This window comes from Cheilinus undulatus, linkage group 4 (genome assembly GCF_018320785.1).
Source record: "Cheilinus undulatus linkage group 4, ASM1832078v1, whole genome shotgun sequence".
In the NCBI taxonomy this organism is placed as follows: Eukaryota; Metazoa; Chordata; class Actinopteri; order Labriformes; family Labridae; genus Cheilinus; species Cheilinus undulatus.
This window is the reverse complement of record NC_054868.1, coordinates 17,845,518-17,900,118: the sequence shown is the minus strand read 5'-3', so window position 1 is coordinate 17,900,118 and position 54,601 is coordinate 17,845,518. Positions and strand designations below refer to the sequence as shown.

General features: G+C 39.4%; 1 protein-coding gene across 4 annotated transcripts; it reads left to right on the top strand.

Annotated features, from left to right (window-relative positions):
• Window positions 1-12,000: 12,000 nt before the first annotated feature.
• ldb1b (LIM-domain binding 1b) lies at window positions 12,001-52,980 on the top strand. Of its 4 annotated transcripts, XM_041784871.1 has the most exons (11): window positions 33,518-33,645; window positions 40,345-40,447; window positions 41,732-41,776; window positions 41,982-42,057; window positions 42,143-42,245; window positions 42,392-42,564; window positions 44,342-44,464; window positions 44,553-44,636; window positions 47,814-47,937; window positions 48,034-48,182; window positions 50,806-52,980. In XM_041784871.1, the coding sequence occupies exons 1-11, from the start codon at window positions 33,612-33,614 to the stop codon at window positions 51,034-51,036; spliced, it is 1,245 nt and encodes a 414-aa protein (XP_041640805.1). In that variant the 5' UTR covers window positions 33,518-33,611; the 3' UTR covers window positions 51,037-52,980. The 4 variants fall into 4 exon arrangements, with proteins under 4 accessions (XP_041640804.1, XP_041640805.1, XP_041640803.1 ...); XM_041784870.1 differs by lacking the exon at window positions 33,518-33,645 and adding an exon at window positions 12,001-12,109 and having other exon boundaries at window positions 47,814-48,182; XM_041784869.1 differs by having other exon boundaries at window positions 47,814-48,182.
• Window positions 52,981-54,601: the final 1,621 nt, after the last annotated feature.

The following is a 54,601-nucleotide window of genomic DNA, read 5'->3' as shown; positions in this document are numbered from 1 at the left end:
ACACAACTAAAGCTACACAGAAATGGATTAAAGATGACAAAGTGAATGTTATGGAGTGGTCGAGTGAAATTCCAGACCTCAAACCAATAGAGAATTTGTGGCTAGACTTGAACACTGCTGTTCATGCCCGATCCCCAGTTTTGCAGAGAAGAATGGAGTAAAATTGCAGTATCCAGATGTGCAAACCTGGTTGAGACCTATCCACTCAGACTCAGTGCTGTGATTGCAGCATCTACTAAATACTGAATTGAAGGAGGCGAATATTTATGAAGTTACTTATTTTAAATTACATATTTTACTTAAATTTACATTACTTGTAGAAATCAGTTTCACTTTGACATTTTGAGGTTTTTTTTGCACTTTTTGTAAAAATATCCAAGACAAATTATATTGACCATGACTGATTTATAAAATCAATTAAAGGGTAAAACATTTATACGTTTTATAGGCACTGTATGTAAATGTTTTGATGACTACATTGACATATGAATTATTTTAACTCAGTTTACACAAACCAGAAACTAGTGGTGCACGATATTCAATTTAGCCATTACTGATAGAGATACAGACATATAAATGTAGTTCAGACCAAAAATTTAAGTCCGTGAAAGACATGATAACATTTAAGAAGGGAGAAAGAAAACAAACTTTAGTCCTTAGAGCACTCTTTTAAGATTAAGGATAAACAAAGAAAGACTTAAGCTGATGTTGACCTGTTGGCCCTGCCTAAAACTTCACTAACTTATTTGTACACACAGCCGATAATTACAGCCCCCATAGGCCAAAATTTACATCCGATATATGTGTTGTACTGCCGATACCTATCATGCTGTTTACATTGTGAAGTTGTTGGGGTGATTGTGGCTCAGTAGAGCCGTTTGTGTCTCTACCAATAGGTTGGGGGGTTGGATCCTCAGCTCATGCAGCATTACACCTAACCCCAAAACGCCCCCCATGCTTCATCAATGACTGGTGAATGTATGGATGCGTGAACTACAACAAAGCATTTTTGCAAAATTGACACTAAACTAGCATTAGAAATTAATTAAAACTGAAGTTGAAAACAAAACTTCAGAAAGAAATGAAAGTAAAAACTAAAGAAAAATCCCAAACTTTTATGACCTTGTGCAACTCATCTGTCCTCACTAACATTTTAAAGAGGAAAACTGGTTTCCAAAACCAAACTAAAAGCAGATAAGCTTATGCATAGGGAAAAATCTACCTGTAAAAGACAAATCTTTCAGATGTGAAGATGAGGGTGATGATTAAGATGGTGATAAATCTTATACTTTTGGAAAGTCTGTTTATTTTCCTTTTAAATGCTGCCACTTTTGTAAGGAACATGTGGGATGAGCAGCAGAGCTGAGTATGTCGGTAGCACACATGTAAATTTGTCAAATCTCTGCCAGTGCCAAACAGCTATTTTGCTGTTGCTGTTGACTCCTGTTTTGACTCTTTACTCTTGGGGCAGCAGCTCCCTCTCTGGAAAAACTAAACTTGTCATCATTGGAGGCAATCTCAGTCCCATATCTCCACAGTGTTGGACTAAACTCTATGCTCTAAAATGACAACACTCGCCCTCACAGGGTTTATCAGAGACTACCTCCAGAATTTGGGAGTAGAGATGATGGAATGGCCTGCTAGTCCTGAACTCAATCCCATGGAACACTTGTGGGATCAGCTTGGGCGTGCTGTTCGTGCCAGAGCAACCAACACGACCTCATTGACTGACTTGTGATAAATGCTGGTTGAAGAATGGGATGCCATCCCTCAGCAGTCAGTGACCAGGCTGGTGACCAGCATGAGGAGGAGGTGCGAGGCTGTTGTGGCTGTGTATGGTTCTTCCACACGCTACTGAGGATCCTGTTTGTTAAAAGAATAAAGTGTTAATTTTCAAATATGTCATGTTTCTTCAGACTTCAATCATCCAATACACCGAACAATGCCAAACAAGAGTGAATGGCACAATGAGCTGTTTTGCATTGGCAGAGACGATTTAACACATTTTTCAACACACTCAGCTCTGCTGCTCATCCCAGATGTTCCTTACAGATGTGTCACCATTTAAAAGGGAAATAAACAGGCTTTTCATCAGCTAAGATTTATTGCCAGGAGGCATTGTTACAACAGAGAAATAGTTTTCCTTAGTTTTGTGCCAGGTTTATGTTAAAGTTTATGACAACTTGTTGCACCCCCTTAAGTAAAGCCAAAAGAGTTAACAAAGGTTTCTCAAACTGTTTGCTTGCTAAGTACTACAAGAAACTAAGAAGTAAAAGAAAGAAGTGAGTACACATTCCCCATGAGTCAGCAGAGTTTATTGTTTGGCTGCTCAGCAGGGAGCTGTGATAGTTGATTAGCTCCAAAAATTGCTCTCCTGTTCTCCTTTGTCATTTTTCTCTGTTGTCTTCTTGTTTTGTTTGCGGTCTGTCTTTATCATTCTGCCTTCAAAGCCCTTTATGTCTCTGTTTGTGTAATACAGGTTTAAATGTGCTAAGTAGGGTAGAGTGTAGACATTTGTGCATATATAAATAAAAATGATAAGGTGTCAGACATGTACATGTGCTTTCATCCTCTTCAAAATATAAACTTGTCAAAAGTGTGGCTATGAAACTGTTAATGTGGACGGATAAATGTGGGAATCACAGTTTTCATTTGTAAATGTGTGTATGTGTGTTAGAGCTCATCATGCTTGTGCTATCCTTTTTCTGCCACATTGCCATGGCGACAGTGCCCTCCCGGGGTAATGGGGGACGAGTGCGCCAGAGCTATTTATTCTCTCCTTCTCCCTCCCTCTCTCCATCCATCCATCCATCCATCCATCCATCCATCCTCTCTCTCTCTTCTCCTCCCTCTGTCTCTCTCTCTCTCTCTCTCTACCTCCCTCTCCCTCTCTGTCTTCATCTCTGCCCTCTTCTTCCTCCTGCAACCCCTCTGTCTCTCTCCATCTCCCTCCCTCCTCTGCTCTTTCTTCCCCTCTGTGATTGGCTTAACACTCTCCACCTCAAAATGAGATACCGCCTAATGAGACAGAGGGTGAGGAGGAGAGGGAGGGAGGGAGACAAAGAGCAAGTGTCTTAAAAGAAGGAAGTAGAAATATGTGGGGGAGGCGATCTATGCAGACTTGTGATTCTTGGTGCATGTAAAGAGAAAACCTCTGTGATGTCATTTTGGAGGGAAACGGCACATGATGTCTTTATACCATACACAATCTTATGTTTAGCTTTTTATTATGCATATGTGTGCACTGTAGTGAAGCTGCAGGTAGTTTCTTGACCTGTGAGTGTGTTTTGACAGAGTGTGTGGGGCTTTGTTGGGGTGATGACCATTGAAATGAAAAGTAGAAATCTCTGACAGAGTAGAGTTTTCAGACTTTTGGTTAAAGCAGAGGTTATTAATGTCTGACATATATTACACCCCTTACAGTGAAGTCAAGCCTTCTGATGTTTCCATTACATGGTTTGATATCTAGGGATGCACACATTGGATTTCTGCTGATATCAAATATGCCGATATTTCCAAACTCATTTTGGATGATATTGATATACCCACACCTTTTTACTCGTAAAACACCAAGTGTCTCCTGTGCAGAGAGAGGCTGAGTCCAGCTGAGCTGAGAGAGGAGCGGGGAAATAGACACTCTGGTAGTTGCTTTACATTTGGGTCTTCATTCAATATGTTCAGGACTCACAGTGGGCCCCCTTGAGTGTATGGTGCCTGACGGTACAGTTGTGCATTTTGCCAGTATTCAAGGCCAAATCATGATTTGGACTGTTGTATATCACTGTAAATATCAGCAGATACTTCAGTTTTTGCTTAAACTAGGGGTGGGAGATATGGGAAAAATATATCACAATTTTTTTATGGACAGATCACATCTTGATTTTTTCGCTGCATTTAAAGACAAATTTCTAACATAATGACCAGAAAAAAACAAAACTTATTTACCACATCATTTTTATATGCAAAAACACTGTTTACAATACTTCTTCCTTTGCAACAACCTTTTTGTCAATCTATGAAATATTTTAAATTTTGCCTTTTCATAGTTGGAACCATCAGGTAACAGGGTCTGTTTATTTTTTCTGCATTCTTGTCTATTTGTAGAACCAATTTCTTCATTTACTTTGTCACTTTAAAACTTTGGTTTGTGTGTCCTCTTTTGTTTTTTTAAATGAAGCACACTTTCACACAGTGATTTTCATTTTAAAGTACATGAACAACAAACAGAATTCCTACAACAGTAGCTTTGCACAAGTAACCTGATCATATGCATTTTTATATCAAAGTTACCTTAGCCTTGTTTATAGACTGCAAAATTAAGTCGATATAAGTATAACCCAGTATGTGATCATTCATTTCTGAAACATGTGGTTATGTAGTACTTACTGATCTGAACATATTCTTGACTTTTATGCATAAAGGGGTCAGGAAAGCCGTTATTCACGGAGCAGTGATGTAGGCTATGGGGCATACACGTGGACAAAATTGTTGGTACCCCTCTGTTAATGAAAGAAAAATCCACAATGGTCACAGAAATAACTTGAATCTGACAAAAGTAGTAATAAATAAAAATTCAATGAAAATTAACCATTGAAAATCAGATATTGCTCTTGAATTGTGGTTCAACTGAATTATTTTAAAAAACAAACTCATGAAACAGGCCTGGACAAAAATGCTGGTACCCCTAGAAAAGATTGAAAATAATATGACCATAGGGACATGTTCAACCAAGGTGTGTCCTCTAATTAGCATCACAGGTGTCTACAAACTTGTAATGACTCAGCCGGCCTATTTAAAGGGTGACAAGTAGTCACTGTGCTGTTTGGTGACATGGTGTGTACTACACTAAACATGGACCAGAGGAAGTGAAGGAGAGAGTTGTCTCAGGAGATTAGAAAGAAAATTATAGACAAGCATGTTAAAGGTAAAGGCTATAAGACCATCTCCAAGAAGCTTGATGTTCCTGTGACTACAGTTGCACATATTATTCAGAAATTTAAGATTCATGGGGCTGTAGCCAACCTCCCTGGTCGTGGCCGCAGGAGGAACATTGATGACAAATCGAAGAGATGGATAATACGAATGGTAACAAAAGAGCCCAGAACAACCTCCAAAGACATTACAGGTGAACTCCAAGGTCAAGGTACATCAGTGTCAGATCGCACCATCCGTCGTTGTTTGAGCCAAAGTGGACTTCATGGGAGACGACCAAGGAGGACACCACTGTTGAAAACAAATCACAAAAAAGCAAGACTGGAATTTGCCAAACTGCATGTTGACAAGCCACAAAGCTTCTGGGAGAATGTCCTATGGACAGATGAGACAAAACTGGAACTTTTTGGCAAGACACATCAGCTCTATGTTCACAGACACAAAAATGAAGCATACCAAAAAAAAAGAACACTGTCCCTACTGTGAAACATGGAGGAGGCTCTGTTATGTTCTGGGGCTGCTTTTCTGCATCTGGCACAGGGTGTCTTGAATCTGTGCAGGGTACAATGAAATCTCAAGACTATCAAGGTATTCTAGAGAGAAATGTGCTGCCCAGTGTCAGAAAGCTTGGTCTCAGTCGCAGGTCATGGGTCTTGCAACAGAATAATGACCCAAAACACACAGCTAAAAACACCCAAGAATGGCTAAGAGTGAAACATTGGACTATTCTGAAGTAGCCTTCTACAAGCCCTGATCTAAATCCTATTGAACATCTGTGGAAGGAGCTGAGACATGCCGTCTGGAGAAGGCACCCTTCAAACCTGAGACAACTGGAGCAGTTTGCTCATGAGGAGTGGACCAAAATACCTGCTGAGAGGTGCAGAAGTCTCATTGAAAGTTACAGAAATCGTTTGATTGCAGTGATTGCCTCAAAAGGTTGTGCAACAAAATATTAAGTTAAGGGTACCATCATTTTGTCCAGGCCTGTTTCATGAGTTTGTTTTTTAAAATGATTCTGTTGAACCACAATTCAAAAGCAATGTCTGATTTTCATTGGTTAATTTTCATTGAATTTTTATTTATTATCACTATTGTCAGATTTAAGTTATTTCTGTGAACATTGTGGGTTTTTCTTTCATTAACAGAGGGGTACCAACAATTTTGTCCACGTGTGTAATTGTAATTGTCTGCTGAAAGAGAGAGATGCAGGCTCAGATCAGGCAGCAGCATGCATGTAGGCTAAAGAAATGGATGGAAATTGATGATTAAACTGTTAAAAACAGTTTCAAATTACAATCAATGTCCAGACCTCAGGGACATTGCCGCCTCCCTTTGTAAAAAAGATGCTTATCTTTCATTTGTGATTCTGTTATGCTGACAGGTAAACCTTGTGTCAAGAGGCAGAAAGACTTGTAAAAAAAACCTCAGTAAACAGTGAAAAGCAAACGATGTCGGCTGTAATGGTTAAAATGACAGTATCTGCTCCTGCCATACTTTCCTGGTGGGGATCTCTCACCTGTTTGAACCTCAGAGAACAGTTTAGGCTGCTGTTTTCTGAGCTCATCAAAAGACTTTGCTAACTTTGTGCAGATGAAATGTTTTTTGCACACGGATGGTTTAGAAAACAAAGACACAGCTTGGTTGGACAGTGAGAAGTCTTCTTAAAGACTAAGTCTTAAGTTTCATTTCCATTCATGAATCACTGCAGGTGTAGAAGCAGAAAGTGCATAGAACTAGAGGTAAAAGAGCCGATTCTGCAATTATACAGCTTTGCCAGATCGCCGATACATTTTATTTCTTCCCGATCTGAGATCATCCTATCACACACTCCTAGCTGATACTGATATCATGCTGAAATCATGAATCCCTAGTAATATGGTCCACTTCTGTCATGTTTTTAGAGGTGTTTTAAGCTCAGTCAGTAAAGCAGGGGCCCAAAACACAGAGTATAACGTCCTCAAGCATCAGCTGCAGGTTCACCTCTAGTCTCTGCCTTTTGATGCAAATCTACAAAACTATTTTCTCCCAACATTTGTTGTCTCTCTTAAACTGTCCTATCAGTGGAGGGGGAAAAAGAAGGCCTAAAATGCACCTCAAAAATAAAATATCTCTGTTATTCAGTATATTATTCACTAAAATGTACTTTTTTAAAAGCAAAAAGATTTCCCAAATAGCAAAGTCTGAAAAAATCAAATAAATACACAGTATTATGTATGAGAATACTCTGACTTTTTGGAAATACACTGATTTGTTTTTGTGTCAAGACTTATATTGGAAATTAGATCTCTCTCTTATATCTTATATTGTATGTCAGTTTAAGTCAAAGTCAAAGTTGCTTCCTTCATTTAGCTTACACATTGGAAACTAACTAAATAAGAGAGCAGCCTCTGTCCAAAGTGAAAGAATTCAGGAATCACTAACTTAAAACACAAATGAACAAATGACGTTGTATCTGTTTATTTGAAGCAACAATATGTAGAAATTTGGCTTGGTGTGTTTTGGCAACCATCCAAGGTTTCAGATTATCTATCCCACCTGGAAAATTGTCCATATATCCATTGCATGGGATACAGTATATTTCACGCTCCAGGTGACTCCATGAATGTTCTGTCACATTCATAACGGGCCAATCAGAGCAACAACACAGATAACATAGTGGGCATGTGAAGCCCTGGTAGGTAAACTACATAATGTGAGTTCAACAAGTAGCAGCTGTCACTGTTCACCATCAATGAAAACGTCTTTTCTGCTTAGAAAAGCTTTCAATGTGGTTCTGTACTTTGCTTTTAATAACAATAATAATAATTATAATAATATTAATAATAACACAATCCAGTTTTGATTAAAACTGCCTCTATAGCTACACCTGAGCTCATTGCCCCACCAACAGCCATTGTTTACTAGCTTGCAGTATAGTTAAAACATGCCCATAGCTACCACCTGGGTCTTCTAAATTGATGCTGATTGGTCTGTTCGTCCCACAAACAACAGACATTGAATCTGGCCAATCCACTGGCTTTGCAAGGGTAGGTCTCTGAGTGCAACTGCACTATTGTAGAACCCACATCATGCGGTTACCCTTCTTCCTCAGGCAGCATGCATTTGCAGACAAATACAACGTCTCATAATGTAAGTAATCCAAGAGCGTGTCAGAGATAGGCTTTGTGCTTTGTCAGAGGTGAGTCTTATACTTTAATACATTTTATTTATTTATTTATTTTTTAGGTTTTTATACATATAAATACATTGGTAATACTACATTTGATAACATGGAGTTACTTTAATAATACCCCCACCACCACCACCACCACCACACACACACACGCGCGCACCCACACACACCCCCACACCCACACCCACACCCACACACAAACACACACCCTACCCCCAGCAGACCTTGGATCTACAATGAAAGCAAAATAAACAGGTATATGTTAAATTTAAACAAAAAAGAATACATGTATGTGCATATACTCACATTTATATATATATACATATGCTATATACACATTTCCACGTACACATAGACCTAGACCTTTCGGTCCTGTCGCTCTGATTGGCCTGTGCTGAATGTGACAGACAGAGCAATCGTCCAATCACCTTCCACAAATTTTTTGAAAAGTCCTGCCCTTCCCAAACACTTTGTACGGAGGGTTTCCCAAATGAATGTGAAATATATCCCATGCTATGGATATGAAACAGTCTGTCAGGTTATGGAGCACCCTGGCCAGCTGTTGAAGTAACATTGTGCTGAAAGCAGGCAGCTGAGGCACTCTGTGGAAACTGGCTGTTATTGCACTATTGGATGGGCTTTTTTAAAGTGGTACTGTTGCCATAAATTGAATGCTTTGATTCTGATAGAACAAAGCCTTGTTAAAAGGAGAAGGTGCCAGGTTCTGCTCTGTGAAATTTGGGTTTAGAGCTCATGGTCCCCTGGGAGAACAGTTACAGCACAGTTTCTGGCAGTAAGCCCTGAAGGTAGACACCTCCCGTTATCTGTCTTGGCTCTGTTTTCTCTGTATGGACATCACAGCAGAGAGGAAGAGACTGAAAGGGATATTGATGAGGGAGAGAAAAAGAGAGAGTGAGGCCAGACAACAGTAAATATAAGACTGTCTTATTTTCATTGGTGGGAAAGTGAAGTGCACCCTCAACTGCATAATCATGACAGATCCCATCTTTACGATGTTGCTTTAAAAATTCAGATTGTAAGCCTCTATGACGACAGGCTTTCCCTTTATAATCATGATGCATGTAGTTCGGCATAGAACCATATCAACAGAGCAGAGAACTGGGGAACAGAAAAATAATGAAACTGCTTTATGTGTATGACAGTCACACCAGTTGCACATCAGTTGCAGGATACAAACATCATCCTTGGTGAGACTCACTCAAAGTGAATTTTCATGAATATTTCCTGCTGCATTCTCACATCAGCTCATCCTGACATCATGGGAGGGCAGAAAAATGCACATAAATTCAGGGTAAAAACATTTCAGCTCATCCACAAGATTCTAGAAAGTTCTCTCTTGAGTTTTGAGCATGTGTAAAAATATCAATAGAGGGAACACAAATTGCCTCTCTTCCCACCAAGAGAGGCAATTTTTCCCCAAGATGTAGCTGTAGATGTAACTGCTCCAATATCTTCTCATGACCTCTCAGAGTTATTCTAGGTCTTCTCTTGGAACTACAAACCCCATTTGCAACCACTTAAAGGATGAAAATATATATATGTTGTGTAATATCTGCATTGCCGACAAGTCCAATGGAAATGTTTATACCCACTTGGAAGTCCAGGAAGACTTTATAGCACCAACATCTCCAAGCTCACTGCATTTCAACAATTTGATTATAAAAATGTTCATAGAAAACCTTAGATGGGCTATATTCTATATTCATGGTGCATGGAATATGTCATCACACTTTGTAGTATTACAGTTTAAAATGTTAGCTTTTTTTAGTGCAGACTAATTGGTTTTAATTTGGCCAAGAAACTTAAAGGATTCCTCTGCAATAATCCAGGAAAACTGTTTCAATCATAGTTTGTGAATGGGGAAGCTTGTAGGTAGATAAAACTCAAGCAGAGGCCTGTTGGGAAAAGTGCAAAATCATCGTCACCAAGAAAAGCTGATATGTGAACGTGCTAACTGGCTTCTTTTTAGCTAAAGGCTAAAACAAAGCCAGAAGCACTGTGAACTAGTGCTGTAAAGCTGAGATATTATGGAAAATTCACTGTAAGCAAGGATTCAGACATTAATATCACAAAAATGACTGCTTCAGACTCTTTTCTACTCCCCAGTGTGGCTTTTTACTCACCTTACACTCCATGTAGACTGTTTCATATATCCATTGCATGGATATATTTCAGTTTATCTGGTAAACCTCCCATACAAAGTGAATGGAAAGTGCAAAACTTAAAAAAAATTCTCAGAAGGTGATTGGAAGAATATTCTGCCTGTAACGGGCCATCAGAGTGACAAGACAAAATTAGGTAGTAGACATGCTGCTCCACAAACCTGAGCTTTACAGGCTACACTACACTGGTGTGGCCATTGCTACTGTCTTCCAGTTCAACTGAACCCCAACCATAGCTACTGCCTCGTGATTGGTTATGTCTGCATTAAGAACTTTCAGATTTGAGTTTTGCCACATAGACCTGTCTGATGACAGACATGGAATCTGGCCAATCCATCTTCCTTGCAAGGCTAGTTTTGAATGTAAAATAGTGCAATGTTATAAATGAAATAAAAGGATTTAATTAATAGCAATAAACTACAGATATTCTGAGACTGATCCAGATTAAAATTTTGATCTTTTGACCGCCCTTATCACAAACTTTACGTAGTATTCAGATGCCATATTGAGTAATACCTGGGCTAATCAACACACTCACACAAACACAAATACCTTTGCATCGTTAGTAAAGACAGAAGAAACAGTGAAGGAAGACAGATAAGACCTCAATGGGGACAGTGGGAGGGGAAGGTGGAAGGTAAGAGAGTAATAAGGAAAGAGAGAGACAGTGAAAAAGTGGTGGTGGGGGGGGTCAGGAGAGATAAATGGTCGAGTAGACGGGAAGATGAGTGAAGCGAGAGCAACACAGTGTGGCACACTGCAGACAGAGAGACTAACAGAGCGAGAGAGTGAATGGGTGAGAAAGGGAGACGACAGAGAGTGAGGGGGAGAGCAGAGGCATGGCAGTCAACCCCCCCCCCGCCCTCCCTGCCATGTAGCAGACCTTCACTGGATGGTAACAAGCCACTCAGACGGTTGCAGCACTCACACATGTACAGACAGATTTCCTGAAGATCATTTAAACACTCATTTGTGCACTGCTGTACATGTGTGGACTTCTGTGCATGTGTGCTCCTCTGTACATGTGTGCACTCTCCATACGTGTGTGTTTTCATACATGTGTGTACAATAGTGTATGTTGTAGCAGCCTTGGTGAAAAACAGCCTCTACATATTTAACAGAGTAAAAAAAAGGACCCACATCACATGGTTGTTATTCTCTCAAATCTGCCTCTCAGGTCACTTTGACAGTCCACCCTCTCTCTCCCTGCCTCGCTCTAACACACACTAACACACACACATAAACACACCAGTATACACTCTCTCTCTCTGGAGCACTCAGCTCTCATTCCCTCCCTCTCTCTTCCTCTCTTTCTCTCCCTCTCTCCTCCCACCTGAGCTGTAATTTGCAGGGCTGATGAGGGTGAGGGCAGAGCAGAGGCAGGAACAGAATTCTTCTCACTCTATAACACACACTTACACACAAACTTCTACACACATACACAAACAGTGTGATTCACAGTGTACAGCTACAACTGAGAGAATCTGATCCTTTGTGTGTATGTGTGCTCTTTTTTTAACCTCTTCTTCCCCTCTTTTTTCTCTTTTCCTCCCTCGTCGTCACTCTCTCCTCCCTCCCTCCCTCGCTTTGCTCCCTGGTGGTGTGTGTGTGTTTCTGAGTGTGTGTATGCGTGTGTGAACTGTGGGGATAACAGACGCTCATGTGAGCAGCCTCAGTGGCGGCAGCAGTGACTGGTGAGAAAGAGGAGAGAGGAAGCGTAGAGAGGAAGAGAGAGCGTGGATAACAGGACCACCACCATCATTCTGATCGGATTCACACCAGACATGTGAGAAGATGTCCGTGGGCGGCTGCGCGTGTCCCGGTAAGTAGCTGCCGTGGTGATGGTTGCCGTTAACGACAGCCCTGCTCCTGCTGCTGTTGTCAGCCGCTGACTTTTTCTGCTCGTTGTTGTTGTTTTTATATTGTGGCGTGGTGGTGAGTGCAGCGGCTGCCGTGGCGTGACTCTGGCAGAGAGAGACAGAGGGAGAGAGGTGCCACAGGGCCCTGGGGCTCTGTTTGCAAAGGCTCATGGGAGGTCGCCCTCTGTGATGGCAGAAAGGATGAAGGGGAAAGGAACATGCTAGAATAGATGGATCAACATGTAGCCTGTTTGATTTGGACTTTTCTCTTCAGGCTGACAACAAAGAGACACTTAAACATTCAGAAATGAAGCAAATAAAAATGTTTGTTGGAGATGCAGACATCTGGCCATGAAGTTGTTGCCATGGCACCACTAATGCTACTTTTTCCATCACTTTGTTTTTGTTCTTTTTGCTGCTGATGTCTGACTGACAGGCTGCTCTAGCAGCGGGGTTTCCTTAGGTCAGTGGAGATGTAAGTCTCACAGTTCAAATGTAGTAACCTCTCATGCAGAGGTAGCAAATAAGACAGAAAAAAAGGATCAAAGTGTGACATTTAAAGGGCAAAGGTTACTGGCTCAGATCAAATGCTTGCAAGAGAGATCCTGCACCTCTTCCCGCCAAGAGTTATTAATAAATGTTTGATGTTTCACAGCTTAGAGAGGAGGGAATCATTTAGGATACATAAAGCAAATAACTGTTTTCACACATGCATAAAACTCCTGAAATTTTGTGTCTGCTTCATGTCTGAATGTAATTAATTTTTTTCAAACTGACTTTTACAGGACTTTTCCTGCCCACCAGCAAAATTTTTGTGTGAAGTCGTGGTGGGTTGAAGTGTGAATGTGCTAACTAGCTTCTTTTTAGCTGAAGGCTGGTGTGTGAACTAGTGCTGTAAAGCTGAGAAATTCAGGAAAATTCACTGTAAGCACGGGTGAAGACATTAATATCACGACTCGCGGCCGATGACAAAGTGACACTACTTCAAACTCTTTTGCACTCCCCAGTCTCACCTGACATGCCAGATAAACTGTTTCACATATCCATTGCATAGATATACACTCACTGGCCACTTTATTAAGTACATCTTTTCAATGCTTGTTAACACAAATAGCTAATCAACCAATCACATGGCTGCAACTCGATGCATAGGCTTGTAGACATGTTCAAGACGACTTGCTGAAGTTCAAACTGAGTATCAAAACGGGAAAGAAAGGGGATTTAGGTGACATGGCATGGTTGTATTTCAGAAACTGCTGATCTTCTGGGAGAGGCTTTTGATGTGGCTCTTTGCCTTTGTTTTAATAAAGAAATGTGGTACAGCTGTGATAAAACTGCCACTGTGCTATAGCTACATCCAAGCTAATCGCTACACTAGAGGCAGTCATTGCTTTCAGCTTCCAGTACAACTAAACCCCACCCGTAACACGTTCTCACACTTAGCACAGTTGTTTCAGATTGGAGCTTTTCTAGATGGATTTGCCTGACAGACATATGATCTAGCCAATCCATCTGCTTTGCAAGACTAGCTTTTCAAACCCTTACATAGATTCTGTGATTATGTCCAATTACTCACAGGCACAAAACTTTCTTAAACATATTGGACTCTCATTTACGAACTTGGATTTCCACAATATCTTTTTATGGAAAGACCTTCCTAGGGATGAGTATTCAAATCAAAACTACTTCAAATAAAAAACATGAAATACAAGATTTATTTGCATTTATTTTATTTCAGCAGAGCACAAGAGTCTTTTTATCATTTTTCTATCTGGATCAATGTGTAAAAATATTGCAAAACATGGATTAGCCAGACTCCATGTCTGTCATTAGCAAATTCATCTTACAAAACGCCAATCTGAAACAGGTCTGAGAATGGACCAGACCAATCAGCATCATTTAAGGAGAACGAAGTGATAGCTACAGATGGGGTTTAGTTGTTTGAAAAGCTACAAGCAATGGCTACCTTTGGTGTAGTGATTAGTTTGGATATAGCAATAGTATAATAAGAGTTTTTTCCAGAACCTCTGCCAAAATTCTTTATTAAAATGAGCAAAGAGCCACATCAAAAGCTTCTTTTTGCACGTCTTCCAACATGCATTGGCATGATTTTACGGCAGCACTAGCCTGCAGGGCTCAGGGTAGTAGTGGAGCTGTGCATGTCTACTACCCCATTTTGTCTTGTTGCTCTGATTGGCCCGTAATGACTGTTACAGACAGAGCATTTGTCCGATCACCTTCTGAGATTTTTTTGAAAGGTCCTGGCCTTCCCAAACGCTTTGTATTGGAGGTTTCCCAGATGAATGCAAATCTTTCCAATCAATGGATATGTGAAACATGTCAGGTGAGTAAAAAGCCTTACTGGGGAGTGGAAAGAGTTCAAAGCAGTGCCATTTCTGCTTTTGTGTTCCTATCGAGGACATAGTCACACTGACTGACACATTCACTTTGTCTCTGATGCAGTGCCAGTATATGCATTTTGTTTGAGCCTCTCACATAAAGAAATGACACCAGTATCCCTTACTTCCATTTTCTATTGTCATCTTTTTAAGATATTTCTCTTACTCATTTACGATACCAAGATATTCATCGCTGAATTTAATACTCTTTTTGTTCTTTTAAGTATCGACTCAGGCAAATTTAGGCACCAGTACCGTTTAAAAGTAAAGATTTAGTATCAGTAAAAAAACAATCAGCCAACTCAGAAGACTTCATGGGCAAGTCTGTCCTGAAATTATTATGAAGTTTCAGGACATGTCCATATGTCCTTAGACAAGACACTTGACCCAACTGACCTATGGCTAAGCCACGCCCCCTCCACACACTCGGACAAACAATGAACATTCACTGACAGACACTATTGCAGTTGTCACAGTAGGAGACATTTAGCTGTAGGCCATTGATGATTTTTGGAGACAGAAAGATCTCATATAATCTAGAAGTCCCCAAAAGGGTCTAAACTACGCACTGGATGGATCTATTAATCATTTTATTGTTGAGAAGATCGATAAAAAGCTTCAGTTACAAGCCCAAACTTACAGGTCCCAGTGCAAATGTGATAAACTGCATCTCGTTGCCATCACCATCTCAGACCACAAGATAGAGGATCAGCATCAAAGAGCCATTGAAGTTAAGGTTTTTGGCTCGGAATATGAGATAAATATAACAGCCTCTTTACCATCTTTACCAAGAGTGTCTCTCCGTTAGTTTGGTGCTATAGTATATTTACATTGGCTCATTCAGCACAACGTTTCACAAACTTTGTTATATTGGCTATTACAGATAAGTTAATGAAGCTAAGCTCCAGAGGTTAACGTTAGTTTAACTATAGCCCTTAAGACAACAGCTAACAATGATGTACAATCACCAAAGAACAAAAACTAGAACAAAAAATGCCAACTCCCAACAAACAATGTGACACAACGAACAATGCAGCTAGGAGCTAACTCCTAACTTTAGGTAACTTTAGCTAATGTTAGAGATGTTAAATATAACTTTATATTTCTTTCCAGCTAAGTGACAATATGCTGCCTCAAAGACCATGTTGGCTTACCTTAGAACAGATGTTAATTTTATCCACGTTAGGTTGATGTTGTGGTCTACTGCAAAACTTTTATCCAAAGAAGACACTTTTCTGGGTTTAGATGTGGCTTAGGAAAGGGTAAAAGATACACTCCGTCGCTAAGACTCTCAGGATACCTTGTGCTGGAGTTGCATGTACCCCACAAACACTGTTTGACCATTTTTAAACTTAAAATCTCAAAAAAACCTCATAAAACCGGACGAAAACTGACTTTCTCCCATTCAATTCAATGGACTTCCAGGCAGCCGATGTCCAAGTGTATTGGAGTGGTATACGCACTGTGATTGGCTCATCGCGTTTGAGGGCGGGACTTAGCCATAGGTCAATTTGCCCTCACTACTGCATCAGTGATGTGTGACTACAAAATCACTTTACAAGCCCTAGTCAATCTACTACCCTGACTTTACCCATTAAAATGCAGCATCACCACACCACACCACATCCCTAAAAAATGTCATCTACAAATATATTATTGCGTAATGTTCTAGTGAGAGATTTCCAATCTCTTCTTTTACCCAGAAGTCCTCTCTGCTGGAGTTCATGTAAGGAGGTCAGTGAGTTCACATATGGGAGGCAGAGGGTGATGACCTTTTTTCATATGTTGCAATCACAAGCATCAATATTTGTATGTTTCACCTCTTCTCCATTCTGTTGAGATCTGCTGCTGCTTTTCTTCACTGGATGGGCTGGAGGTTTAAGACAAGTGTAATTTAAGGACTAACTTTATCATGGTAAAGAAACAACTCTGCTGAGGCAGATTTGTTACAGTTGAGTAAAAGCCTCAGGGTTTCAGGGATATAAGCCACTGAGAGTAACCTAGAGGGAGTAATATCTGTCACAGTGGACCACCACATAAGAGGTGTTAGGCTTTCTCAAGCCCTGTTATGACTGCCTAACTCCCCACAGTCCCCAAACTGTTTCGTCTGACAGCAAGCAGATAATTTTTTTCATTTTATTGACTTTAATCAGACAGAGGAGGAAAGAAAAGTGGAAATCAAGTTCTAGAAATAAAACCTGCACCCCTGAGCCTCAGGCAATATATTAAGTGTTACAGCGATTTATGTTGCACTCCTGGTGGGCCATGTAGGACATGAAATATAATCTTATAGCTTAAATGTATTCATAACCATGAAATATGAACTCAGATTCTTCTGTTATTGAATACACAGCAGCAGGAGAGGAGGAAGTGAGTGGTGCTGTATCACCCTGACGTGGCCTCCTCTTTTCGCTCCAGCCTTCAGGCCACAGTGGCCAATGTGGTCAACCCTCACACAGCCGGAGATGTGGATGGAGAAATTTAGCCGACCACGCATCCAGGATCAGATTTCCCTGGTGCCAGTCTGGACTTTAATCATTAGAAAAGATGGAAACACTAACTGGTCCCATGTTTTGCGGTTTGGAAACTCTTGAGCTGACAATTTTGTTTTTTTGTTTTTTTTTTAAGGCGGAAAGTTTCAGAGAGGCCAATCATGAAACAATGAGCCAAATCATCCTGGCCTGCACAGTTGTAGCATAGAGATGGATGAATGGATGAAAAAAATGGCACAGGACTGAGACAGAAGGATCTAGAAATGGTGAAAAAAGGTAGAGAAGTATTGGCATTGTGATCAAACCAGACAGATTTGGTATCAGCAAGGACAAACCCTTCAGACACAACAGTTGACAATTTTCCTTGAGCACACAAAGGAGCAGGGAAACGTGTTGTACCACCGTTAAATCTGACTGCATGCACACAAGAGTTTTCCTATGTCTGTGTGTGTGTCTGTGTTTTCAATCTCTGCGCAGCGCCCCGTGCTATGAAGGCAAACGCTGCCACCTCAGCCGTTAAACAAGCCTGCACCGTAGAGGCGGGAGCGTTTGTTTAGAACCGGCCCTGAGCTATCTTGCGGTCAGATTGCATACTTAATCAACGCGGTCATGGAAATTTCCAAAAAGACGTATGACCGCACTCGTGTGCTCCACTTTTTCTCCTGTATTGTTCTCCCTGGTTCTCCCCTTTCTTTTCCCCTCAGTTCCTCTGCTTTGTGTACTCAACCTTTTACTGTTTTTCTCCTAAAATCTCAAAGTTTAAAGCTTTTCTTAATTTTATTTGGATCCATTCTCTTCTGCTTCATTTAAGATTTTAGGAAGATTTTTACTATAGATAGCACAAGGAATGTTTTCACTTTTCCGGCTGTCATTTATTTATATTTTATGATGCAAACCTGGAGGTGTTAAACAATTAGTGTAATGAGTGAAGCACCACTTCCACTCCTGCAGTAACATGATGCGAAAAACCCCTGTAAACACTGCCTCCAATTATGGAACAGTCACTTCCATTTACTCCTGTTAACTCCAAATGACCCCAAAACTTGACCCAGCACTGTTGCTGATTCATTCACTCACTTAGGCCAACATATCTGCCACCATTTCCCATTAATAATCCTCTCACTGAGGGTCAAGAGATGTTCTGACGAACTATGATGGAATAATAGAAAATATGGAACAACAAAGTCTCTGTGAAGTAGTCTTCTTCTCTCTCTCTTTCTCACTTGTTTACATTCCTGAGCCGTGTTCAACACAGAGGGATCCTCCCCCTTCTTGGGTGGCCTCGAAGTTTGTGCATTGAGTGTATTGTGTGTATGTGTGGATGCATACACATGCAGCATGTGCCCCAACATGTGGATGACATAAACAGTGAGTGGAGAGTGTGAGTGGACGTGCTGCACATCAGGGGTGGAAAGAGAACAAAAATATCAAACTCTAAAGTGCAGTTACTCTGGTTAAAATTTACCCAAGTAGAAGTAAAATAACTGCTTAATAAATACAACTTCATTTCCAAAAGGGTTTGGGTACTGTGTAAAATGAAAGCATAATGCAATGATTTGCAAATCTCATAAACCCATTTTTTATTTATCACAGTAGAACATAAACATATCAGATGTTACCATTTCATGAAAAATATATGGTGCCGCATCCAATATTGACCTTCGGCCTTTGTCTTTTGCACACAGAGGTTTCTCCAGATTCTCTGAATCTTTTGATGATATTATGTCCTGAAGATGGTGGGATATTCTAAGTCGTCACAGTTTTACATTAAAGATTTTTTTTGCTGAAATTGTTCCACAATTTTAGACTAGGGATGCTAAAGGTTAAACAGTTAAATTGGTTCATCAAATTAGCCAGTGTGAGATTCACAGGATGGTTAGACTAATTACCTATAATTTTTTGTAAACATGGTCTTGAAATCCCGGTCTATAATGTTTTTTTAAACTGTAATGAACCTCCTGCCATTTCAAGCTGCTGTAGCTTCAGTGAATGGCTGCTGCCTTCCTGTTAGTGCTTTCCCCAGGCACTTTACCGGACGTAAATATGAGAAGCTCAGCAGTAGCTTAGCGATTAGCGTGTAGTATGAATAGCGCAGTATGACAAGTGCTATGTAGGCTAGTGAGGGTTTAACTCACATATAACTACTGAACCGAAGTGGAAAAAAGCCACATATCAAAGGAGGATGTTAATCTACAGAGAGGAGCGAAGGCTAAAGGAGCTAGCTGCTAATGTTAGCCTGGTATACTCTGTACAGCGTGGCCTTCACTGTGAGCCTGTGATGAATTTGACTGTATTAGTATTTTCCCCTCTTTAGACTGGTTGGTCGAACACAGTTTAAACGAGCATTCGGCTGAATAGGGAAATGCACAGGGACATCCCTATTTTAGAAACAGCTTTTCCAGATTGGTGAACCTCTACCCATCTTTACCACTCTGCCCCTCTAAAATGCTCCTTTTATACCCAGTCATGTTACTGACCTGTTGCCAATTAACCTAATTAGTTGCAAAACTGTCCACCAGCTGTTTTTCAGCAGTAACACTTAAATGGTAAATGGACTTAAGCTTGTAAAGCACCTTTTTGGTGGTCTAACTACTCAAAGCACTTACACTATACGTCACACCTACCCATTCACACCCTTTCACTCCATATACACTGATGGCAGAGGTTGCTATAGAGAACTGGCCATCAGTATTGGCTAATCCCATACAAACACATCCTTACCATTTACACACCACAGATGAAGCAGAGGGAGCAAAGGTTAAGTGTCTTGCTGAAGGATCGATGTAGCTGGGGAATCAAACCCACAACCTTCTTCTTGATTGTGGGGCAACTGATTCTACCTACTGAGCCACAATCGCCCCACTTCTCGCTCCAGTCTCTTGTTGCCCTGTCCCATATTTTTTGTGTTGCTGCCATCGAATTCAAAATGAGCTAATATTTTTTCATAAAATGGTGAAATGTCAATTCCAACGTCTGATGTGCTGTACGCGAGGTATGGTTATTGAAAAAATGAGATTAATGCTGTAACACAGTTTTACTGAGCACTAAAATGTTTCATTGTCTTTCTCCTTCACAATCATTGATAGTGATAGTGATAGCAGTGCAGTAAGTCTTCTTCAGACAGTTGTCTCAGAACCTCTGTGGTTCTTAACTTCTGACACAGACTCAAAACCTTTGAGCACAGATTTGATCTTAGGAAAAAGTCACATGGTGCTAGATCAGGGGATTGGGGAGGGTGATCAAGCACTGTGATTTGTTTTTGGGCCAGAAACTGCTTTACTGAGAGCGCAGTGTGAGCTGGCTCATGTCTTGATGAAGAATGAAACCATTTTTCCAAAACTGTCTCCTTTGGCCTTTACCTCAAAGTTTTTCTACAACTTGATTGTAATAGTGTTGATTCACCATTGACCCCTCTCCCAAAACGATTCCCTTAATGTCAAAGAAAACAATCTACATGGCTTTGAATTTGGACTTGCTTTGTCATGCTTTCTTTATCCTTGGTGACAATGGTGTTTTCCAGTGACTGCCGTTTTGTCTCAGAATCGTATTGGAAATTCCCGGTTTCATCTCATGTCATCACTCCTTCTGAAAAATGTGGGGTTCCTTCAGTATGTTCCTTAATGTCTCCACAAATTTGCTCATATTTTTCCTTTTGATCAGGAGTCACAAGTTTTTGGATAACTTTGGCACACTCTTTTGTCCAGTTCACATTTACATACAAAACTGCTGAACTGTCTCTTCATCAATGGAGACCATTTCTGCTATCATTCTTATACTGAGTCTTCCATTATTTCAAACAATTTTTTCAATCTGTTGAATGTTTTCAGAAGTTTTTGATGTGCATGTGCTCCCAGAACGTTCATCGTCTTGGACATTCTCTCTGCCTTCACAAAAACATGACATGCAGTGTACATACATACACCTCAGTTAATGTATAGAAAGATTCAGCTGCTGTTTTGTTCAATTTCACCCCAAAATTGAAGTTCATCCATTGCTCAACTTTTAAGTGAGTCATTTTCTGAGAGCTTAGAGAAAACATGCACTTCAATCAGTAGCATTCAGTGAACTAAAGATGTCACTTATTGACATAACCTTTGATATATAACACTCGGCGTAACCATGAACCACAAGGTTTTATCCTCATAAGCGCAGTCTCATTATTTAATAGCCATACTTTGTATGTTCTATTATGAATAAAAGATGGGTTTAGGTGATTTTGAAATGATTGCATTCTGTTTTTATTGATGTATACAGAACCCAACTTTTTTGCAACTGGGGTTGTAAAAGAAGAGAGTAATTCATTTAAAGTGTACTCAAAGTACTGGACAGCTATTTTTTTATACCTGTGGTGGTTATAAAGTAAAATCAAATTTTTCTCTAAAGTGGAAAAACAAAAGTATATAAATATTCAACTACATTGTTTAATAAAAGGCACATCTTTTTAATAAATAGTAGTGCAACTACAAAATCTGGATGTAATTTGAAAACTTTAGCTTAGTCTCATGTACATTTTCCCCTGCCTCTCAATTTTGAGAGCCTGTCTGCAATAGTTAGGGGCAGTAAAATCTTTCCCTATGCAATGGGACGACCCTTCAATCTCCTCAGACGTCATCAGGAGTTGTTGACAGCATTTATGTAAACAGATGAGACAAAAAAATACCGGACATTTCTACTATGGGCTGGTTTTTTTTAAAGCTTGTTCAAAATAAAAGGATCACAATGAATTGCAACATCATCAGATAATGACACCAGATTGTTGTCATAATTTTCAAATTTGAGATCACTGAGATTTTCCATAATACTGAGTTTGGAGTGTGCTTCTGGAAAAAGATCTGCCCACAGACTGTAAAAAGAATTGAATGAAGCCTGTGTGACGTCAGCCGTTTGATTAAAATGGGTGGACTCAAACTGCTTTTGAAGCCAATCAGCGGCAGCTTCCATGTTGAAATCGCTGTCTCAACCATTGTTTGGTCAACCTAACGGCAGGCAAGTGCCCACCCATTGCACTTGACTTTCTGTCAGCTAGCTAGCTAGCATTCTGGTTGACAGATACGTAACGTCTGCCTGTCAAGCTATATGTCAATCAAATGAGACGCGCCAATTAGTGAGCAGTGAGGTTTTTCCTACATATAATCAGAACAGTTGTGATACAAAAAAAATTCATCCCTGTACAGTGAGAGCACATGAAGACATTAGCTAATGAGACAGGTTTTGTTTCTTGAACCAGGCTGTAAATCATTTTATTTCTGGTATAACAAAACGTCTTTTTAACACGTGTTGTGTACGAGGCTTCAGGCGTTCCTGCAGCCAGCCTCAAGTGGACACTTGGGGTAATGCAATTTTTTCCACTTCTGCAACGACTTCATTTTTCAAGACCAGAGGTTGCCACAAACATTTGTCTAATGGGTCACGTAGCCCAAGCACTTCACCCTACCCCTCTATTCCAACAAGAATCAGGACACCCTACCCCTAGACATGCATGTTCAAAGTGTAGGGGTAGGGCTAAGTGGGGGCAGCAAAGAGTGAAGTGGAATTTAGCCTTTCTTCTTGCTATCTGAATGCCATGTACCCACAAAACAAACAACCGGCTGATTTTCACATAGTTGATAGGAAGCTTGGACCTCTTTTTTTCATTTGGTTTAATTTTCTTTTTCTGATGAAGTTTAAAATGTAGTGAAGTACTTCCCTAAAAGTGTAAGTAAAAGTACTGATTTTAAATAGCACTTTTAAAAAGCGAAAATACACAAAGAAACAGCTGATTACAGTAATGTGAGTAAATGTAATCATTTACTCTTCACCTCTGCTGTACATCCACAAAAAGAAAGCCATGGTACGGTGAGCTCTGCAGCTACAGATGTTCTGTATTTGTGGTCGATCAGACTGTGTTGACTCCATTACTCCCCCCCCTCACCCCTTGCTTCTTCACCTCTATCCTGTCTCACCCCTGCATGATGTTTCACTGCACACTGTGTATACCTTCATCCCCCCTCCTCCCTTTACTCCCTGTTTCTCTTTGACTCCCCTGATTGCTAGCGTATGTTGGCTGGCTGGATAAGGGGAGGGGAGGTGGGGTAGGGGTTGAGTAAGGAGGGATGAGAGGGAGAGATGGAGAGACAGAGAGAGAGAGAGAGAGAGGAGGGGGGAAGGGACTGTGCCCTCTCATGCAGAGAGTCACATGGTGTCCCTGATTGGAGGAAAATGAGTAAAGACTGCAGCCCGGCTGAAATGGCAACAGACAAAAAGGCACAAAGGCTGAGCTGTTTGGAAACGGGTTGCACAACAAGAGAGGCTGAAGAGATGGAGGAGGAGGAGGGGTGAGGAAGGGGCTGTGATGGAAGGGGAAGAGAGAGATGTGGATTAAGAGAGAGGAAGAGCAGGAAGGGTGTCAGGAAGAGAAAGAGAAAACAGGAGAGGAGAGAGGTGACGGAGGAGGGGGGAGAAGGCAGAGAGCAGAAGAGCCAAGAAAAGAGAGCGAGTGGGAGATGAGCACTGTAGGAGCGCAGGAGGAGTGGGTGGAGGGAGAAAAGGGTGAGACAAACTGGGAGAGAGAGAGATCAGACTGTGTTTCTATGTTTTCTGCAAGGCTGAGCGGTGACGTGATTGGCTGGGGGGGGGGGGGGGGGGGCAGACCTGACTCTGAGATCAGAGACAGACAAAATGGCTCCCAGAGAACAGAGAACGCAGCATCAGGGCACTGTCATCTCCCCTCACACAGCTGTCAGCTGACACCAGCCGCCTCTGCCACACACACGTCTGCCACACACGCTGATACACACTCTTTAAAGGCTAAGCCACCTGCAAAATGCCAGACAGGGAAAAGGCTGAGGATGATGGGTAATAATGCTGATTAGTAAGTTGATTAAACATACAATTATTGAATAAGAAACACAGATCATATATAACAAAGAAAAGCAGCTTAAAGCAGAGCATTTCTGCTGATTTAATCCCGTCACCCATTGGCCTGGACGAACATGTGACGCGTTGCTGCTGAGGTTCCCTTGTTGCAGGGTGTCTGTGTTTGCCTGCCAGAGAAAATCCTGAGCAGGGAATTTACCCAGCGAGCGAGAAAATGCTGTTGGACAGCATGAAAACAAACATACTGACTCATTGTAGCCACAAGAGGGCGCTGCCGTCAAAGAAGGAGCTGTGATTGTAGGTCAGCTCTGATTCCTCCCTCTCATAATGATGCACAGTGAAGTGTTGACTGTAAATCAGATGGAGAGTGAACGCTCTGTGAGGAGTAACAACAGCATCATTTGCATACAGCTTGACTCACAGGGCACATTTGCATTACAGTGTTGATTATTGTGTTTTTTTTTTATGTTTGTTGTGATTTCATTTGTGATTGCATATGAGCTGCATCAATAACAGTTTAACATCAGACAGATGAGCAGCGATAGATCAAACCTTATCCTTAAATAACAATAGAAAGACATAAAGTAACCAGTCACAGAAAAAATGCTTCATCCGATCATTTATAGTCCATTACATTCAAAATCAATTGAAAGTTGTTTACAGATAAAATCACCTTGTGATTTTGTTTAGCAAATACAAAGTAATGAACGCACTAGCAATTAAAATGCCTCCTCATATCAGTGCCATAACCATAAAGTCATTGAAGATCCAATAAAGCTTCCATCCTGGACCCATAATTAGGCATATCTTTCTATTATAAGGACTTTTAAGTAAGCAAATAAAACAGGTTAAACTAACTGAAGACATCACGTTTGCTATGATAATCAAAGCTTCAGACTGGGGTCACATGTGGACATTTAATTAAGTTCTCTGACCAGCTGAGTGTCCCTATGTAGGAGCAGAGGATGAGGCTGGCAGTTTAAACTTATTCAAAGTATTTTTATCTAAGAATGACTGAAGAGGTATTCATTCATAATTTGACAGGGCAGGCTTTTTTCCTTAGGGCCCTTGCCCCCCCTTCGTATCTAAGAAAAGCTAAGCCCCCCAGGACACACTTAGAAAATTAAACATCAAATTTAATTGTTTTCATTGATAAAAATCCCCCCAAAGTAGACCTACAAACACTTGTTTTACTAAAAGATCTATGCCAGTGAACAGCATATTAGGGCCGCTTTAGAAAATAGGAAGACCAAGGGATTCTGATAATGTTTTAAGCTCGAACTTGATATTTTCAAGTTGAAAAAGTTGTAAATTTACATGAAAAAAAAACAAACAAATAAAAAAACTTTAAATGTCATAAATTTACCTGAACCAAAACTTGAAACAAAATTTTCTAGATTAAAAAGGCAAAAATAGCAGATTTGACAGATGAGATGCAGTTAATTGCCTAATTGAATGATACTTCTTACTGATTAATAAGGAAATATTTGTGATTTTAGCCCAGAATCATCTCATTATCACCATCATCTGGATTTAGGAGAGTCATTCCTGTTAACCGGGGTTCTCCAACCACTGTTTTCAGTCTGGCTTCACATTAATTTTGTACTTTACAATATCATGTATTATTGTGACTTTAAAATGTTTTTTTTTTCCCCAAGATGTCAAAATTAATATTTTTTTAAACTTCAGAATTCTGAGTTTGGTTTCCTGTAAATATACGACTTCATAATCTACAAAATGTTGATTTTTTTCTTAAAAATTCAACAAAAAAAATAGAAAATAAAGAATCTTCTTTTGTTATCTTTTAGAGTGGCTCCAATGTGCTGTAAGTTTCTGATCATGATTTAAAAAGTATATTAGCACATCTTATTTTGACATCAGAACTGATGAGCCTGACGAGCCCCCGATCTTTGGCGCACCCCCTGATGGGTGACCAGATCCAAGGTTGGGAACCACTGCTATAGCACAAAATATCAAAAAGGTTGTCTTAATTGTTAAAAAGAGATAATTATGTAACAATGACTAAACAACTTTCCTTTTCAGGTAGCAATTTTTAATAAGTTTGTATTGCTTAAAATATGGTATATAGCAAAAATATGATATCAAATTTAATACTTTTAAAGAACTTTTTCAGGACCCTCTTCTCACATTTTAGACTCTATCCATCATCAATTATTAACCCATTACATAACAACACAGTTAAGTGTCTGTTATGTGCTGACTGCAAGTTAAAAATGTGACAACAAAGAAAAAATGCTGGTAACATTCTTGTAGTATGCAAATTAAGTTTTAAGGTCTGTTGTACTTAGCATGCTAAAAGTAGTTATAACACAATCTAGAAGTTCATATTCACAAGTTCAGCTCTGCAGATGAAACTAAAAAGTACAAAAGTATACAGTTGCCATTTTCAGGATACTTAATATATTTTTTAATTCTGATTTTGACGCATTGGTGTGTCCATGATCACTTAACCTTTGCAGGTGATAAGCTGTGGCTTAATCAAGTTGAGTTATATTAATGAAAATGTTTTATTTCAATCAGTGTGGATAGCCTGTGAATACGATACCATGATGATATACTGTCACAGTTTCTAAGGTCATGAATCATATCTCACCTGTGGTTAAAACTTGATATAAAAAACACAAATGCAGAAAAACTAGCCCAAAACCTCTTTAGGTTGATGTACAGATGAATGAATATTACATGCTACAGATTTTAAAGACCCCGTAGTCTTATAATTAAGACTTTCTCATAAACTTACTAGTATGTTTGGATCTTTTTTAACTACACTCAATAAAACACACAATAGATCACTGACAAGAAATCTCATTACGTTTAAGAAATATCCTCTTCACATGTAAACGTCAGCTTCTTGAAATGGTTTTCATAAAATCCAGCAAATAAAAAAAACCTGTTCATTCACTTGTAAAATTGTCACCAAAGGCATACATTATCACTGATCACTTTGTTAGATACACCTGTTCTGCTGTTTATTTATACAAATAACTAATCAGCTCAGCACAAGGGAGCAACTAATGCATTTAGGCATGCAGACATAACTCCAGCTTCATTGTCCCTTAAGGGAAATTCACTCTGCAGCCAGGTAAAAACATAAAGCACGAGGAACACAATCACACAAATTCAGACACAACACTGAAACGCATAAACACAAAAATGCAGTAAGGGGCAACTAACCACTATTAAAGTATATCTTCAGATATCTGCGGAGAAATTCAAGCGCATCATTCATTCATTTTTAAAATTAGGTGTGTGATGGCTTAAGTTCTGAACAAATTTTTCATCCTGTTTGATTTAGCTTTAGCAATCTGAATCTCCTGCCAGAGAGCAGGAGCTCAAATTCAGCATGAAGAGGATGGTCAGGAGTCTGTATGACATCCTGAGCCTTAGCTGTTACCCTCTTAGAAAAAGTTAGAGACAGATCTGGTAATTCAATACCAATAATTTGAGTTTCCTCTAAAATAAATGCACGTTTCCTTAGTTTTTGTAAATATGAATCACCACACCACTGAATATAATCATCATCATCATCATCATCATTATTGACAGTTAAAGAATGGCATATGTTAAACTTTAGTTATAACATTTTTTAAATGGCAGTAAATAATCCTGCTTCTTGTCCTCAAGGCTAAAAAATAATTCTTTTTAAAAGCATATGTATATTTTATCACCTTTTTCTGTGTTTCAACTTTTTAGCCAACAATAGTCCAAGTTATTTACACAAATTTTAAACTTCTTTTTATAATTTATAGTCTATGCTGTTCTTTGTCCTCAGTAACATGGAATTAAGCCTTTTTAGTGTCATATTTAGCAAAAACAATGAAATATTTTGATAATAGTCACAAACACATGGACATTTGATGATGGATCATAGGTCCATTTCAAAGTTTTATTGGAATATTGCTTTTAAATATAAATTATTTGTTTCCATGACAGCACATATTCACACTGGTTGTCCTCAAAGGCCAAAACTGACCCTGTCTGGTTTGTTCTGTTATAAAGCATGAGAGATATCGAATAATTCTGTTACACCTTTTCAGCAGACTTTAGTCTGAGTTTTATTCTTGCTTTTGGGATTATTGATAAATGATCTGGTTTACATCTTATTCTAGCCAAGGCAACCCATAAGGGGGGATAAAGAGGAGCGCTTTCTGGGGCCCGGTCAAACTGAGGGGCCCATGGAGATCAGCAAAATCATGGTCCACTGTAAAGTTAAGCTGTGGTTAACATATTTTATTTTTAACCTGAAACCAGAAAAGAAACTGGGACAACTTTAATTAGAAATAGCTAATTAATTTAGAGAAAAGAGGCAAAAAAGTTGGGAAAAGTGGCAAAATGGGTTAAAACTGACAAGAAGTGGCAAAACTGGCTAAGGAGTTGCAAAAATTGGGTTTAAACAGGTGAAAAGAAGTGGCAAACATGGATGAAAAGTGTCCACAATGGTGAAATAATGGATTACATTGGTGGCAAAAAATGGTTGAAATTGGTAAAAATGGACAAACAGCAGCAACAAAAAAGTGGCATAATGGTGATAAAAATAGGATTAAAGTGGTAAAACCTAGCGTAAAGTGGAAGAACGTGTGTTAACGGGTAGAAGAAAATGACCCCAGGACAACATAAAAGTCGACAACCTGCTGACTTGCTGGTATTCTCACACACAGCCATCTCTGGGCTTTACAGAGAATAATCCGAAAAAGAGAAAATGTCCAGTGAGTGACAGTTTTCTGGGCCAAAATGCCTTGTTGATGGCAGAGGTCAGGGGAAAATAACAGACGGGTTCAAACTGACAGAAAGGAAACATAAATTCAATCACCTCTTTCTACAGTCAAGGCGTGCAGAAGAGCATCTCTGAAAGCACACTACACCAAACCTTGAAGCAGATAGGCAACAGCAGCAGAAGACCACTGGGTGCCACTCCTGTCAGGTAAGAGCAGGAAACTGGGGCTATAATTCACATGGATTCAACAAATTGGACCATAGATGCTTGGAAAAAAAGTTGCCTTGTCTGATGAGTCTGGATTTCTGCTCTAACATTTGAATGGAAGGGTCAGAATTTAGCATATTGCAATGTGAAAACCTGCCAGAACACCAACAACCATGGCACATTCAAAGTCATTTGATTCATTTCTCTGCACTATGCTGATGCCCAGTTTGAACCTCAGCAGATCATCTTGAACATGTCCTAAATGCATCAGTTGCTGCCATTTGATTGGCTAATTTGGAGAGATCGTTGCAGCAAAAACTGCTCTCACTGCACAACTATACATCATTCACTGTACTGCCTTAACAAAAGGTTTTAAAATGTCATCAATAAAGCTTCAACTGGGAAGTTGTTCACCTCTGTCGTAACTTGGTTTTATTTGAGCAGGGCAAATATAGGGACCCACCAGGTCACAGGTCCCTATGGGGAATTACCCCACCCACCCCCCTAACACTGCAACCATATAAAATTGCTGAGCATTTCACCGCAGTACAGTCTGTCGTTAGCTGATATTACTGACTTCATTAAAAGTTACAGACCGCTACATAATGTGTTTTTGTTCATTGTCAGTCAATTTACCCAATCTTTCAGTGGACTATGGGTCATTAAAGATATTATAATGGAGAGATTTGTGCTAGAAAACAGTAAATTTAATCCCCAACTTCAGTCCCTCTGCTCTGGCACAGAGCCAGGCAGCTGTGCTTTAATCGGAGTTCACCCTAAGGTCAGGTGCCAGACTAATTGCTGGAGTGCAGTGGAGAAACTTGGCCTGGTGGCTCAGAATCAAGCGGCAACCTCCAGCCCTGAAAAATGAAGCCAATGCGGAAGTGCAAGAAATTGCAATATGGTGAGTGTCCACTTGAGGCTGGCTGCAGGTACACCAGAAGTCCCGTACACAACACATGTTTAAAAGCCATTTTTCTTTACACCAGAAATAAACTGGTTTACAGCCTGGTTAAAAAAAAAACAAGTGTGTCTTATTAGCTAATGTCTTCATGTGCTCTCACTGAACGGGTGTGAATTTTTTTGTGCCACAATGGTTTAGATTATATTTAGGAAAAAACTCTCTGTGCACTGACTGGCATGTCTCATTTGATTGACAGATAGCTTGACAGGCAGACGCTACCTATCCGTCAACCAGAATGCTAGCTAGCTAGCCGAAAGAAAGTTGAGCTTAGTGGGTGGGTTCTTATCCAAAGTTCGGTTAAGACAGTGATTTCAATATGCAGACCGCCACAGATTGGCTTCAAAAGCAGTTTGAGTCCGCCTATTGTGATCAAACAGCTGACGTCACACAGGCTTTGTCCAGTTCTTTCTACAGTCTATGTTCAGAACACAGTAGCTTGTCATACTGGCTAAACATGGTCATTTGACCTTTTTTAATGTCTCTGAACTAAATTATGCGGTTTAAATAGTCTGTTTTTTTTAAAATAAATATTCACTTACTCTCTGTTACATCTTCTGTTATATTCATTAGTTGACATTTTGCACAAACTAAGTACCTCAATGACAATACTGAAAGTTGGGAGAAATGTAAAACACAAAACAAAAAAAGCTGATTTTATTCCAACACATCTATAAAAATTAGATCCAGAACAAAACATATTCTGGTAGTCTTTTGTAAAATGATGAGCGGGTTGAATTTTGTTGTTTGTAGAGGTCTAACTACTCTAATGATATAGTATATAAAGTGATGGGTTGATTTTTTATCTATAAAAGTGCATCATATCAGTTAAAATTTGGTCACAAGGTTTTCATTTGACACATGTCTGTAAAATGATGGCAGCAGTCAGATAAGTACTGCTAGAAGCTTCCAAAGGAACTTTGTTTCCTGTTAATTTTGGTGCCCTCTATTGACAGACTGGAGCTTTTGAGGAATTTGTCTTTCTCCTGTATTCGTGTTGTTAAATGGAGTGTTGCAGTTCATTAAAGCTGCCTGACAAAAAACAAACAAACCAACCCACCTCATCTTTTTTTTTGAAACAGTCAAATGCCACTGTGAATATTTGCCATAGACCACTCAGTGGTTTAACTGTTTAGGCAGGATCCAAAAGTGGGTCACAACGCTTCTTTCAAGGGATTGCAAATGTCTACCTGGAAATAATGTACTGCAAAAAGTCTATGATGTAAAGAGACCTTAAGCAGGCATACATTCACATACAATGCCTATAATAATTTACCCTTTTATTGATTTTATAAATCAATCATGGTCAATGTAATTTAGCTTTCTGATAAAATGAGACAAGAAACTCTTTAATGTCAAAGTGAACACAGATAACTACAAAATAATGACAATTAAATTTTGTAATGTAAAATAAGTGACTGCATAAAATTTCACCCCCTTAAAGTCAGTATTTAGTAGATGCACCTTTGGCTGCAATCACAGCACTGAGTCTGTGAGGATAGGTCTCAATCAGGCTTACATATCTGGACACTGCAATGTTACTCCATTCTTGTTTGAAAAACTGCTCAAGCTCTGTCAGGTTGAATGGGAATCAGACATAAACAGCCCTTTTCAAGTTCAGCCACAAATTCCCTATTGGATTGAGGTATGGGCTTTGAATTGGCCAGTCCAGAACATTCACCTTGTTGTCTTCAAACTATTTCTGTTTGGCTGTATGTTTTGGGTCATTATCTTGCTGGAAAATAAATCTTCTCCCATACCGTAGTTCTCTTACAGACTGAATAAGATTGTCCTCCAGAAGTTTCCTATATTTTGCCACATTCATTTTACCCACTACCTTGAGGAGCCTTCCTGGGCTGGCAGCTGAGAAGCATCCCAACAGCATGATGCTGCCACCACCATGCTTCACAGTGGGGATGGTGTGTTCTTGTTGATGTGCAGTGTTTGGTGTCCATCAAAAAATGTGTGCCGAAACAAGCCATTCTCAGATTTTCCCCTCATGATGTCGTGTGGGGAGTTAGCACCACCCCCAGGTTTGGCCATATGGGGAGTTAGCGCAGTCCCTCCTCTCAGCTCAAGAGAGCCACATCCATTTCCTAAGTGGGGTGGAGTAAGGGGCGGAGTCAGACAGCTCATTAACTTTTAAAGCCATAGAAACAGCTCGTTCTGAACAGGGCTGAAACAGAGGGGTTTGCAAAAATCCAATACTAGAGTGCAGCAACAAAGTTCAGAGGCATGTTTTGAGGACCTCTGAGACCAATATAAACTTGTCTTAAAGGGGTAGTATATGTGACCTTCAAGAAGGTGGTGGTGAGTCTTGATGCTTGACCAGTTGGAAACCACTACCAAAGACCATAGGAAATATTGGACGAAGCCTGAGTAATGTCAGTCGTTTGACTACTGAAGGGGGCTTTTGAAGCCAATCAATTGCGATCCCCATGTTGAAAGTGCTGTACCAGACACAGAAGCAGAGTGGTGCTGGGTCTTCTAAAAAACAGCTACAGTGTACTGTTCTGCAGTCTGATCAGCCATGCCTCTAACTCAGTACCTTTATTTAAATAAAGATGGCCAAGACATAAAAATTCCCCTCTTGTACAGTGTGTGCCCATAAAGAAATGAACTATTCCAACCAGAATAATTATTTCAACCAGGCTATAAACGTGTTGTTTCTGCTGTAAAAATCAGCATTTTAATAAGGGATGTCTATGTGACGTCCAGTACTCCAGTAGCCAGCCTTAAGTGGACACTTGGGGAACTGCACTTTTTTGCACTAATGAATTTGCTTCATTTTTCAGCTGTTCAGGTTGCAGCTTGATTTTTGCTTTACAAAACGTTTAAAAGAAAATGAGCTTTTTTTTTTTTCCCCAGCATGCTTCTCGGAAACCTACCAAACATTTTCTAACACTGAATTGAGTATGAAATAGCAAAACATGGAAGTAAAATACCACTGCAGATGAGTGTTTCTGATTCTGGCTCTTACACTCTTTGATCTAAAGCTTGCCAGTGTTCTCTTTTAGTGCTGAATCCTAGAAAAAAAGTGGCTGCTTGTCGTTTGGATCTTTTATCTGAGCTGAATCAGATGCATAGATCTCTGTCCCTCCGTCTGAGCCAATCAGAGAGCAGTGCTGCCAAATGTATCAAACCTGGCAGGCAGTGGCAGATAAAAACAGCTCCAGAACATCTAGGAACTGTATAAAGGAAAGAGACTATTTGTGCTACTGATGTGTTGCCACTTTTTGACTTTATTACTATGCAGAAGTAAGATTCATTGAAACAGAAGCTTTGGTGGAAAGAAATGTAGTGAATGAAACCAAGGGTGGTTTTTTCCGTTCTGTTCCTGTTTAGAGAAAAACGGAAAAAACAACAATTTGATGTCACTCCATTCAAATGTAGCTCTCATCATTGCTCCAGGATCAGTTTAGTCTGAGGGTTCTCTACACTTATACAACATAAGGCTGTCCTCAGATCAGCGTTCAGGCCGAGCTGAAGGGAGGGCGACTGGGACGTTTGTTATCAGAACTCTGGCAGATGTGTGTGCTGTCAGTTTCCTGTTGACTTGTGAGTGCTAGTGACACGCTGCACACATTTGCACATACACAGGCCACACATGCATGAGTGCGCACGCACACGCACATATGCTGACACTTGGATTGTCATGCACGCACAAACACACACGCTGTAGACACCCCTCCTCGTGCCCCTGAGCCTGACAGTCTGGACATGGGAGATATCAGAGAGAGGGAGAGGCATGAAAACAGAGTTGGTCTCTGAGTTAGATCAGTGTGTAGCTGTAAAAGTGTGTTTGTGGGTGTTGAAATGGCGATGTCAGAACAGCTAGAGAGTGAAGGAGGTGAGTCTCTTTTCTTATGTTTCTTACAGCTGAATCTGCAACATAAACATACAACAAATCAAAGCAGGTGAAAAAGGTGTTTTTCTTGATTTAGAAGGAGTTTTGTACATGTTTGAGTGTTCCCTTTTTTGTGACTTGATAAAGGTGAACTAAACAAGTTGCACTTGTAGGCTTAAGCTTAGTGGAAACATCACACTGAGCACTTCAGGGAGTTTATTCAGCCACTGCATGCTGCAGCTCTAATCACTTATAGTACATGGATTTATGGCTTTAGGTGTGAATGTTTGACTGCAAGTTGGAAAATAAGGCTAGCTGGTAAAGTGTTTAGACAGCAGTGTGTTCATGTTTGTGTGCGTGTGCAGTGTGTAGTATGTGTGTATTTTTGCTGGTTGGGGTGCTGGTTAGAGATAAGGCCTGTCGTATGCCTGAGAGCGAAAGAGACGGTGTGTAAGCCCTTCAAGTCTTATCCTGACACACCTCCCACACCCACCTCCTCTCCATCACCCCACTACACACACACACACACACACATTTTCAGCAGGGATTAACCCTGTCTTGTACCATTTCAATGGGTGAGCTTTGGAGACACACACACACAGGATTAACCCTTGTGTGTCCATTTCCATGGATGATTCTTAGCCTCACTCTGGTTGTGACAGCATTGACTGCTCGTGTTGCCATGGCTACAGGGGCCAGTGAATGTAAGATAGGCAAATCCACATAAGTCACCCACAGCAGACACTCTAAGCTACAACTGCCTACTCCTCCCCCTGGTACTAGACACACAAAGATGCTGCCAGCAGAGTGACAGGAGACTCGTGAGCTGAGGAGTGCTCATGTCACAAGCAGAGCGTTGTCAGACCAGCATACACAGAGTCAGCCCCGGCATCTTTATGCAGGTCGGGTGAGAGATGAGACTCAGAGCAGATTATGCTCTCTGTGTCAGACTCTGAAAGACACTGCTCTTCAGCAAACACTGGAGTCTAAAAAGAGGGCTGCTTTTGTGTTGTTGTCTTCATTATGACAATGAAAACAGGGTAAGGAACAGAGACTGAACCAGACAGGAAAAACTCAAAATACTTCAGTAATAAGTGATCTTTACTGTGGCAAAAAATTAGACACAATAGTAAACAATAAAATCAGAGATCATCAGGTATATCCACACAGTGCCACAAAAACTTTATTAAATCACATTATTTTGACCTCAATCTTCTTGAGGTGAGAGTTTTTAAAAATGGGGACACACCCATCTACAGATCTGTATACCAACAGGCAATATGATGGCAGGTGTTGTCAACCACATCTATAAAAAACATCTTTTAATACAAACATAGGGAATGATAACATACAATGCCTATAAACAGTATTCACCCTCTTGGATGTTTGACCTTTTTATTGATTTTATAAATTGCTCATGGTCAGTATAATTTGGCTTTTCTGACCAACAAAAATACTCTGTAATGTCAAATTGAAGAAAATTCTACAAAGTAATATCAGTTCAATAAAATGTAAGGTAAAATAACTGACAGCATTAATATTTATCCCCTTTAAAGAGACTGACCTAATTCTACATCGGTCCGGCCAATTAATGGTAGTAGTCTTACATTTAGTGAAATTGGGATCACCTGAGTGCAGTGAATGTGTCTCAAGTGTTTGAAGTATAAAGACATCTGTGTCTGGAAGGTCCAGGCTCTTGTTAATCAGTATTCCTGGCTACCATTACACCATGAAGACAAAAGAACACTCCAAGCAACTCAGAGAAGAAGTTAGTGTGAAGTGTAAGTCTGCAGGTGGATAAAAAAAAAAAATCAAAGGCACTGAACATCCCTTAGTGTTTAGTTAAATCCATCATCAAGAAATGGAAGAAATACGGCACATGTGTAAATCTGTCTAGATCAGGCCGTTCATACGTACTGTACATATATATATATATATATATATATATATATATATCCTAGAGTCCAATTATTTAACCATATTTATACAAAAACTTTCTAATAAAACACCAACACTGGAGACATATCCAAGCTATGATGAGTATAATGGTATGGTATTTGACATAAAATGGAGAAGGAATGTTTTACTGGCTTTGTTTCTTTTTTATAAATTTTAATAGCAATACATATAACATATATTTCTTAAAAATATGTATTTAAAAATCCATAACCTAGGTAATAACATTATCAATATGAATAATAACAATAATCATTATTATTATCATTGTAATAATGACTGTTAGTTATAAATGTTGCTGTTCATTTGTTTATTGTATCTCTTAATTATCATTAACATTTTCTACATTCTTCATAAATAATTTAATTACTTAGTTTAGAGCAAATTTCTAAAAAGAATGACTGTCAAAATATAATAATAAGTGTTTACTCTTTCTTAAAAAAAAAAAAAATCAGGAAAACAAATTCATATACTATTAGCAGAATGAAAATTTGTCAGTTGATCCTTTAAACGCCCCAGAGTGAAATTAATTGAAAATTTTTTGAAAAAACAAAACAAAAACAAAACTCATTAAATCTGAGTAGTCTTTTGTTTAAATCACATTTTAAAGAGTTGCTTGATGAAATGATTCCCCACACAATCACTACCAAATCAATTTGTCTGAAGCAAAGTTAGACTATTATATGTTCATCGGGTTCAACTTTTGGCCATATTTTAAAAATGTTTCTATTCCCAGTGAATCTTTTGCAACTTGTTGATCTTCATACCCCCAGCAGGCCAACTTTTAGCTCTTTTCTCTTTGCTGTTCTTGTCCTTTTTATGCCTTGGTTTTATTATTTAACGAAGAAGTCATGCTGCTGTCTCTTCACAGACTAACATACTAACCATGATAAATCTTCACTGTGGAGAAAAAAATGTTGTCAGAGGGCTTTTAATCAGCACATCTGGCACTTACCATGTGACAGCATTAACAGGCCTCACATATACTCAGATAGAAATAATAACTCTTCTGGCTGATGATCTTTTAATTTTTGTAGGTCAAATTAAAAAGCAACGGTGTTAATTTTAGTGTTTTTCATGTCCTTGTAAAAATCCCCACAGTAGCTTGAACTTAATGATAAATTGTACTGTAAAAATATAACCTATGACCACCAGTGTTAAAATATACAGCAGCCTCTGTGGAAGCATGTTTACTATTTCTACACAGCTGCTCCCAGGAGTGGCTTAATTTGTGGATAAATCATTTATGAAACATTGTGTTTTCACTGCCTGTGTACATGAGTAGTGAATAAATCAGAACTACATTCAGGTTGGTGGCTGCAGCAACCTTAAATAATCAAGGCAAGGGAGAGTGCTTCAGTGATTTAAGGACATCATTTTTCAGCCTTGATATGAAAGAGACTGTGTACATGTTGAAAGTCTTGGTCACATCTTCTTTTGGAGAAAAATACTGCATTTTAAATTAGTATTATGACATAGACTTGCATAAATATATGAAAACTACTGACCTAATACTTGTTCTTTTTTTATCCCAACTTTGGCCATATGGGTGAGTCCTCCTGGCTGTGATCTGAATATCTGATTATGATTTGAGGCGATTTAAGCAGATTTAGAGGCCTATGGGATTCTCCTTTTGGCTTAGTGCTTCCTGTGTGTCTTTGTGTGTCTGTGTGTGTGGATAGAGAGGGGAAAGGGAGAGATTCCCAGTGGTAAGGGACTTATTGGCTACCTTGGAGACTGTTAAGTGTGCAAACTCAAAAACATTTAATTGTAAACAACCCTAGAAACTTAACAGAAGAATTTAATGTACTTTGGCCGATCATGCTGCATCTGCTCACATGCATCTCGCTGCATGGACTTACAGTGTATATGGTTTATGGCCAGGCGCATGTCACTGTCTCAATTCGGTTGTTTGCAGCAGGCTGATGTGCACTAATTAGGCAGACACGAAAACCACTTTGCAGTCAGCATGATCTTCATTTCCACACACTTCCACTCGGCTGCATTAGGCCAATTCTCATCTGTGTCAGTTACAAGGAAGGGATGGGAAGCAGGAGGGAGGAAGGAAGAAAAAAAAAATGCTTACCAGACAACCTTCATGTGCAGTTGTGCATTAGTGGGGGGAGGAGGCGGAGAAGGGGGGAGAGGGCGGCTGGCGGTGCTGGGCAGAGGAGAGAGGAGCAAATGCATTGCGGAGGGATAGAAGGAGGAGGAGGGCCTACAGCTATTGTTCATGTCCTCCCGTGAACAAAGGGCTCATCTGGGTCCGTATGTAAACCCACAGCAGGCTTCAGCCCACTGACAAGGCCTCATGCGGGACAAAACATAACCGACCGACTCCCGCTATTTCGGCCTTATTCCGTTTCGGTCTCTTGGTTTGAAGAGATTCTTTCATTGATCCTATTCAGAGGGACGTATTGTGTTGATACGTTGCGTCCAGCCAACCGCCGTCCAGCGGGCCTATCGGTTTTTACGCACGGAGCGTACACACGGTCTATCATCACGGATCTGTAAACATCAATTTTCTGATTGGACTTCTTTGCAGGTAAAGGGTCGCTTCTTCTAAACAAATTTTCTCTAGGTTTCTGACTGTTGTGGTGGTAAATGTGGTCTACGAGCAGACATGATTGTTATCTGGAGAGTTATTCCAGTGATTTTTCAGTTGAAAATGGATTTAACGCTCAGGCGTTAGCAAGCAGGCTAACAGTTGCTAACTGCTTACTGTCTGTTTTGTGGCTTGCTAACGTTAGCTTGCCCTACAGGCCTGTGTGGCAGTGTTGTTTTTAATGTTTGAAGATGTGCGGGTCATTTATCTGAATTTCTTTATGGTTACATTTTGTATAGTAAGTCAAAATCGATGCTCATTGGTATAATGTGGCGAAGTTCATCCATGTCTCGATACCAGCCGTGTTTAACGTTTTAGCCTAGCTAACGGTTAGTGTTAGCATTATGCGCTGGCAGCCTTTCTAATTGCCTTTGTAACCAAACAACTCCATGTCAAATGAGCCCCGACTGTTCAAGTTGAGAGCCGAAAAGACTTAGCAATAGGCATTCTGGAAATATAACTTAATAAAAACTTAAAATTCATGTTGGTGTATGCGATCATTTTTTGTTTTAATAGGGTATGGTTCAGTGTCACTTAGCTATGTTCGGTTTGGACAGGCTACATGTCCCCTTAGCAATCTTGGTGGTATTCTGGAGTGGCAGAAATCCAAAACGACCACAGGTAACTCTCACACTGAGGAGTATTTCTTAATTGTTATTACAGATATTTTTCTGCGAATTTGGAGTTGATTTCAAAACAACGTAGCCATTGTTTTTGACACCGGTGTTGTTGAACAATTCAATAAGGTTTGCTTTGGTGGTTGGCTGGCCACCAGCAGGATGTGTGCATGTATAATGGATATATGTATGTATTTTACTGTGTGTGCTTGTAAGAGAGCAATGAACAGGATTCCCAGTGGAGGAAGTGGAGTCCAGCTGATGAGATTGTGACTGCCTGTCATTAACCGCTAACAGGAGAGGAGAGGAGCTAATGGAGCTCTCAACAACTAATGGACACATAAGCATTGATTATTTATTTATTTATCAATCCCATTTGTTTTCCTCTGGAGCTGTATCCAGACCATAGCATAGCAGGGCTGCCTCACACAGTAAACAACTTGTTTTTCTTACTTACACAGAAAGTTGAGGTGGGTTTCAAATGATAGATTTTCTCAAACTTTTTTATTTATGCTATTCACTTATTGATTACCATTTACTGATTAACCACCATCCTGATGTAAACATTATCTTCAGTCTGTATTTTAAAAATTTGGCTTTTAATATCTGTACATGTTTCTCCAAAACCCTTGACCAAAAGACAGCAAGAAAACTGTTGATAGTGATCCTTTTATGTATCAAAAGATCCTTTTCCAACCGAGGCAAGACTATTGTACCCTTCATTTTTGTTACTGAACACATGAACTACTTATGTAACATCTACGCTGTTGAAAAAGCACAATATCCCATGTAAACATATAAATTAAGTATACTAGATTTTGTCTTTGTGAAACTTAAATGTATCCCCTTGTCTCTGTGTCTTCAGGGTTTATATCTATGTTTAATACAAACATGCTGTCAGCAATATTTTAATATGCAGAGACAAGACAGAGAGACATTAATAAGGCGGGGCTTCACTATAGCGACAGGGGTCATGACCTCAAGGCCAGCATGCCTGGTTGGCCTTTATTGGAGAGCTGGGCAATTAGAGCTGTGTGTGTGAGAGAGATTCATCTGTTTAGTTGTTTTAATGTGGGCGTGAATGCAGTCAGTATGGCTTTCCCTGTGCTGTTTGCAGATGGAGGGCAGCAGATTTTGTAAGAGTGTAGCAAGAACACTTACTTGTCATTGTATGTCTTTCTGAAACCAGATTGGCGATGACCTGCGAATGAGTGCAGCCAACTGAAACTGGGCCATATTGGACAGTTCAGGCTGCGTGTGCCTTCACCCTCACATGATACAAGCATTCATTGTGTCACTCCAAAAGTGAAAAACAAACACAGAACTGAAATACTCAAGGGTGTACCATCTTATCCTCCTTTTTTGATTCACAATTCAGCCTTATTCCATCCTCTTAAATGTATGTTTGCCATTATCCAATGGCACTGATCTCTCTATCTGTCACAATCTCGTAATGTATTAAACCTATAATTCATAATGAAGCATGAAATAAATGTTCCTTCTCTGTTTTTCCGTCTGTTCCAGGCTGTTCCTCCAAGTCATTCAAGCTGTACTCCCCCAAGGAGCCCCCCAACGGTAGCACTTTCCCCCCTTTCCACCCCGGCACCATGCTGGACAGAGACGTGGGGTAAGTTTCATGTCTGTGTTTCCTGTGTGGTGTGGAGTTATTGCTCCAGGGAAGGAGATCACAGTTTGAGTTCTGTGGACATCTTCTGCTGACATTCTTGTTATTGCATATAATGTTTATACAGCTTTCCTAATCCAGCCCTAACATTGAGACTTTACTTCTCACAAACAGATGTTTGTCTAGAAGACATCCATTAGTATTTGATTTCCATTGGCAGCTTGTTTTTTGGTAGATTAGCTTTCTTTGCTTTATTTGATAACATTTTTGGCATTGCAGAGTAAATTTGAATTAAAGAGAACAGGTTAGATTAATTTCTTCTCCTTGCAGCCACAGGAAGAGGAGGGGCACATTTTTCCTGTGAGACTTGGCAGGAGGTTCTCTAGCATCCTGAATGTATTCTCACATTTTGAAGTTGTACAGTTATTAAAGAATTAGTGAAGGTAATTACTCAGGACCCAGTATTGAATGTGGAATGTTAGGGTTGCATGATAGTATTGACATGATATTGGTTTTGGCAGATAATACATTTTCTGCTGCTATTTACAACTGATGTATTGGCTTCAAATATCCGCTGCATATACAGATATATTAGTGAAGTTTTAGACAGGGCCGACAGACCATTGTCATCTCAAGTCTTTTTGTCAGTTCATCCTCACTCTTTAAACTGTGAAGTGTGTCTTAAGGAATGAAGTGTAGGTTTAAACTACATTTACATATCAGTATTAACTAGAATGAATGGGGAAATATTGCATATAAGTAATATCAATGTGACTGTGCAGTTTTCAGCACATGGTTTTTGCACAGCTGCTTTAAATAACCTGTGACCACCTCTGGGTAGAGGAGAGGTTTATTAGTGATCATTTGTAAAAAGATCACACTTTCATTGAAAGTGTTATCCTTGGTTTTCTGTCATTAATACCACTTATTATCTATACATATGCCCCTTGCTTTGAAATGACAAATGTGATGATTGGACCACTGTGAACCTCTGATGCTTAAAGCTAAACTAATTTTTACTGAAAGGCTCACTAGGTTAGGAGAGTTCCCCCTTACAGGATTGTCAGATGCACTTAGCTGTCTGTTTTTTTTCTGTAACAAAATGAACTACAGTTGATGGTGTTGTGTGTATCTGAGAAGTGTTGTTATTTACTGTCTCCTTCTATCATCCAATTTGTGCCATGTTTGGCCTGCGTCCCAGAGTCTTAAAGACAGAGTTGCTCCTGAAGGAGGGCATATTATCACCATAGCTTAATGTAATTATCTCTTTGTCTCTTGTTGCTCCAGTCCTACCCCAATGTATCCTCCCACATACCTGGAGCCAGGAATAGGGTAAGCCTGCAGAATTTCCCTTTATCTATGACTTCTAATGATAAAAATAAAGACAGAAGTAAAGAAAGAGATTGCCTGGACAGCTTTTTCAGAAAAAAATACTTAATCCCCTGTATCAAATGAATGTATTATCAATTGTAAAATTTGCCAGTACTACTATATTACAATTCTTTACCCTCCCTTTTTTTTTCTTTTCTATGAGCAGGCGGCACACACCATATGGCAACCAGACAGACTACAGAATATTTGAACTCAACAAACGACTACAGAACTGGACAGAGGTTTGTAGACACACATGCACACCCAAGGTAAATGCAGTCCAGTAGTTGGGTTGGTAACTCATGTTTCTTCCTCTGCCCCCTGTAGGAGTGTGATAACTTATGGTGGGATGCATTTACTACAGAATTCTTTGAAGATGATGCCATGTTGACCATTACTTTTTGTCTTGAGGATGGACCCAAACGTTACAGTAAGAAACAAAACCATGGGAAAATATTTCCCTTTGTTTCATAAATGTATCTTTTCTCTAATGTCTGACTAAAAACTGACCAAATATTTTTATTCGACTACTTCTTCCTGTCTAATGCGGCTTGTTTCCTCTCTCTTCTTTCTAAGCAATCGGTCGGACGTTGATTCCGAGGTACTTCAGAAGTATATTCGAGGGCGGTGCCACCGAGCTCTACTACGTACTGAAACATCCCAAGGAGTCCTTCCACAATAACTTTGTTTCCCTCGACTGTGATCAGTGCACCATGGTCACTCAGAACGGAAAGCCCATGTTCACACAGGTGTGTGTCCATCCCTAGCTATTACTGAGGTCCCTGCATAGTTTTGAAAAACGAAATATTGGAGTTTTGTGCTGTCCTAGTTTTGATGTATGAAAGAGTTGAATCATTTACATTTTGTTAATCAGTATACAGCATAGGGATGGGTGAAAAAGTCGATACAGCATAGTATTGCGATATTTTGTCTGGTGACATATCTCATCCTCTTGTCCACCAAGTTTCGATTTTTTCAAAGTAATTGCTAATAAAGTCTATGATAATGGAAAAATAAAAATCAATTATTTGGACAACTGTCTTTCCAGTGAGGTTGGCAGAGGTGACAGTCATAGAGCAGGAGAAAGTTAGTACAACAAACATGGCAGCACCAGGGTAAGGACATTAGGAATGCAAGCAGGGCATGAATGAGATGGACGTGACACATAAGGTTTGCAAGTAGTACATAAAAATGAAAAACTGTGAAAATACGACAAACATTAGGGCAAGTCTAATGCTAAATGAGCTAAACAGTTGAAAAAATGGTATAGATCGCAATATATCACAATATATGGTATTGCAATAATTACTGTATTGCAAAATGTTTAAAATCGTAATAATATCGAATCGTGACCCAAGTGTCGTGATAATATTGTATCGTGGGGCCACAATACAGCATATACTTAAAATTAATTATAAATAAAGATTTTCTCAAAATAAGCAGTCAAAACAGAGCACACTAAACAGTGTATGAGAGCATGAGCCAGAGCAAACATATAAACACTGAGCTTGTCTGACAACAGTTCATTCCAAATAATTTTTTAATCAGAAATACTTGCTTTAAAAGCAATCATACATGACTGCATTCATTGTCCATTCCATGAACACAGTGAATTTATAATACAAGTGCACAGACAATATGAAAATAAGTTGTTTAGGTTTTTTTTAAATCTAAAGTTGGTACTCCTGTCAGACTGTTAAATCAGTATGTTAAAATAAATAAACATAATAGCAGGGATTATGTCTTTAGGTAGAGATTTGATTTTGGAATTTCCTCCAACTTTCTGTCTAGAAGTGTGAATGTGACAACCACAGTTCTTAAAGCATGCTAAGTTTGGACTGTCTTTGCAATCACAAATGGGTTGGAAACACAATAATACATAATCTCAGAATCTAACTTTTTAAAATTCAGTAAGAAATCAATCTCTTTGTACCGTGTGTTCATATATGACCTGAAAAGTATAGAGAACTCTAAAAATATGTGTAGAGAATGCTTTGAAAATAGAAATCGTGTAAGTGTTTACCCAACTCATATCCACCCTAATGCCTAAGCACAGAAACCTCAAAGACTTTGATTATGTCAGGAGGGAAGAAAGTGCTTCACTGGGCACTGAATAGTCAGCATCAGAGACCTCACATATTTGAACTAACAATGGTATAACAGCTCATCTGAATGTTTGAGGAAGGAAGCACCCCTATACAGAGGCTACCATCCTTGACACACTCATCACAGATTCAAATCCCGTGCCTAGTGCTGTTGGGTGCATGTCTTTCCCCACTCTCTCCTTACATTCCCTGCCTCTCTTTAGGTATCCCATCCAATAAATTAAAAAAAATCTTTTCAAAGGAAATGTGTTGCCCTTCCTCAAATGTATGTAGAGTAATTAAGAGGAGAACTTGGTATAACACAGAAACTTTTCAATAAAAGTGATTATACATCCTACAAAAAGCACATAGCCTTAGTCTTAAACATGTCATGTTTGGTGTTACTGCTGTGTACTGACGCCCACCTTTTTACCTGCTGCAGGTGTGTGTAGAAGGTCGCTTGTACCTGGAGTTCATGTTTGACGACATGATGAGGATAAAGACGTGGCACTTCAGCATCAGACAACACCGTGAACTCATCCCCCGCAGTATACTGGCCATGCATGTGAGTGCAGACAGGAAAAAGAAAAGCTACATATGTTTATAATGATGTGGGAATTTTAGCTTTAAAACCTCTTCTTCTGATGTCTCAGGCCCAGGACCCACAGATGCTGGACCAGCTGTCCAAAAACATTACAAGATGTGGCCTGTCCAATTCCACCCTCAACTACCTCCGAGTAAGTGAACACATGTATAATGCTTTACTTCTTAAGAGTAGCTGGTCTTGAATGACTTCCTTTTGATAGTGTTTTTTAGTTGATGCTGATGAGCTTGCTAAATATGACATTTGTTTTAGTTGAGAGCTGGAGCTATTGTCTGAAATGCCCTACTTTCAGAGAATATTAGCACAACACAAATGGAGCTATTGATAGTAATACAACAGGTTATTTTGTCAACTTAATGTTTCATTTTTGGAAACGGAACAGAATTTGATGAGTGTCCATATAAGGAATGAGCATTTACTAATGTGGCTTAGTGGCTTTAACAGAATTAAGGCGGATAATTTTAATAAACTATGCCTACATTTATAATAAAACGGCCATCTAACTGAAATAATGCCAAGCACTAGTTGGTGTACAGTTTATTGCAAGAATAAGTACCCACTCCCATTTTCAAAATATTGTTTGTACAAGCAGTGTAAAAAAAAAAAAAAAAAGGTTTTTGTTGGCCTGTAGGCAACCAAAGAAAAACTTGGTCGACTGAAATTACGCCCACGCACTGACCAATTGAATGACTGTTGACATTTTTTCTATTTATTTAGAAAATATGCAATTTATCTAAAGATGAAATAAATCAGTGACAGGGTCCTGATTGAACCTCTTTTGTAGTCTTAATGAACCTAAAAATGAACATAACAAACTTTATGAGGCTCATCATGTTGCACCAAAATACCATCTGACTCAGGGCCGTTCATCATGCACTTGCCTTCAATCATATGATTTCCATGGTCACCACATGATGGCTATTTGGTTTACTGCCTACAAAAAGACACAGAATTGCCTTGATTTATAACAATAATTGTAAACGGAACTCAGTTGTCTCAGCCAGCACTGTCATTTACGATTACATACCAGACAGCGTGCAGCATAGGTGAAATGAAAAAAAAAAACATGCATGGAGACTTAAGGCCAGGAGATATTGTGTTCACTCTTTTGCCCGGTCTTTATCTGTCTTTAACTGTTACTAACTCTAACCTGAGTGTTTTAACAAGATGATAAAGGGACTTAATATAACATATTCACTGTGAATTAAATAGGCAGCAGGAGTTGATAGAGAGGGCAGAGCAGATACACTCAGTAGAGCAACTTCAATTCAAACATCCTACATCTTTGAGTCGAGTTGAAGATCTGTCTTTTCAAAGTTATTTAGAGCAGTGGTTCTCAAATGGTGTGCCGCGGCACACTGGTGTGCCTTGAGGCAAGTCTAGGTGTGCCGTGAGATTTTTTTGCTACTAGAAGTCATATTTACAATTATTCAGCAACACATGATTGATTTTTTAAAAATTTACATTATCAGTGTTTTATAAACATTTATTTCCATGTACGGCTGCAAATTCTATTTACCTAATTTAAAAATCCCTGTAACACCTTAAAAGGAACGCCGTCTTTGCAGTCTGTTAAATCAGCAGGTAGGGGGATTGTTAGAATGAAACACATCAAAGGGCTTGATTGACGGAGTTTTGTGATGGAGGGAAATCAAGAGGAAATGGATCATTGAGCGTTGAGCGTATTAAACCCCAAAGAGCTATTAATGAGGAAGACCCACCCAAAAAAAAAAGAAAAAAAAATCAGCCAGTAGACAATATGATAATTATTTGTCATTTGGCTTATATTAGACATTAGATGCCATCGTAATGAACATATTAAGTCAAAATTAGGAAATGATTTTTTAACGCATGTTAGGTAGTTTTGTATGGAAATGAATATGGTGTGCCTTGAAAACTTGGCTGGATGTAATGTGTGCCTTGGGCAAAAAAAGTTTGAGAACCACTGATTTAGAGTAACTGCTGTAAAACAACCAAAGGACGGCTGTTTGTGTCCATCTTTCTTTCCCTTTCCCCCCTGCATGCATCGACTCCCCCTAAATGAATGTCAGACCAACATGATCTTGGTTAGATGAAAGCTCGTTGACGAACCAATCAGCCAACCTACTGGAAGGTGTCAGTATTAGAAAAATGATGTAATGGAAATATTTACTTACATTTTAAGGAAAATTGTTCTTATTATGTCAGTCGTTGTTGTCCTTGATACCTCTTAGAAGACTTCCTGGGTGTACTGGTTCGAAACTAGTGCCATAAAAAAATCATAAATATGTTCAGATCTTCATAAAATCCTAAACTGTTGCGCTGAGTTATCATACCTCTTCTTCTACTCTGAGTTAATGGCAGTTTGCAACCAATTTGTGCATATCGGCACCTACTGCACAGGAGTGTGGAACCTCAGGGTGACATATATTTCAGTGAGTCCGTTTTTCTCTTCTCTTAGTTCTTCTGTTACATCTATGCTTGGCTTTCACGGCAACGTTGCTTCCTTTTTATTGTTCTTTTCCATTGTAAGGTCGTCTTAATAGACAAGGTTTTACAGTACTGCTGCTATGGAGTGTAGAAATGTGCCAAATGTGCTAGGTGGAAGAAAGGTTGGGAGCTACTGCCTTAAAGTATTGGTTTCTGCCATGTATTTGGCTGATTAGATATTTACATTGATTAGCAGTTGAACAGGTGTACCTTAAAATGTGATTGGTGGGGGTATGTTGAACTGTGGTGACATGGGGGGAAGGCTGTAAAAATTGTGTATATTCATGTGAAGTGTGTTTTTTTTTTAACCTAAAACTTACATGTGAAAGATACTTAAAATAATAATCATGTCAATTTTTTAAAATTGATGTCACTGCTTCAAATGATCTGCACAATACTGAAGTACCAACATGGTCTTGTTGATTTTTTTATGTCAAAAGCTGGTTAGAACCTATGCTGCTTTTACCTGATGTAAACAAATTGTCTTCTAATGGTTACTAACAAAACATTGATAACTTGAAAAAAGTTTGTTAGCTTACACAACGCCTCTCGCCTGTCCCTTCATCTTAAATTCTTGATGTTCCAGACTATTGATAGAGGGTTGATAAAATCAGCCCTAAACAGGGAAAATGTAACATTGCTGCTTGTATTAAACTCATATTTATATGATGCCTGTTTAGTTCCTTCCTGTATTTTATTTTCTATCTGCTTATCTGATCTGAGATCAGTTTAGACAAAGTCATTGGTGCTGAACACTGCCAGTGACACAATCTCATAGACTGGAGCATGTTTAATGAACTTAAACACTGTTATCTCTAACCTCCTCTTTTCCCTCCTCCAGCTGTGTGTGATTCTGGAGCCCATGCAGGAGCTAATGTCCAGACACAAGACGTACAGCCTCAGCCCAAGAGACTGCCTCAAGACCTGCCTCTTCCAGAAATGGCAGAGGATGGTGGCCCCCCCAGGTAGGCAGACAAAGAACACATTTAAAGCTGAGCAGAACCAGGTTAACCCACAGAAAAATATCTTTAACTCTCTCTCTCTTTATCCTGTTTCTTCAGCTGAACCATCAAGACAAGCCCCAAACAAACGGCGGAAGCGTAAGATGTCAGGAGGCAGCACCATCAGTGCAGGAGGAGGAACCACTAACAATAATAACAACAAAAAGAAGAGCCCTGGCAGTGGCTTCCCACTGTCCAGCCAAGTTCCAGTGAGTACATCACTGCCATCTCGTGTCAGTACTCTGCCATTACCCCCTAACAAAACATTGGCGCTTTGTTTATACACAGGTCTCCTCAGAGATGTGATTTTTTTGTCCCATTTTCTGACCTTTAAATGTGTTGAAAACAAATCTTAAAGGGTAATGAGCTGTTTAGTGAAATGAGAAGAATTTAGGACATCTACAGACTTAAATGTGCCATGGCACTTTTAATTTCCAAGTATCCCTGCCAATGATTTATGAGCTTAACTCAACATGTTTTTAACCATGACAGCAGTGATTTATGTCAGCTAAGTACAATTTGCTAATTGATGGTAGCTAATTGCACAGTAAAAGATGCAGTTTTGATTGTTGCTCTTTTTTATTTCTTCACAATGAAGACTGTTGCCAGTTTTGATAACCCTGTGGTCCACAACTCAGTAACCAAATACAGGAAAATTGATGCTACTAAAATGTATGATCAGGCCACTGTCACTGATTTAGATACATTTAAGTACAGCTCTTCACTTCAGATGTTTATAATCTTTAATAGCCAGGAAACTTTTTAAATAAGGGTGATATTAGATTAAAATTAGTTGATCAATTAAATGGTAAAAACTACTTCATGACTGAAAGACTTGTAATTAAGAATGGTGCTGAACATTTTATAGTATTGGCTGATAGTGGGGAGCATTTTAAGGACATAAAGTAGTCTCTGAAAGAAATTTGACAGATGAGATCATTTTTTTGACAGAAGGTCTGTGGGAGTTGACTTTGAAGTTGAAGGAAGTTTGATGTTTTAATGAGACAGAATTAAGTTTTTGGCTTATATAAATTCTGTGTTTGCTCATTAGCAAAATACAGCAACTTAGCTGCACTAACAGGGATTGTGATAAGAAATCAACCTCAGGATAAAGTGTGAAAATATGTCTGTATGTGATAACAGAAAGCTCCTCCTAGAGACATGCTTTTAAACACTGACTAGCTGTTGCCAAATCAACCATGCCCAAAAGATCTGTTTGTACTCTGTAGAGCTTAAAAGTAGCATCAGGTCAAGTGGACATGGTGTCCTGTTGTTTCACATAGAAGTCTGCTCTGGAGGCATAATTTTCTTAACCGACAGAAAATACCGAAGGCTCAAACCATCCTTTTGTGTGGCAATTCAAATTTTCGTTTAGTGGGGGCGCAGAGGGTCAAGTGGTTTAAGGCGCTGCCCATGTAAGCGGGCAGCCCAGGTTCGAATCTGGCCTCTGGCCCTTTCCCACTTGTCTCTCCCCACTCGCTTGCCTGTTTCTTAGTCTATCCACTGTCCTTCCTCTATCTTATAAAGGCATCAAAAGGCCAAAAAATAAATCTTAAAATTTTCATTTGGCAAAGTCCATAACGTGCAGTTTCTGTGCACAAGTGTCACTCTTAGTACCATCTGTTTTCAACATGTGGAGTCTGCATACCTACCTGCTTTAATACAGTAACCGAGCTCTCAGCCTGCAGTGATGAAACAGACTCACAGCCCATGGATGGCTTTGCCCTCCTATGTCTGTCAGTCACCTGTTGTTCTACTGATGAGTGTTTTCAGTCAAACAAGCGTTCCACACGGTTTATTTACTTAATGAAATACTTCCTATTTTCTTTAAATGCACGGTTATGACCTAACCTGAGTGGGGAAAAAGTAGTGCCAGCCCCCACTGCTTTGGTGTGTGTCATTAAATATTCAAATACATTCTGAGCAGTGAAGTCAAATTGACTGCTTACACAATGAATGGGGATACATTTTCAATCACATTAGGTCTTGAGAGTGTGTGACAGTAGCAAAGCAAATGTTTCAGATGGGAAAAAGGGAATCAGGGGTGTAGGTTATACACTGAATTTTACAGTAGATAAAAAGATTAAAAAAAACACTTGTTGTAAAATGTGGTGTTTAAGATGCACGAAAGCCCAATCTTTTCATCTCAAAAGTTAGTATCATTGTATGTACTAGTGGGACCAATACACCGCTTAAATATATTAAAACATGCAGCATAATGACAGCAGGTTCAGCCACCACTATCAGATGTTACATGCCACCTGATACTATTGAAAATTTGCTGCCATCCATTATGCATTGGAAGCACCTGAATCATGCAGGCTGGCAGCACCACTTTTTAAACCGCTTTTCTCCTTCATTTGAGCATAATCCTGCATTTTAAGAAAATGCTGGTATACAGTTAAGTAAAAATATGAATAGCTGTTTTTTTCAGTTAATCAACCAGTCAGTCAGTCTTTAGTTGTATAACGCATATTCATAACCAATGTTATCTCAAGACACTACAAAGTGGGCAGGTCTAGACTATGCTCTTTAAGTTATTTATGAAGACCCAACATTATTCCAAGCAACATTTAGCATGGTTACAGTGGCAAGGAAAAACTTCTTGTACCAAGCAGAAACCTATAGTAGGCTCTAAAGCAGGCTCCTGTTGAACAGCCATTGGCTAAAGCTGTGTTGGGGTTGTAGAGGGATAGAGGGACATGCAGGAAGAGAAAAAAAGGGGAAATGCAGAAAGAAGAGGGAGATGTGGAAAGAGAATGGAAGGGGATGCAAAAAAGACTCATTTAAAGACATGTGTCCAATCTTCTGCTTCTTTTTGCATCCCTGCAGGACGTGATGGTGGTAGGCGAGCCCACACTGATGGGAGGAGAGTTTGGCGACGAGGACGAGCGTCTGATCACACGACTGGAGAACACGCAGTTCGACGCCGCCAATGGCATCGATGATGAGGACAGCTTCAACAACTCCCCCGCGCTGGGCTCCAACTCGCCCTGGAACAACAAGGCCCCCTCCAACCAGGAGAGCAAAAGCGACAACCCCACCTCACAGGCATCGCAGTAGAGCCCAGAGCCCCGCAAACCTCAACATAAACATCCCCTCCTCTCTCTGTCACTCCAAACACCCCACTCCCACCCAACAGCCATGAGTGCAACAGCGACAACCCACCAGGAACACCCAGACATCACTGTCAAGCTCAGATTCATCACATTAATGCTCAGTGGGTCTAAGACTTTGTCACTGAGCTGGAAGAAGTCTCACAGGTTTTCATCTTCGCTGTGACTTCTTTTGTCCCACATGCCTCCTTTTCCCTCATCTCACACTCAGTATGCCCCTTTTGCTCTTGCTAATTTCCACTTTGGATGCTGATCTGGGGAGATGTGAATTTGTAGGGATGTAACCCAAGGGAAAAGAACTGTGCTCACTTAACAATCCATACTGAAGTCTGTGTGTAGGTCATTGGAGGGGTTGGGGGGGGGGTCTAGGGCGTGTTGGCAGCAGGAGGCGGCGTCAAGATGGTGGCGAGTTGCTTAGGGACCACTTGTCCACCAGTCCTCTAAACATGGCTTTCACTTCTGGTCCGCTCTGTTTGATGGAAAAGTCACTGGTAATGTTTGTTATTAGAGTATATGTGTGAGTGTGGGGGGGTGTGTGTGTGTGAGAGAAATGTGTGAAGTGTGTGAGGAGATAAGAGGGAGTCTGAACTTATTTGTGGCTTTGCTGAAGCAGACAGACCAGAATTTAGAGTCGGTCTATAAAACCATTGAACCCACACACGAGTAGGAGAGCTGAGATGTGGCACTAGGAAAACTTAACACATACACATGAACACACACATTAAACATTAAAGTTTGATGGCTTTGAGTCGCCTAGTGCCCAAGCAGACTCTGATTTGACCACAGAAGGTCTTTCAAACAGAGAGCATTTAAAACACACACACACATTAACACACACATTGACACACACAATAACACATTTTAAGAGTTTTTATACAGTATATATTTCCCTAGAATGTTTTTTAATTTGTATTAAACGCCTTCATTTCAATTGTTACTTTTTTATTTTCTACCAATACTGAAAAGCTACAGACCAAGGAGCAACACAGGACTTTTATCCCTCCCCCCTCTAAAATATATTGTTTTTATCTTTTATGTTTATAAAAGAGAAATAATTTAGTGTGGATGTTTTTATTTTGTCTTTTTGTTCCTTTTTTTTCTTTTGGAGATTTAAAATTTTTGTGTATTTGTGCTTGTATATTTAAGGTAGTAGCAAAGTTCTGTCTGACTGTAATAAAATGTATTCTTACTTAGATTTACCTAAAGCCATCCCGATCTAATGTAAAGAAACAAAAATAGGAAAAAGGAGAAAAAACACTCATGAACCTGTCCCCTCTATCTCTCCCCCTGCTCTTTCCTCTTCCCTCTTTTTTAAAACTTGTGTAAATTAAATTACAAAACCCCTGAGGGTACAATGACACCATGAAGAAATGATTCAGTTAATTTTTTAATTTATTTTTGAAAATTTAGATTTTAACTCATGTATTTCATCTATACAGGAAGTGAATTTTCACTTTACATTCATCACAATTTATGTACTGCAACTCTAAACTTGATGTCAAGTGAATGTGTTCACTGAATTTTATGTTTCATCACTGGCTTAAACAGAGACTTTTTCTTTGTGTAGTGTCTTTCATGATGAACAGAATGATTAACCATCTGAACAGGTTTTAAAGCCAGCTCACTATGAAGTTCAGACTGCAGATCTGGTAGCAATGCTGTGTCCGTGAAGTCTGACGAATGCAGCTGCAACTCTGTTTTATATTTTGTACATTTCCATTTCTTTACAGTTGACTCCAGCAACAGTTCTGATTGTGTTTGAATGGTGACTTGTACCTCTCCAATCCCTGTAGAATAATCATCGTTTGATATATATTTTTTGATTTGGTTAGTTTCTGCCCTTGATAATTAATGTATGGTACCAATAAAAAGATACATTTTCACTTTAAAAGAGTTTGTAGTTGATTATTTTTCATTCATGATAATATAACTGAAAAGTTAAAGCTCAGGTGAGGATGAGTATTTCCAAATTCAATCAAGTCTTGTTGCCCCCTTGACCAAGTTTTGGATAATGTGACCTGGATAAATAAGAACCTATACAGCCACCTTAGGTTTGTGTCAAGTTTAGTGACCCCTATGGATAAAGTGGTACCTCTTATCAGAATTCTCAGATTTTTCTCAGAAATGGAAAAAAACGGTTTGAGACTGGTCTATCCTCAGGGCTCACCACCACCAAGAAGAAACAGGAAATAAGACCCTGAATTTTAAGATTTTTAAGTACTTCAATGTATGTTTAATTTGTTTATTACAGAAGGCTTGGGGGACGCACATTCATATTTTATACCTATTTTTAATGTTATAACAGGCCAATTTTGACAGTTTCCTGGAGATCTTTAGCAATTAAAACTGGTATGAGAAAATCAGCCTTGCTTCATAAAGACAGCAAATAAATTAGTCTTGAGATCTGAGAAAACAACCAAAATTTGCTGATTATCACAGCAAAACAAAGTTTATGGGTTTTTTAACTTCATTTAGTAAGGACAGCTGAAGAGAGAGTTTGAAATTTGCTTAGGGCTTCTGTGCATTATGGACTTTCCTCTGCAATTCATTTTGACCCACTGAAGCAGTCAGCAACACACTTTTAGGTCCAACACCACCACAGTAAATGATCCCCCTTTGCTCACAGGTTGGTTTTACAGTATGGAAATACAAAGATTAAGTTTTAATCATTAATGGGGTTTGGAGAAAAACTGAAAACATCCTCTGGATATGAGGAAAAAAAACATTAAATATAGGTTGTGTCATTCCCAATGCAACTACCTCCATTATATAGACTTAATCTGTCTGTAACATGACTCTTATTGTGTATAAAGGGATAGATGATATTGAAATTTTGCTGGTAATTGTGTAGAGAAGTCCAAAATATTTTAGCCAGATCTAGTATATACACAGCTATTTATGATAAAGAACACCAAGTCTGTCCTGTGCCAGAAGTAACCTGTTATTTTTTGCCACTCAACAGTCACAGAGTTACTCTGATGACCACTCACTTATATTATAAGTGTTGTTTTACAGAAGAGATGCAGAGCTATGGATAATAACATTTAACAATCTAAATAGTTCTTTGTGATAGAGAACATGCCTTTAAAGGAGCAGTGTGTAAAACTGAATATCAACATCTAGAAGTGGGTTCTAGATTGTATTTCTCTGCTGGAAACTGTGGCAACCAGTTGAATTTAATGTGTGTCTGTAACGTGAATACAATACAATACAATACAATACAATAACTTTATTTATCCTTTTTCCTCTATGTTACCATGGAAACATATAAAAATCCAAGATGGCGGCATCTATGGAGGGGACCCTCCCTGTGTATGAAGTAAAGGTTTATTCTGAGTTGTTTTTTCAAAATAGTTATTTTTGTATTTAGATGACTAAATGGAAATGTTTTGCTTTATTTTACCAAGTTTGTTCAGCTAAATGCTGTTAGGCTAAATATTACACACTGCACCTTTAATAGTCATCAGAATGAAAAAGGATGGTTTACAGTTAAAAGTAAAGCTTCAAGTCTC

Bases quoted from the DNA above. Each gene is read 5' to 3' on its own strand.
- ldb1b (XM_041784869.1), top strand. From the start codon at position 33,612: ATGGCGATGTCAGAACAGCTAGAGAGTGAAGGAG. The intron at 41,777-41,981 runs GTAAGCCTGCAG...TTCTATGAGCAG, and splicing joins TACCTGGAGCCAGGAATAGG to GCGGCACACACCATATGGCA. The intron at 42,565-44,341 runs GTGTGTGTCCAT...TACCTGCTGCAG, and splicing joins GAAAGCCCATGTTCACACAG to GTGTGTGTAGAAGGTCGCTT.